Source organism: Strongylocentrotus purpuratus, unplaced genomic scaffold (assembly GCF_000002235.5).
Source record: "Strongylocentrotus purpuratus isolate Spur 01 unplaced genomic scaffold, Spur_5.0 spur5_scaffold_7, whole genome shotgun sequence".
NCBI lineage: Eukaryota > Metazoa > Echinodermata > Echinoidea > Camarodonta > Strongylocentrotidae > Strongylocentrotus > Strongylocentrotus purpuratus.
Genome location: NW_022145613.1, coordinates 32,491,576 through 32,563,664, shown reverse-complemented (window position 1 = coordinate 32,563,664; position 72,089 = coordinate 32,491,576). Strand labels below are relative to the sequence as shown.

At 37.4% G+C, this 72,089-nt stretch overlaps 1 long non-coding RNA gene across 1 annotated transcript; it reads left to right on the top strand.

Moving 5' to 3' along the window:
• Window positions 1–32,634: 32,634 nt before the first annotated feature.
• LOC115920006 lies at window positions 32,635–46,366 on the top strand. The gene is made up of 2 exons (XR_004062116.1): window positions 32,635–33,389; window positions 45,744–46,366. It is a non-coding gene; the product is annotated as an uncharacterized LOC115920006 (long non-coding RNA).
• Window positions 46,367–72,089: the final 25,723 nt, after the last annotated feature.

The window sequence follows — 72,089 nt, the reverse complement described above, 5'->3', positions numbered from 1 at the left end:
TGATGTTTGCGGTGGTGGTGATGGGGAGAAGCATATGGACATAGGGCTTATGGAGATGTGTTGCTGTTGTAGACTTAGTGATGAATATGCTAGTAGGGTTAACATGATGAAAGTGACTATGAAGAAGGAGGAGAAGAATAAGGAGGAAGAGGAGGGGAAAGAGGAGAAGAATGAGGTGGGAAAGGAAGGGAGAAAGGATGGATGGAGAGAGAAGAAGAAGGAGGTGGGAAAGGAAGGAAGAACGGATCGATGGAGAGAGAAGAAGAATAAGGATAAGGTGGGAAAGGAAGGGAGAAAGGATGGATGGAGAGAGAAGAAGAAGGAGGTGGGAAAGAAAGGAAGAAAGGATGAATGGAGAGAGAAGAAGAAGTGGAAGTTGAGAAAGGAAGGCAGGAAGGAAGAAAGGATGGATGGAGAGAGAAGAAGAAGAAGAAGAAAGAGGAGGTGGGAAAGGAAGGAAGATAGGATTGATGACAAGACAAAAAAGTATAGTAGGACATTTTTAGCATTATTTAAACATGGAATGCATTGCAGTGATAAAGATAACTAATGAGAATGTTAAAGATCAAAAAAAAAAAAAAGAAAAGAAGATAAATTTTGCTCGTGAAATATGATTTAAGCTTGTAGGAGGTGGATTTTGTTTTTTGGTCTACATTCATATCTAGGGAAGATAACTTCTGAATATTTTTCACCCCAACCATTTTAAAACCAAGTTTATCTTTGATGGAAGAGAATGTTATATCTTCACCACAACCTACCTCGAAATGTACCACTTTCAGCCAATTTCTTTATTTGAGCATGGACATGTCAGCTATATCGACGATTGTTGGCATATGAATGGTCTACTCTTGGAAATGTGGAGCTCAATTAGTTTGCAAGTGAAAGATACACAGCGCCATCTTGTGTTGTAGTAGAGCCAGTATTTGCCTCGTCTAGTTATGATATAAAGAATAGCTCCTCAGCTCCAAAATTAAAATTTCTTTTTTGTGAAAATCAATGCTATTATGCTAGAATCATTCAACCTGTAGTTACAGAAAATGATTTTTAGTGATAATGTTCTTGCCTGATTACAAATAATTGCTTGGTTTCTTCTATCCCTGAAGATAATCTCATTATGCTCCACAAAAAAATAAAAGGATTGAATGTATTTTCCAACTACTAGGGTTTAACTCTGCCTGTATGAGGAGTATCAAGGACTACATGTTGTACATTTTGTTCTAAGATTTTATTTTGTATATCAGGCCATTGATTATCAAAATACTGACAGAATTATGTAAATGAAATATATTTCACATTTAAAAAAATTATTAACAATTTTCTTTCTTTCTTTCTTTCCCATGTGCTTCATCTGGTTTCTGTTGCTGATTTCTATAACAGGTAAGTCAATGGACAACAGTTTTCATTTGTTTTTGTACATATATAATATAATTCACCTTTTGTGCATAGAGTGAATTTGTCCAAATATTTGCTCACTATTAGCCATTCCTATTTCAAGTAGTGATGATGTGGAGAAATATTTTAAACTTTTGTTGTCTGTATTGACATCAATTATTATTATCGATTGCAGCACTTCTTTTCACTTCACATGAGAGTTACTATTGAAAGGCAATTTTGTTTTAAAATGTATTCTTGTTATCATTACTACTACTACTTCTTCCTTTTATCTTTTTCTTCCTTTGTTCTTCTCCTTCTTCCTTTGTTCTTCTCCTTCCTTTGTTCTTCTCCTTCTTCTTCATCTTCTTCTTCTTCTTCTTCTTCTTCTTCTTCTTCTTCTTATTCTGATGAGAAAATGGAAGAGGGAGGGGTGAAAAGAACAAAATAACAGAAAGAACAATTATGAGGAGGAACCAACAAAAATATACAACTATCTCCACAAATGATACATATTTATACCAGGACTATGAATCTGCATAGAGTTGGACATTGGTGAGAAATAGAGTTAGGTAAACCAGAATAAAGTATAGAGAATGAAGTCAAGTGAACAAGGACAATTGTTGCACAAATAGACCATGATATCAAACTTAAAATGGAGTTGATTAAACAAGAGGAGTTAAAATTCATTTTCCTAATTACTCCAAATCAAACATTAACCTAGATATATGGCTTTCAATACAATGGGAATTAAATCCTGCTAAGCTAAATGAGGTAGGTAGATGAAGAACAAATACATTAGGGTTATTGGAGCATTCATAACTGAACATTGCAAAGCATTCATTCTCAATCTCATTCTCTACAGTGCATCCCAGAAAAAATGAAACCGAGAATTATTGATGTTTTATCATAACTTAATCACAATTATAATTGATAAATGACACATTTCTGTAAAGCTTAGATCCTCCTCTTTCATTTGATGCAACTCGTATGATGCATATTTCACGCATGAGTGATTAAAATGAATTTGAAGAGAAGAAACCAAAAAGTCATTAGGAGGACGGTATCTGAATTTTAAAGAGAAAAGACGAAAGACTTCATGCATGGCTGATTGTCCACAAAACAGAGTTAAGTCTTTTGTCAATTCTGCTTGTTGCTATGGCAGGGAGCCAGTCTAAACAAATTTGTTTGATAAAATTATGGATATGCAAGCACTACTTTAAACAAACAGAACTTTGTCATTCCTTGCTCAATTTATTTATGATGCGACAAATTTATTGAAATGCTGTTTTCTTGTCACTCAATGGCAGTTATTGACATCAAGGAGTGAAATTGTTATTCAAAACATATGGCAGATTTTTTAGTTTTGCATTTTAAACATATTTTGCAAGGGTTATGAAATGCAGTGTACACTACACAGATGGTACATAAAGAATACATTTAAATGTTGAAATACGAGACCTGTATGAAACTATGTTATCAGTATTATGAATTAATGGTCAAAGAAAGTAAGGCACTGTCACAAGTTTTTCTTTGAAATATACTAGTAATCAATTTGATCTCTGTACTACTATATTCTCAAAGACGAATATGTATTACAAATTTGTGAGACAAGGTTTCATGTAATGTGTTTTCTTTCATCATTATTCATTTTGATACAAACATCCCCATGATTGTTGACATTTTGTTTAAGAAACAATATTAAGATTTTGAGCTGAGTTTTGTTCAATAAATCGTTTTACATTGTTGAGAGCGGTGTAACTAAATATCAACATATTTGTAACACATTAACTTCCTGGTTTATTGTGCCCATACTTAAAGTTAAATGAATGATGAAACCTAAATGTATCTTAACTAGAGATACATAATGAACGGCAAGGAAAGATAAATACACCAAGACCGTAATTTTGTATATTTCCTGAGGTTTTCATTCATTTGAAAGTCTCCCGAACCATTGTTCTAGTTGGCTGTTGGTTCTATGTGTTTCCAGTCTTGTACAGCTTTTGAAACTTTCTATCTTTCTAAGTTTCTACACGTGTTTCTTTGTTATTTTTTGGTCTCATAGACCTTTTAAAAATCTCAGATCTTATGGACTGTCAGTCTACTGGTATATCTCTCCTTTTTATAGTTAAAGTTGAATTCTGCATGGTCAGGTGATTGCATTGTGAAAGAAACTGCCTGGAAGCAATTAGGTAATTTCATTATGTAGTACTCCAGAAGTGATACTGTGAGGTGTTGGAATGGGCAAAATGAAAAGAAATTGACCCAGTTTTGCTGAAAATCACCTGCACTTCACACAGAAATAGGTTACCATTTCTGTAAATATGAGACTAAACAATGTGGCATGAAAGTTAGGTCGAAATTTTTCCTCCACTCCTATCATATGAAAGCATTGGAAGAGCAATATTCTTGAGGAGCAGCGCTCAAAATACACGGGGGCGGTGGGCGATTCGCCCCCGTTAGCTACATAATCGCCCCCGTCAGGTTGCTCACGGGGGCGATTGCAAAATTAAAAATCGCCCCGGTGGAATTATAAAATAAAGATTATCTTTTCTGTTATAACTTTAACACAATATTGAGTTTCAATTTTCAAACCTTAAACCAATGAAATGGAACTAAGATTAGCGTGCAAGATTTCTCGTTTTATAGGCCTATTATTACCGATTCAGCTCGCAGTGCAGTGCCGCCGTCAGCAGTGGTTATAGGCCTACTGCGCCGTTAGTAGCCGTACGTGTGCACGCTGCCGCGCCATGTCTGCTGGAGCTGGAGGCGATCGCGCAAGGGCAGAAACATGGTCAGTTTTTCGTTGTCAGCAAATAATGAACCTCGACCAGTAAATCAATATTAGGGACTCTTAGATTTGCACGTTGAGAACGTGGACTGCAACGTGTGACCTCCTTTTGAGGTACTGCCAGTGCCTTAAAAGGAAGTAACACGTCCACGCAAATCTAAAAGTCCCTATTGAGAAGAAGAGGGAGATGAAGAGAACAAGATGTCGTGGAAGGATATGGTAACATGGGCAGATCTATGGGGGGGGGGGGGTTAGGGGGTTTAACACCCTCCTCCCACCCCCACCCCCCTCCCCCCGGCCCCCTTGGGCTGCCAAGTGAAAATGTGATATTAAAGCGGGGGGAGGGGGATTCTGGAGAGGAGGACTACTAATCTATTTTATTTTTTTCAGGGGGCGGGGGGAAGTGAAGCGCCATTTTAGCATGACTTTCTTTTTAACTCTTACTTTCACCTATCTCAGATAATCCTAAGTTTTTGGTTGCTGCTTTATATGTAGTTGATAATGCATGATTAAAATAAAGAGAGAGAGAGAGAGAGAGAGAACCACCATAATTTTGCAATGGGTCAGGGTTGTGTAATGTACATTTGAAACCATTTCTTATCGTCTCAACCCTAAAAAAATAGCAAAACTATTTTTGAGGAAAAGCATTATACTGAATTAAATAAAGAATAATAGCTTTATATTGGATCATACTAATACTGATACGGGCTAAAGACAATGTGGTATTTGTATAGAGGTATTCCAAAATGACATTCTGATAATCAACATTTGTTCTGGTATCATATACGCATAATACAACTGATCTTTATGATTTCTTAACGTGACATAGCTTCTTCTCCCTCTGCAAACAAAACAGAAAACAAGGTTATTTAATAAAAAGGACCATGCGACAAATAATCATTGTGATTCAAATTGATGCAAGGATTTTTTTGAATAAGCAATGCTTTTCACCAGAATCTTCTTTGTAAAAACGACTTTTACAAATCTCAGCCATGCAATTCTGCCACTGTGCTGTAAGATCACTTTGAGATTAGGAGAAGTGTATTATGTAATGGGTATTTTAAATTGACTGGAACGTCTCAACACAGTAAGCATGGCTGAGATTTGTAAAAGTTGTTTTTACAAAGAAGATTCGGGTGAATAGCAGTGCTTATTCAAACAAATATTCACATCAATTTGAATCACAATCATTATTTGTCGCTTAATCCCTTTTAATGACCATGTTTTCTTTTTCATTTGCAAGGGGAGAAGAACATATGTCATGTTAAAGACATCATAAAGATCAGTGTTGTATGCGTATATATTATATACACAGGCCAGTAACAGCTATGTAGCTTGTAAATTTGTAAGAGGGAAAATGCTGATTGAAATGATGATGATGAAATAGCAAATAATTGAGGAGTTTCATAGGTACCAATTCAATGGATATTTGTATAAAAAGAGCCCCCGTCAGTACTAAAAGAGCCCTTGTGAGAAGGCTCGCGAGGGCTCTTTTTGGGGGGAAGAGCCCCCGTGGACAAAAAATTAATTTGAGCCCTGGCTAGCTCACAAGTTAGTTTTCATCTTTTTACCGAGACTCACATACTCTTTAATCACTGGCAGTTTCAGTTCACGGCCAGTCAAGTTGAGGTATGCTGAACGCAAAAGTACAATCCGATAAACTTATCGTTATAGGGTCTTGTAGTGACGAATATCTATCTTCTGGACTTATCTATGTTTGTACGTTCTAGACGATAGGTGCGGGAGGTCTTTAGGCATTTTCATACCATCGTAACATTTTTGAGATCCATCACATGCCTGGCTGGAAAATGAAATCGCTCACCGAAATGAAATGGAATATAAAGATGCGACTCGAGCGCGAAGGGCATTAATGTTGGTGATGTTAGTGCATTCAAAAGTGCTATTTGCTTGTCTAATTACGTTAATAAAGATATGCGCTCATCCTAGATCATAATATTATGACTCTGCCGCTAGTAATAAAATCTTGATTTTCAACAATTTGTGTGCCTCCACGTTTTGCTAGAAGATTTCCAGAACTTTCTTTGCCGCTTTACCAGTGTGCCTCAGTATACCATGCTCGTGTTTTGGATGTGCATTTGTTAAGACATTTGAGAAATCTGAACATTTTGGATTCATGTTGATCTCGTACAATCTATATGCTCCTGGATGGAGAGAGTCACATCCATTAATCTGCCATCACGATTCAAACAATTCAAACTTTACAATGAATAGGTCGCACTTTGTATATGGCTTAAATTCTATCATATTAGGCTTCTGTAATAAAAAATAATAATAACAAAAATGGTGCATATAAAGCGCTTACCACTGAAGTGTTTTTCGACCTTGTGGGTTTTTCTAATGCGAAGTGTGTGCATTGTACCATAAACTTTGATTGGGGCAATCAACAACGTTACACCACATAATATGAACTGAATTCTAATATGTTTGTATTTCGTTGTTGATGGATGATTCTGTATAGATCATAAATTTGGCAGTCGAGTTTCCGAGATCATATGCTCGCTTTGAAAGCAATCAGAATGGTAGCCAGTAAGAATGTTTATCTAGAAATCAGGTAATGTGATTTGGTAGGCGTGAAGATAAGTCATACTCGTTATTGCCAAAATCGATTTGGACACTTCTTCAATAAATAAGAGATTCCTGATTCGGTGAACCGTTCAGGAACCCTTAATCTATTATCCTATTAGCTCCTGCATATAGGTATGAGCGTACTGGAAAATCGATCCCTGAATACTTGTGGAACTTATAAGCTTGTTGAGGCATTTGGATATTTTTCTGCAAACTTCATCAGGACTGATCTTCAACTGCAGAATTGATTGAGTGGGCCATGAAAAATTGAATTAAACACTCAGGGTTTCTACTGATGTGCAGTGACCTCTTGAAATATCTGGGAAATGGACATGTTTCTGAGGATGGATGTTGAATGCAAGAAGAGTCCACTCATCTGTTCTTTGAGGTGCTTATATACTGGACAGGGATTCTATACTGATGTTGATATTCTTGACTTGGTCATAATTTGGCAAAAGTGTCATAGCCTTCTTTGCTTCAAGCTTTACTCGATAGAGTGTGGTAGACATGGGTGTCGATCCTTACGTGATACCTATTCATCAGGGGGGATGAATGAATAGATCATCCCCCCCCCGATGAATAGGTATCAGTTACAGATCGACACTAATGGTGGTAGATTTGTACACTGAGTAAAGTTTTTGTGCTAGCAGTCCCATTTCTGGATTTATTGGAATCATTTTTTGAAGTCCACAGATGATTGAGGAATAGCGTTTCTCGGTGTTTAGCATTGCTGTAATAAGCAAGTTCACGGTTGCAGTCTGAGCATGAGCAGATAAAGGTCATTGCAGAACAGATTTTGAAATACACGGAGACGAAATACTGGATATGTGCTCATGAAAGTTATGTAACATTATTCATTCATGCACATTCAGTGCACTCCATTGTACACAGGTGGAAGTATTCTTTGAAAAGGGGGAACAAAGGCTATTTATAAAGCACCTCCATCGCTGTAGGAGTGATTATTTCAAAATGTACAAAGTGGGACCTCTTCATCTGTTGAAGATCTGTGAATATTCGGGGTCATTGCAGTAAGGTGCTAACCGTGAACTGGTCTATTTACACCTTGGGATTTAGGCCATTGAACAACTCTGGAGGAACCAAGCCATAGTGGCCTTTGAAGCGATTCTTACCTTTGGAAACTATCAGTAGAATACAAGGAGGTGCCAGTCATGGGGCTTTCATCTGTGTTGAGTGCCACTACATCGGCAGCTCATGAGTCGATGTCATTGCCCAGGGGTGCACGGGGCCTTGATCTGAAACGGCTTCAGGCTGAAGGGATCCCTCGGAACATGAAGGAAGAGATCCTCCTGGTAAGTCAAAAATCCAATTGTTTGGAGCCAGAAGGATGTTAGCTCAATGGAATATGATTTATTGTCCTTCTGGCTCTAGACAGATGAAGTACAAGCTTGTTTGGAAAGTCGGATGTGTCCTTTTGTCAAAACTAACAAAATAAAACATACAAACTAACAAATAAACAAATGAAAAAAAAATCGGTATTAAGGAGAAACTGAATATCATTACAGAGAACTTTTTTTCAATGAAGGAATGAAATAAAAAATAATTGATGGGGAGAGATGCTAGACAGGGTCACGACCGTGATCATGTCTCTAAACTCTGTTAAATATTAATATTAATAATAATAATATTCCGCTTTTATATACATCGCTTGATATATCTATGATGTCTCTAAAGCGCTTTACAGATATACTATTACCCCAGTCATTGGATTCAATACTTGCCCGCAAACACTGTATTCCACCCTTGTGTCGTGTCTCTGAAGAAGAAAAAAAAATCGACAAATTGAAAAGAGGTGACCCCTACCCCCGCTGTGCCCCCTGAAAATATCCTGGCTATGCCCTATACCAAGCCGGCACAACTTAACACTACCATGTGTGGATGGTATTAAGATCAGATGGGAGGAGACACACTGGGGCAGGGTCACGCCACTGATCATGTCCATTCTCACCGGTCAATTTTCCACCCTTGTATCGCAAATCTGACAAATTTGACAGCCGTGTCGAAGCTTGTCGTCATCCCCTAAATGCTTTCCAAGGCCCCGCGACATCTCCACAAAGTGGGCTCTGTGATTTGTGAGGCTCTAGGTATGTCTTCATCAGCTCGAGATTGCCAAATAGCCGGCTATTTCTGATTTGGGAAATAATCCTGAAGTTACAAATTGGGTCTTCATCAGCTCGAGACTAGATCTCAAAACCCAAAACTTGAGCTCAAGAAATTATCTCCAGATATTTTGCTCAGCGTTCGCTCATAGGGCGAGTCTTTGGGCTGGTGATGACACATCCGACAAAAAGCGGGGTATTTTGCGAACTAGCCCAAGCTATCTTGGGATGATTATCTCAACCAAATATCCCGCTAATTGCAACTGCGGGCTGATTGAGACGCAAATTAGCTGGATAATTTGAGATCGGGATAGTCATAATAGCATGCTATTTTGGCAATCTCAAGCTGATGAGGACAGGCCTTCTCTGAGTTGAACTAGAAAAACTGGGATTATATGCAGTTGATGTTGCATTACAGTTATATATTGATTTGTAACTTTTTTAATTATATAAAGCATGCAAAATAATTACATTCAAAATATTCATGATAATAATAGTTATAATAATAATTGATAATAATTTCAACTATTTTCTCTCAACAAAAATCCTGAATCTTGAATTGAAGCAACATTATAAATTTCCTATTGGAAGTGGAACTAAATTGACTTTATTAAATTACACTGAATAGTTCAAAGTAAAATGAAGACAATTCTCAGCAATACATTTCCGAAGAAAAGAACCTTTGTATATTTATGCTGGATCTTCTCTGTATATTTTCTAAGTCATCTCGGAGGCTTAGGAAAATGGTCGGCAAATCCATCTGTATATATTGTATGTTGAGAGCCGGGAGGGCGTGTCAACACCTTGTTATCAAAGTCTCCTCCTGGCGTTCAGAAGATATGATAGTTATATACTTTAGACTTTTTCAATTTTGTTTTTCTAACATTTACTAAGAGATTTATATAGAATTTAACAATTTAACACAAGAATGTTTTCAAACACATCAAATGGTACTCATCCCAACATTTGTAAAAAAAAAAATTAAAAAAAAAGAAGAGAAGAGAAGAGAGGTTTGCACATTGGCTCTATGTTTATTAAATGCAAGGGCGCCATGTGGTGTCATCGAACTGGTTTGTATCGTATTGAAGCACCAAATCAACCATTTATCGATATGCCAGATGCAGGGATGGAGATGGGATGGTAATGATTATTGCATTAACGGTCTTGTTGGAATGTGTTTTCAACTTTCTATTTCAAGTACATCATGTTGGGCTGATTTCATGGTGGATACCAGGTTGATTGATTTACATATGCTCAGGCTAAATTGAGAGGAGATTGATACATACTATAGCTTGAATCTGGTCTACTGGGGTGCAGCAGATATATTTTTGTTTTAATGACAGGAGTATATTTATGGCATTGTGATAGTTGGATGACAGAAAAAAGGGAAAGTAATCAGATGATTCAGAAGGAAGGAATTAAGTTGAATATCAGTTTAAGTGAAAAGAATGGAAGAAGAAGTATAATATGTGTGTGTGTGTTTGCTTGCGGGTTTGTGTGTGTAAAAGAGAGAGAGAGAGAGGGGGAGAGAGAGAGAGAGGGAGGGGGGGGGGTGGTAAGAACAGGCAATTTAGAAGGAAATACAGAAGAAGAAAAGAAGAAAGCAAATATAGGAGAAAAATTGTTGAAAGAGGGAAATAGGATCGAGATGAGAGAGAGAGAGAGAGAGAGAGAGAGAGAGGTGGGTGGGGGAGTGAGGAAGAGGAATACAGAGAACTACAGGGGCAGAGAGACATGATTATGGGAAGGCAGGGAGAGGGGGATGAGGGTGGGGTGGGAGAGGTGGAGAGGGGCTGAAGAAAGGAAAATTATGCTCATACGTACCATTATCTCCCTGCTCCTGTATGTCACCATGTATGCCTTTATAACCATGAAGCCTTTCGGGGGACAAATATAGCTACTCAACATTAATATCATAAGGTCAATATTGATGAGCAATATTCCTCCTTGCCTCCCTTATTACCCAACCATCGTGACCTGCCCTCGTCGAAATGTTATGACGGTCTCTTCTCTCCCTCCATACCCCCATATGATCCAATTAATGAGAAGTAATATGAAGAGCAGACATTGATAAGCTAATGTATATCTCATTACCTCATCAGTTTTTTTCCTGACCCAGATTTGGGTACCATTTCTATCTGTACACGGATAGCATAGGCTTGAGGGAGACAGCTAGGTTCAAGCTCTCTTGCGCACCTGCAACGTTATCAGTGCACTAAAACATGGCATTTTATTTGCATTTGCCTCTCTCTACTCGGGTATAGTTTTGAATGCTTAACATACTTACCATGCATAGGTCCTAGGCCCCAGTGGGCCAGGCTGTTCTTTTAAGGGCTTTGTAGCAAATGCACAAATGTTATCTACGTGTATAAAATGAAAAGCATTTCATTTGCATTTGCCTCTCTCTACTTAGGTGCAGTCTTGAATGCTAAACATACTAACCAAGCATAGGTCCTAGGCTACTTGGGTCAGGTTGTGCCTTCAAGGGCTTTGTTGTAAACGCACAGTGTTAATATCTATGTGTATAAAATGAAAGGCATTTCATTTGCATTTGCCTCTCTCTACTCAGGTTTAGTTTTGAATGCTTAACATGCTTACAATACGATACACAGGTCCTAGGCTACTGGGTTAGGTTGGGCCTTCAAAGGCTTTGTAGCAAACACACAATGTTATCAACGTGTATAAAATGAAAGGCATTTCATTTGCATTTGCCTCTCTCTACTTAGGTGCAGTCTTGAATGCTAAACATACTAACCAAGCATAGGTCCTAGGCTACTTGGGTCAGGTTGTGCCTTCAAGGGCTTTGTTGTTAACACACAATGTTATCCATGTGTATAAACAAAAGGCATTTTCACTTACATTTGCCTCTCTCAAGCCAGGTGTGGTGATTTGGTTGTTTTGTATGCCAAACAAGAGTACGCTACATTATGAACATAAAGCGTGCAATTTGAAATGTTTATGTATTAGTCTCTATGTAATTAGATTTCTAGCTCCAATTATATTTGAGGTATTGAGCAACTGCTGATGTTAAGCCATAGGTGAAGAAAACTTGATGTAGTTGAATATGGCTGTAACTTGGTGAAAATAATGCTCTCGAGTGGGCCATCATGCATTTGTAGCAAGGAACTTTTGTTACTTTAGTATCGAGGAGAGATAACAAAAAAAGAAAGAGAACTAAAGAGTTAGAGATACTCAAAGAGGAAGGGATAGAGAGTAGAGGGGATGGGGAGTCAGAAAGACAGATTGATGAAATGGCACACACAGAGCAAGAGAGAAAGAGAGAGGGAGAGAGAGAGAGAGAGGGGGGGGGGGAAGAGACACAGAGAGAGGGGGAGAGGATGAGAGAGAGAGAGAGAGAGAGAGAAACGTGCAAGAGTGAGAGAGAGAGAAAAAAACGTTCAAGAATGAGAGAGAGAGTGAGTTAGAGGTAGAGATAGAGAGGGAGAGAGAGAAACGTGGAAGAGTGAGAGAGAGAGAGAAACGTTCAAGAGTGAGAGAGAGAGTGAGTTAGAGGTAGAGATAGAGAGAGTTTGAATTCCGATATCCGCTCATAATTATTTTCCACTTCACTTGAAAACCTAATTAAGGGTCCAGGAATACGAGGAAAATGACAAATTAACATATTCAATAAAAAGAACCGAAAGTAGGACATGCCATTCCATACTGCTAATAAAAAGACATTTCAAATCGATTGGATTCTTTGAGCAATGAGAATGAGAGAAGGGAAACGTGTGGGGCGATCGATGTAATGATGTCACAATGGCGAGAAGGGTGTGGTAATTAATTATGGTGTGACATTGAAAGCTGTGAGGATAATCCCTCAAAATCGGGTTTCTAATGAGGGCTCTCCTTCCTTGCATTTCTGCATCCATTATCAAGGAGAAGGAATGCATATTTTGTCTTTCGTGTGAAATGTTACTCCCTTTCCAGTTTAATGTTACAGTTGAATTGCTTCACTCATACTAGCAAAGCAATATCATCTCTGTATTTTCTTCCATTTTACTTTCTCATTCTTGTGATTTTTCTTTTAATTGTTAGGCATTAAATGTCTTTCGTCCTTTTGTAAGCTTTTCTCTCAAATCTATCTGTCAATTTATCTCTCTTATCCCTCCCTCCCCTCCCCCTCTTCCCCTCTCTCCCTATCTCTCTCTCTCTCTCCCCTCTCTCTCTCTCTCTCTCCCTCTCTCTCTCCCCCTCCCTCTCTCTCTCCCCTCTTTCTATCCCCCTCTTCCCCTCTCTCTCTCCCTCTCATCTCTCTCTCCCCTCTCTCCTCTCTCTCCCCCTCTCTCCTCTCTCTCCCACTCTCTCCTCTCTCTCCCCCTCTCCTCTCTCTCCTCTCTCACCCCCTCTCTCTCTCTCCCCCTTCTCTCTCCCCCTTCTCTCTCCCCCTTCTCTCTCTCAACACACACTCACATACACACAATGTCACCTTCTATCTCTGTCCCTTTCTTCCTTTATTATTGATCTCTCTGCTATTTGTCTCTTTCTTCTCATACATCCTCCTTTTATCTCTCTCTGTATCTCATTTCTTATTCCCTATTCTCTTTCTTTTTCTTCTTTCCAGACTCTTCTCCCGCCTCTATACGTTCTCTTGATCAATCTCTCTTCTTCTCTATCTCTCTTTCTCCTTCCTCTGAGATGACCAGCCTTTCCCTGTCTCAAACCTCGACCTGCTAATCAGCTTTGTTGCATACCAGTCATTTAGGACCCATTAATTTGTAACCTTTCGCAATCCTAGGGTACAGAGGCCTGCACATGCACTTACACCAGCCCCCCTTACCCCACCCCATCCCGTACCCCTGTCTCCAGTGCATCAACCCCAAGTGATGAGATTAGACCGGTAGCAGAGGGGTTAAAGAGCCCCTGCCTAATGTTAATCATTCAACGCTTTCCCACATCAGTCATTGTCAAGGCGGTCCACTGCAGCCATGTTTAACCCTCTCTATCCTGTCTCACCTACTCAAATCCATAAGTGCCTCAGGCGACATATGTCGACCAAGGTTTTAAAGCTGGTTTTATGCTAGTTTGAAACGCGAATGAAACCATTTGAGAGTTCACTACTATGTGATGGCTGCTCTAAATGTATTATTGTGAGAAAAGAAAATGTATTTTCATATTTAATTTGTAATGAAAATGTAAATTAACAATTACAAAAGTTCCTTTAGAACGTATATTTCTATTATATATTAAGTGAAAAAGAAACAAATAAGCATTAATTGAGTGATAAAGTTATTAGAAAGATATCTTTTCAACCCACATGTAATGCTTTCATCCGTATAAATAGTTTCAATAAAATTACGAAATGTACAAATGAAAATGTTATGTTGAAAGAAACATCCTTATAATAAAAGTCTTCATCTTTATATGGCTGATTAGAGTAAATATATATATATATATATATGTAATCAATTTGTTGTTTAAATGTTACTGATTTATATCATTTTATAGAAAAAAAAATCTGTTATCCAATTGGTTTTGAACGTTTTGAACAACAGTACTGTAGATTCATCGAATTGAAGAATATGCAGAAATCGCTTTCTTCATGCTTTTTGTTCCAAATTATTCAAAAAATTACATTAAAAGGACCAAAATTGTATTTTTTATACCATTTTGAAAAATATGCAAATGGTAAACTGTTTTTGCCAGAAAAAAAAAACTGAAAGGAATTTTTCAATTTATTCATCATTAATCAGTCCGAGATTGTTTAAAAAAATGAACCCTTCTTCATTAAGGACACAAAATGTGAAAATGTTAAGCCTTTGAAGCAAACATTATCACTACTGTGATGTTAGCAGATTCATGGCAACTATATGCTAGACGGACAATGATACGAGTGACCTTGGCATGAGGATTCCCGTCATGTGTGTTTGTATACCAGTAGATTAAACACCCGTCCCATTACAAATCACCCTTTTCATCCGATCATCCCTCTATACGAGGTGGACACATGTTTAGCTCTACTCCCATCCAGGCCAGTCCCACATGTGTCTTTCGGCGTTGCCGGGAGTTCAAGGGCTTAACAGGGGTGGTATACATGGCAACATGCACTCATAGGATTTATGTGTGACAGGTGTAACCAGTGAGCGCACGTGGACCTGAATAGCATCCCTTGATTACCATTGCATATGTGTTATTTTGATCCGCTGTCGTCCCAAAGCAAGGCTGATCGAGCGTGTGATAGTGTGAGGAGCCCATAGCATCCGTCAAACACCCAACTAGATTTCCCCCACCTTTGACGCTTACCCCCCACCTTTGACGCTTACCCCCATCTTTGACGCTTACCATGATGTTTACCCTGGATAGAGGAGTCTTGTTTACAAGGGGTCGACACTGAATTGGAATGTGGATATTTAGATGGATCAGTGGTAATATCAAAATGGAACAGTCGTTGGATTCTCTAATTAAATCACGGAAGTCCTGGATTCATATTTTCTTTGATCAATACATTGGATTATACCACTTCACTTTTTCTGATTTACCTATTTTTGTTTTACCTTGGGGACACACAAATCAGTGATGTTTGTGTGGTAGTGGAATCAATTCAATTGAATGGGTGATTGGATAATTAGAAAAAGATTGCGGTTCATGCGTGGATATATCGGCGTCGCTGGAGAGATTCCCTTGGTGATTTGTCTATTAAATTATTTCTCTTCTGATGATAATTGCTACTCACAATACATGCATTTGTAAATGGGATGGGAGATCCCTTGCTTTTGGATGACTGCAACATCAAACAGATATTACTAGCTGTAGTAGCAGCCGTGTTTCCTGTCCATTTCAATAGTGTTGAGTAGGATTAAAGGTTGTGCTTTTGAAGTGTGATTTAAAGGAGCAATTGGAGCTGTTCAAGATTTTCCATTTTGAGCCACATTGATTTTCCACCTTGGATGCAATCATCTTTCATTTTGTGATGCAATCATCCTGATTGCCTTAAAATGTGATCATTAATGATTTGGAGATGCATTTGATCTTGATTTGGAGATTTGAAATATTGTGCTCAACAGCATCAAACCCACACTATCGACAAAGCATCAACATTTTTGAGCTCAGCTCTTAGATATCCATTTTGAATGCATGCATCATTAAATCTGTGATACAATCATTCTGAATGCATTTAGATGTGATCTTTATCAATTTGGAGATGCAAGTATTCTTGATATTGAGAACTTAATCATTTGTGCTCAACAACATCGAATTTACACTGGTGGCATTTGCTGACAATTTGATATGTTTTACTTGAGTTATACAAATATTTCTGTACAGAGCAACTCTGATTGTTTCTTTTGAATGCAATCATCCTTCATTCTGTGATGCAATCATCCTTCATTCTGTGATGCAATCATTCTGAGTGTATTTTGGTCAATATTGATTGGAAGATGCATTTATTTTTGGTTTTGAGGTATGTTGATCTGTGCTCAACAACATCAAATTCACACTTGACACTAACATAGTATTTGGTGAGCATTCATGAAGGTTGTTAGTTATACTGTCATAATTGTTCTAGGGTCGACAATAACAACAGGCCATCTTTGGGGGTAATATAGCCAAATTAAATGCATAGGTGTTTGTGAGGTGCCTTAATACAAATGATTTCATTCACCTGTTTAAAATAATTGTATTTCAGAATTCAGAATACAAACTGCATATATTATAAGTCATTAGGGCAAGCCACAATGTTTTTCTTACCTAGCAACACGTAGTGTATGCAATTCTATTCTGAACATTAGGATACATTTATATGTAACACATGGATGAAATAATCTGTATCACAAAGATGTACATGAATTAAATTTGGTAGCCTATTCATCAAGCTAGCATTCTCTCTTTGGCTCCAATATACAATCTGTGCACCTCCATGACCTGATGCAGTTGATTAATGCATTCGGACAGATTTTTATCTTGTATCAGGATTTTTTTTCTTCCTCCCAGGTCAATATGCGTAAATTTTACCAAGCTGCTGTGGTTTGGATATAAAGTGACCTCAAATTTAACGAGGAAATCTAGTGGTTTTGTGAAATCAGTTAGTGGTGGAATATCATTGTCAAGCTTATCGCTTTATTCTCATTGCACAATTAGGACACCTGGAAAGTGTCGTGGATACTGTGGTGGAATTGCAGTGCCATACTTTTCATTTAATCCTGTATTCATTGTTAGCTGACTGTTAATAAATGTTGCTCAGTTCTTGTGTTCTATTAACGCCGCCTCTTTCACTATTCTGTGTTGGAAGAGTGCATTATGAATAGGATGTGTAGGGTGTAAGCTTTCCGGGGGATCAACGTGATGTGTGAAACAGATGCACAAGGTGTCTCGTATTGATGAAGGGGGTGATTTGGAATGGAAGAATCCCTGAATTCCAACCCGACGCGGAGAAGTGGAGCTCTACTGGATGATTGTTCTTTCTGCATTAATTAAAAAACAGGGGCTTTCCGTTTTAGTTTTAGATATATGCAACATACTCTCATTGGCATTAAGTTATGTTTCTGTCTTAAATTTTCACTGAGAGGATGTAAAACAATATCTTTAACAATACATTTCAGTTTTTATTTCACATGACTCGCTTATAAAAAGTAGCTAATTCAGTTTTCAAATTTTCTAGGTTTTTGATGTTGAAATAGTTAAGGTGGTATCGCTAAGTAGATTGTTTGTATTTTACAAATACAATATGTGAGTCAGAGGTTAAATCAGTTTTCTGGTGTCCTGGCTAAATAGATTCTTAAGTTGGCGTTAAGTTGGCTGTTATTGTATCACATTTCTTACTCGAGTATGTGAGAGTGTTATACGAATACTCACAAGGTCTCAGCAGTATTATCAGTTTGGTGGTAGGGGAGAGTCATTGTATCAGGCTTGCCTCGAGTATTAATGAGTTGGGACTACAATGGAAAGAGTTTCCTCTAGTGTTTCATCTAGTGTTTCCTTAAGATTTGATGGAGTATTAATGGGTTAGAGGTTAAATCAGATTCCCGGTTTGCTGGTTTAATTAATAGATTCTCATGTTGGCTGTTATAGTATCACATTTCTTACTCGAGTATGTGAGAGTGTGATATGAGTTCTCACGAGGTCTCAACTGTGCTATCCATAGGTGGTAGGGGAGAGTCATTGTATCAGGCTTTATTTGAGTATTAATGAGTTGGGACTACGATGGAAAGAGTTTCCTCTAGTGTTTCTTCTAGTGTTTCCTCTAGTGTTTCCTTAAGATTTGATGGTGAACTCGCTAGAGTAGGGAGGTATATCCTCATGCCATGAAAGGAAGCCACATCAGTCTTCAGTAGTTTATATATTATTCATAGTTAAATGGCAATTATGCATAAGTCTACTCCAGCGGGATACGTATTTAATTATTGTAGTGATCCTTCTCTCGCTCTCTCTTTGTATTTTTCTGAGTCCACACCTCTATTTTTTCTCACATTGCCTCATTCACTTGCCTCATTCCCTGACACATATCTTAGCTTCTCCCCCTTTTCTCTCTCTCTCTCTTTCTGTCCCCCTCTCTCTCTCTCTCTCTCTTTCTATATCTCGCTCTTTCTCTCTATCTCTCTCTCTCTCTCTTTGTCTCCCTATCCCCCTCTCTCTCTTTTCCAACTTCTTCTGTACCTTTATCTTTTCTTCTCTTCTTTCTACTGCTCCCGTCATTTGAATAGGAACATATGTTTAATGTAGCTTCCCTGTGAGCTGTTTAACAGCTCCTCATGTTTATTCTCCGCATTTATAATCTACCCCAGATATGAAACTACTACATCATCTGTACAGAGCCAGAAGGGCGTTTAACTCTGTGTTAAAGGATATATGGGTTAACGCCCTTCTGGCTCCAAACAGACTATATATATAAATCTAACCTACACACAATGCTTATCAGTCCCTGCACAATAACAAGATATTTATACAGATGGCTGAACGACTATTTGGCCGTGAAGGTCATTCTGTTTGGACGAGCAAGCAGACAAGATTCCGGTGTTTTCTGGCGGCATATCATTAGATTACTAACCCATTAAAAATGTTATTGGACGGTAATCGCCGTATAAGCCCTCCACTTTTGTGGTGCCGGTCATTAGCAGTCAATGGAATAACATGCTTTTAACACTCATGCGATGCTTACATGTACATTACAATGTTAACGTTGAGTTCATCGCCCTAAGACATATATTTCGCCTGATATTTCACATTTTGAAGATATGAAAATCAAAGAGAATTGATGTATTAGGGAACTTTTGAAACAGTACATTCTCTATAGGAAGATTTTAATTTTGTAAATCATTTAATTATTTTTGATTGAGTTATTAGAGTCTTTTTGGTTACCGTGAATGACCTATTCAGAACCCTTTTTACAGGAATCGATGGTGCAATGAGCTTTCATGATTTTTCACTAATTTGATATTGCTTATTTTAATATACACTACCCTTGTTGGCAGCTTGTGTAGGCCATCAATTGGCAGAGTATCCACTTTTAGAGAAAATCTGCCTTACACTTGGAATTGTTCTTGGAGCAAACTTGCACCATGTTATGAAAACAAAGACCATTTAGCATAATTTTCCCAAATCCAACAGAGATAATTCCTAATTATAGGTGGAGGGGGGGGGGGGGGAGGGGGGGGGGGGGCTTGTTGAAATCATTTCATGATTCTTGATTTTGATAGAAACATTATGAATAACCACCTTGAAAAGAAGCAAATTGTGTGTGCAATATATATCACATCATGGGCTTTTAATAATTATTAGTAAATATCATTATGAAGGATCACTTTTTTAAATATTATCGTTGACAGTCTTGGATTACCAAGACCAAGGTCAATCAAGTATATTGCTACTCAAGAATGAACATTAGAAAGTGTATTTGGCTTAATGTACTCCTGGGCCCCATTTCATAAAACTTGTCATCAGTGACAAATGACAGATTTTGTTATAAGCTACTGAAATCCTTGCTTCTGATTGGTTATCAGCAGATTTGTCCCTGATTGTTGTCATTAGTCGTTGAAAAATGGCCTTGTCAAATGGGTCCCTGATCTAAGGAATAGTACAGTGCTCATGTTTAATGCCACTATGAAAACCATAGCTTCTAAGTGTCAATCCTATGGGCCCCTCTCATTATAGGACCAATTACCTCAAATTATACCTCTCTCAAATTGCCAAATCAATTTGCCATCACCAGCCTATTTAGTGCCTTGATCATTTAATCCTGTACAAGCTCATCATTGCTTTGATTGCAGATTGACAAAAGGTGTTAGATCATCATCACGTTTAAATGCAATACCATCTGCGTGAATCTCCTATTGTTCCTAAGCTCCCCTACGATAGGGCAATTGACCTTAGAGTTTTCTCCTAGAGTGCAGACTTGTAAACAGGGTGCTGGCATATTTTTCAGTATTTTCTACCAGCAAGCCTGTATCAAATGATAGTATAATAGATAGAATTACTGGTATTAATATTTTTGCTCCCCCCCCAAAAAAAAGCTGGCATATCTCTTGAAATTGATAGAGTGCAAGCGTGTATCCTATGTTGAAAGTAAATTGTAAATGTAAAAATATTCTACATTTTGAAATGTCATAGAGTGTAGCTAGTGTAGCTAGTATTGATTGTAACGCTTGAAAGACCGATTCTAGGTTTTAATTATTTGCTTTCATTGTCTAAATCAATTTTAAACATCTTGTATAGGAACACGCTTAGCTGTTATTGTACCTTTTCATGTTTGATGACAAACAGTGATATTCCCCCCCCCCCAAAGCTCTTTATTTTTCAATACACAGTTGTATGCATGTATGTACACAACAGTTACAAAGTAAACATTTTATAGTTTATTTCTTGAGAGAACTATACATTATCGATTGGCAACATAAATCTTTAAAAAGCCAGTAATGATTGATTTGAGATAATTTAAATGCAATTTTTATGGCATATCCAGTATCCTTTTGATGTTTACTCTATGAAAAATAGTTAACACTGGTTTCCCGCCAGGGGGCTGTATCGGAAGTCATTTAGGATAGTTTGGGTCATCGATAAAAGATGCAAATGACCCTGTTAGCGGTCCCAAGGGAAGAGATTCAGTGATTACTCATCGTGATTCACAATGCATTCTGGGTGTACATGAACGCTATACAGCGTCTACATATCTCCTGAAGATCTCTTATCATCTATCGTGCATTTCTAATGTTTTTACGGAACACAGATATGCATTAGGTTAAAGCATAGTACGGCCATAACCTGGTAAACCACCATCCAAAAACAAGTTGTTGGAATGGTCGTACAAAACATGCTATGGTGACAATTGCTACACAGTCAATTCCCTACACTTGATGGACCAAACTTCAAAACTTAAGTTATACTTCATGCTAAGTTAGATTAGATATCATATCCAAAACACTGTTTCATAACAGCTTACTCTTCCAAAAGCCTACAATAGATTTTATGTTGACAAGAAGGTTTCATTTTTCAGTACCAGCAATAAAATTGGCATTATAATGATTATTGACCTCATCAAACATCGATGTGGCCATGGTTGTGGTCTCTGTATTTGAGCCTATGGGAGTTAATATGAAATTATGTATTACTACCAGCAAAATTAAGTTGCCATCTCCATATTATATGGTGGTACTGTATGTATGTGGTTTAGTCAGCCCTGAAAAGCTACTGCTGCTTCACCGATTACAGATAGTCTAAAGTATTTGGTCATTACCGTAGGTTTCCTGTATGTTACCAAAAATAATGACAAGTAAACAAAAAATGCCATTGCATATGTCATTTTTCTGGTCTGATTGAAGCTCAAGGAAAGGCTGTCTACTAAGAGTTATTGCATATAGTGTTTTTTTTCTTCAAAGATGAGAGTGTTGATAAAATATGAGACAAAATACTATAGTCTTGCTTATTGATAAACAGCCAAGTTGTGTAACTGGCTATTTTACAGGTCAGCATAGTATTATGCATTCTATGAAAAGAAGTTATGAAATAAAAGTGACAATTTTCTGAGAATGATATTGATTTTGCCGCCTCACTTTGTAGAATCAGCTGCTAAATCCTATTATGAGAAGACTTAGTTCACATCAGGTTCAGATAACCTGGATTTAATTTTTTGATGAAAAAGAGCAAAATAAATCACACTATACGCAATGAATTGTTAGTCATAGAGCTGAGAATTAAAAAAAAAATTACTTAAAATTTAATCACACTATACATGTAGGTGTCTGCCATGAAAGGGTAATGTCTTATTTGGGTTCCTTCCTCATTTTTCTTTTTTTTTAATTTTTATTTTATTTGAGGTGGGGTGGGGGGGGGGGGGAATAAACTATTTTTTTCTATCCTTTTTTGTATGACTTTTTGTTTCATTCCTATCTCAAGGATGTATGAACTTGAATATCTTATGCTGTGTAAACTGCATCATGAAGGAATTAACCCTTCTACTCTGCTAACCACATTTCTAAAATCTTGTCAAAGAAGACCTCAGCTCTGCAAGTAAAATGTAATTATTAAACTAGGATGAGTCCACCCATTGCATTAGTTGTCCTGATTTGGGAAAGCAGTCATGCTATATTGGGGGGGGGGTGGATTTAAAAATTGACATGGGGCAGCTGAACCTGTCTCGCATCATGTGTATGACATAGTGAAACCTGTCTATAAAGACCAACCAAGGGAGACAAGGGGTCTTAATAGGCAAGTGGTCTTTATGTTCAGGTTCCTTTATTACAAGTACATGTTTCAATCAGAAACCAATTTTCAAGGGAAACAGAAAATGTGATTTTTGTAGACAGGTGGTCTTTCTATACAGGAGGTCATTAAATCAGGTTTGACTATATACCAATCTGCAAGTGACATGCCAAATTCGAGCCATTGTCCAATTTGTACTTCTGATTGGTAAAGTAGTACGCTGTCACTGTTATTTGAATATTTCTTCCTCGTATGTCAACAATTTTGACTTGTAAATTGCCTCCATATATTCAAAGAATGGTGAAAACTTTGTTATGTGTTTTATATCAGTTTTCCCCTTTCCATCTGCCCAATCCTGATGGGCACACAACGATGAATACATCGTTTGGTGAATTCAGGAGGTTGTTAACCCATTGTGTACTGGGACCGGATGATTCTGTAATAATCCTATAGGCAATATGAGAACTCGGTAGTCAAAGGATTAACTTGTATCATTTTACACCTTTTAATGCCCTTCTGGCACCAAACAGAGTGGCCCGAATTCACAAAGGAGGTTTGTCGACAAACCTTGGTTTTCGTACGTCACATGACGCGTTTTACGCGTTTTTTACAAACCTGGTTTGTAAAGAACAAAAGGAGGTTTGGTGAAACAAAAGGAGGTTTGAGCTCAAACCTTGCTTTGTGAATTCGGGCCACAATGTTCACTTGTATGCATAATCTGAATCCAAGTGAATTTCGTTTGTAATTGGTCTTACTCTTTCACCGTCTCTGATGCTGTATCATCGGTAAGGTGATCTTGGACGGCTATGCGAGCCATTCGCAGGTGGATTAATGCAACGAAAGACGGGTGCTTCAATATCACGGGAGCGCAGTCACCTGGAAACAATTTGCATTGCATCGGATTAATGACAAGGATTTCATCGGAGTCTCGTTGAGATGTATCTTTGTCATTCTATCTTCCGGGGGGTGTTTCGCAAAGATCTTAAGTTGAACTTATCTCTAAGTTGGACTTACAAATTATGGAAAGCCGTTAGCATCATTGAAAATATTTTGTAAAAGTTATTTCAAAAGGCATAAAATGTTGATTCAAATGATTCATATTTTCTATTATCAGGGAGATTTCATGTTCTTGATGTGGAATTTATGAAAAGTCTAAAATACTTCAATTTTTGCTTTTGGAAATATTTTATTTTTAGGCTACAAATGGCTCTCCATAATTTTTAAGTCCAACTTAGAGTTAAGTTCGACTTAGGATCTTTGTGAAACACCCCCCAGATCTCCTTACTTATGATCTGTCTAGTATCTGTCTCTGCATTCATGCTGTCTTCTTGTTCCTTGTCTTCATTAGCTGCCTTTTATTTGTTCGTGTTGCACTGCAAAATTTCTGAGTTACCTTTCCTCTCCTCTCCCTTTCCCCGTCTCTGTCTCTGACCCTCTCTATCCATTAATCAATTAATCAACCGTTCAACCAACCAAACAATGAAACAATCCATCAATTAGTCAGTCAGTTAGTCAGTCTTTCTATCTACCTAGTATCTTTCTATTTACATGTATCCATCTATCCATCTATATATATTTATTTCAATATTTTCTCTCATTTTATCCTTTTTTTTCCTGCATGTTATTGTTTCTTACATTTCTGCACTCCATCCCCATTTCTTTTTTCTTTCATCTTTTTCTCTCTTTAGTCTGAATTTCATAATTTATTGGAATTGAATGAGGCCCATTTTTTTCTGAGTGCATTACCGAGTGTCACTGGCAATTTGCCCATATTTTGATATTGTATTCCATAATTTTACAACATAGATTAGCTTGATTTTCTTCATAAAATTGTAGAGTTTGATGTTGGGGAACTGTGATTAAAGTCTTATCTCACAGTATTCCATCAGTGAAATATGTTCTATTTTGAAAATTGGTGGTAATGTAAGGAACTATCCTCCTTTAATTTATGGCCCAGATTATTATCATCGGTTTCCTTTGGGTTCATTACCTTTCTAAGCTCCCTTCATCACTCGCATTGTGAGTTGGGAGGGCGAGACTGAGTCATCGTAAGGCCTAGGGAATACACCAACCCCCACCTCTCACTCTCTCAAGCAACGTATCAGCGTGACCGATTGCTAATTGAAAGACGAGGGTTTGTTGACAGTAAAGACCCCCATCATTACGGCCGCCCATCTAATCTCCACGGCATCAATATTCCAAACGCATGTCCAATCAGTTACTTCATTATCGCTACCGATCTTGTATTTCTCTGACCCGGATACCAGTGGCCCTTGCAAAACAGGATTACGGATGATGTTCATGTTTTTTGAAAATGGCGTTTCATATCCATTTTGTGCGGAGGAAATCAACGAACTATTCTGTTATTGTTTGTGATTGATTTATGATCATGTAGGAGGAAGGAACTAGGAGAATTGTTTGTTGCTCGCTGCATCCTCCCAAGTTTGCCACCCATAACCCGTGAGGCTCTTTGCTGTGTTCTTAATCGGGAGAGTGTATGATGGATACGGCACACTTGGAGAGTAATTAGTAATGGTTGCCATGGGGACAGCCAAAGTGGAAGATAACAAGATGTGAGAAGGAAATCTGGGAATTATCTTGAAAGAGGGCAACATTCTATTTGTCATCCGATGAGATGAAAACAAAACTTACATCTGCAGGAAGTGCTTTTAATTAATGTCATTATGGCTCTATAGAATGGTGGTGGTGGTTATTTTACCTGACTGCTAAGAAAGCATAAATGCATGTAAGTAAGCAACTAGCCGGCCGACGGCTTTAGGTCCCCTCTGAGGGACCTGGTAATGAGGATTAATGCCTTACCAAAGGGCACTAGCATCTCCTTGGTTTCGAACCCGGGTCACGGGATTACGAGACCACTGCTCTAGGGACTGAGCTATCGCGCCTCCTTGATCGATGATGTGCTTACTAAAAGAGAAAGCTACCTGGAGGAGAAAGATTATTGAACAGAAAAAAATATGAAACATATATTGCAAGTGATTGTGTATATCAAAGGCAAGAGCTGAAGGCTAGGAGACAAGGTGAATTTTAAAAAACCTCAATTATTAGCAATGCGAAAAAGAAGAGTTCACAGATGAGAAGAGATAGAAAGCATAGCATCAAAACAAACACAACTGTTCGTTGGTATATTAGTATATGGCAGAATTAATCACCTAGGGCAGTCTTGCATGATTCTCAAAGTTCACCAACATCATCCAAAACGGGGTTAGAAAAGTTAATAGGGGTTTCAATGGGATGTCTATGACCTTTGTTAATGACAATTTTGTGAGGCGCTGCACTGTTCCCTTTTCTCTGTTATCATTGCAATGGCAAGGAATGATGATGCCAATTTAGCTTTGGACAAATTTAAATGCTCTAAGAGTTACGATTAGGAGAATTTAAACGCAAGTCATGTTTGCACCATGATTGCTTTATAGAAATTATAGTTCCATCTTTTATGAAGGAAAACTTTTTTCCAACTCACTTTAGAAGATAACTTGGTAAATTAAATATATCTGGAGAGTATGTAAATTGCCAGAATTTTTTAAATAATTTTAAGTATTGGTAAAAAAAAGAAGTTGTGGTAAATGAAGTTTAGCTGTAAGATGTAAAGTGAAGTGTTTGAAATGACCCTGGTCAAAAAATTATGTGAAAGAACTCTTAATCTCATTACAAAAAGTGATTGCTTAAAAGATTTTATATTTAATGGATGTCATATTTAATGGATAACTTTATTGCTGTTCCAGAAAGTGAATTTCTCAGGAGTATTTGGGTTAAGCACAAAACGTGAAGTAGGTGTGGCAAATAAAAGAGCATCGTTGTCATGCCGAGCACATCTTCGTAGAATGGAAATACGATTGTTGAGGGGGGATTGTGCATTGAAACTCGTTTAATATTGATGCCTCCACGAGGGAATTACTGGAATGGCGAATGATGATGAGTTCTTTCACCTTCTTTAATCAAATAGATACACAGAGTTCCACTTTCATTTCTTACCGCTCGCCCATGTCGCTTTGGTTGAATTCGGGAAGGCACTTTGTATGCTCGATGCTCGATGAAAATCAAATGGACGTTCTTTGCAAAAATAGATCATTCGTCTTGGGGGTAAACACTATAATGTAATCATTCTAGTGCGATCAACCTGAACATTCAATAATGTAACCCATTTTAATTCCCTTTTTTACATGATGTCTTGAAGACTTCAAGCAGAACGGAGAAGATCTAGTGCTAATTTCGTTGATGAATTTTTTAATTTGAAAGTAGAATAAAGCAATCAAAAAGTCCATAGTCATTTATTTTAGGAAAATGAAATCAACAAGGGATATTTTTAATGTTGAGTTTATTTATTCCTTTATGCTCTAAATTTATTATTCTCTAAGAAGCTGCGTCGTTGATGATTTCTCTTATTTTTTGATCCAGCCACTTTTTCCTCTTATCTATATTTATCTCTATCCGTCAACATCTTCATATTAATTCATCTATAAATCATTCATCCATCATATTTTACATATTTCGTTCATGTAAAATATTGAATCTATCAGTTATATCCAGTGCTCATCCTATCGATACACAATTGATTTATTTAGTTTTTTAGTTTTTCAAAGAAGATCACTTCAATATGGCAGTATCACTTGCTTTACTCCGACACACAACTCCTTTCTTCTAAAACTATCAAATAGCATAAAGGCTGGTTTCAAATTTCCTCATTTTCTTTTCAAGGTCCTCATCAAAGTCGGCTGCATATTTATTTCACTAGGGGATATTACAGCTAGCTTTTAGTTTCATGAAATGGAGTTGAATTTCATATTGGAAGAATAAGAAAATATGAAAAATTACCCGCTTGTTTTATCTTTCAATCGTGGAAGTAAAAATAGGTGGGAGGAAAGAGGGGAAAACTTGAAGAGAACTTTGTGAGGAAATTCTTGACTGCGGCGGTCGACGCCCATCCATCATTGTCAAGGAGGGAAAGATCCACATCGTTAGTTCTGACCGTGATCTCGTTAAAATCTTGACCATGCCCAATTGTCCAGGGAGAGGGGGCCCTATCATCTTTCAATTTGTGGATCTTGTTTTTCACGGAGACACGCCACTCTTCATGATTGCGCCGAATTCAGAGTTTTCCTCTTGCCGTGGCTCTTTTCATGGTTGCTAAGAAGACAGTTTAAAGGCAACCATGTGCTCTACATGTACCTCAGATGTGTCTTGTCTTTGTCCGCGTGAAGACCTTTTCGAGTGTCAAGCAAGGAATTTTTTAAGGAAACGCTAAGAGTGATGGAATCGACGATTTCATCACTGTTTGCAGCATTGGATTCAAACATGAGAAAGAAATTCATCTTTATTGGAGATTTTCAGGATATAGAATCCAGTTTATATGTCAGATACATGTGACCAAGTGACTCCAGAACTTCTTTATTCTTTTAATGATGCATACATTCTCATATTCTTAGGAATTCTATTTGGAAATGTATATGGATTGTACAACATTTGGAAAGTACTTTGGGATGAAAAGCACTACAGATAATATTTTCCAATGTATTGTCTATGCTTGGAAATTGAATTTTGGATGAGGAAATATCGTTTGATCTTGAAGCTCGTTTGCAGAAGACTGAGGATGTTTATGTAGACCACTGCATGAACTTCATGAAGTAATTACATCATGTGCAATCATTTTTTGTAATTATTCTAGTTGGCTCAAGTACATCTGTGATTGGATTTTGGTAATAACATTTGTTTCACGCTTCATATGGTTTGTCATGGTCATTCTGGTGACGTAATTCCCTCCACATTTGATGCCATTCTGTTTTGACTGCCTCATTATGCAACGCACCATCTCCAGAGGCACATCTTTGTTAAGCCTGAATTATCAAAATGACTTGATTCAGGGAACTGAGCTCGATCATGTCACAGCTAACTCCAGCTGATTGCAGTGAAGATGCAAAGAGTGGATTATTTCACCATTCCACCATTTTATAGCAAGCTATTATCCCATGCAAACTAGGGTTTGTCCATGAAATAGCCCACTTTTAGACAAAATAGCGTGCTACTTAATTCACAAGGTGCACTTGGTCAGTGCTTTGTTCTATATTTATCCAGCTAATTACTTGAGGGAGTTGACAGTGCTCAACTTTGGATACTGTATAAGCAGGGAAATCCAAACTTGGAAGCCGTTTCCTCAAGAAGCACTGATTGGTGCAATGTTTCTACCTCCAGATTGCTGTGCTGGGGTTAACAGAGGACGACCTCTAGAGACTTTCTGCAGAGAGAGGCAAAGGAACAAATTAAAGCCCTACTGCACTTCTTATAGCTACTGGCGCCCTCTATATAGCAAACAATGCCTAATCGGTGACCACTGGTCCCCCATGATTCGCCTTTTCTGATGTTAATTGAGAGCTGATTTGATGAGATAACCACTTGTCAGTGACCTTGCAGGGAGGTCTTATCCCTCCTGTAAACTAGTACAGATGGGCTTTAATATTTATAGCCGCTGTACAAAACTGAAGAACCACCGTTGAGTAGGAACCATTACTTCTCTTACCCCAAGTGATCCTACCTTAAAGCATCTAGCTTTAATCTAGCCCTTGTCTCTCTAGACGAATATCATATCTTTACAACCCTGTGCTAAAAAGTAAGAATCACAGTGCTGTAGGAACTATTATATTCTCTAGCCCCAAGTGTTCCAAACCCAAAGGACCAACCTCTTGTCTTTACTTGAATATTGAATCTAAACCCATGTGCTGAAAATTGAAGAAAAACAACATGTCATTGCCTAGAAACCGTTACGTGTACTTCTCTAATTCCCCAAGGATCAAGGTCTTAACCATGCTCTTGTCTTTAGTCGATTATTGAATCTACATAACCTCTGCGCTAAAAACGGAGAACCACCATTGCGTAGGAACCATTACTTCTCTTTCTTTCCCGTTGTGTTCCAATCCCCAAGGATCGAGCTCTTAATAAAGCCCTTGTCTCTCTGGTGGAATATTGACCAGCTAAAAAGCCAGATGTTCTGTGTATGAAATATATCTCCTCCAAGATTTGTTCGTGTAGCTGGCATCCGAGAGTGCATTCCATCTCGATGCACTCTGGGGTTCAAATTTTGGTTACCTCATTGTCAGAGTTCAGAAAGATAAAGCAGAGAGAGAATAAGTGGAAGAAGGAAGTTTGTAGCTGTTTAGGCATAGGGGGAATTTGTAGAAGAAAAAAAATTACTTGTGATTTTGGGCATAGAGAGAATTGGTGGATGGTGGGATTGGTTGCTGTTTTGGGATTTTAAATCAAAGAAGGAAGCTTGTTGTTGTTTGGGCATATATAGAGAGATTTGATGGAAGAAAGGACTTTATTGATTGCTTTTGGGACATACAGACAATTAGTGGAAGAAGGGACATTAATGCCTTTTGGACATCGAGGGATTTAGTAGAAGAAGGGAGTTAATTTCAGTTTTGGCATTTAGATATTTAGTAGAAGAAGGGAGTTAATTTCAGTTTTGGCATTTAGAGATTTAGTAGAAGAAGAGAGTTAATTTCAGTTTTGGCATTTAGAGATTTAGTAGAAGAAGGGAGTTAATTTCAGTTTTGGCATTTAGAGAATTAGTAAAAGAAGGGAGTTTGTTGCTGTTTGGACTACTTGAATATTTGTTTTCCTTAACTGATCGACACTAATGAATAGACCCATTAGTTTTTATTTTCAAGGAAAACGATTAGAAAATCACTTTTGTATAGGATTTCCAAACAATTGTAGACTTGTCTTCCGTCACGTTTCAGATTGATTTTTTTTTCAATTGCATTTTATAAAATTAGATGGTACCTTTAAACCATGATTAGCTAGGGCAAAATTTGGCTCCTCTTCTGGCTATTAGGTTCCTCGAGGGCACCGGTGAAAAGTATCCATTAACGCCACGTTCAAAATCCATCACAACGTCTTCAGTTTTGCCGGAATATCGCCCTAAAAGAAGCTGTACATTGTGTAAGGTTTATTAAAATAATCGTGGGTATGTGAATTATTTAGCTAGGCTATCACTTATCATGGGCAGATATCAGAGTCAAATACATCTTTGCCGGTCAGGGTTTGTGGTAAGAAAACTTGTTAAAGAAAGCAAGTAGCGGACTTCAAATGCCCACATCATGATGCAAATGGAAACACGAGCCCGCGCTGTGAGCCTCGAAGCGTGAATAGTGTGATAACCCAAGGGAGGTGTCACAAATGGAAAAACTTCCGAAGACTTTGTGCGGTCTCCAAGCTTTGATTCACCACAGTATAACCTGCTTTCCTCAAGGAATTACAAGTACATCAAGATTTTATACAGTGGCGTAGCTACCAGGGGCATAGATGTGCCCTTTCTCCTTGAATGTTAAAAAAAGGGGGGGGGGTGGTAATAGAGAGAGAGAGAACTATAAGGAAGAGGGAAGTGTAATGCAAAGGAAATGATATGACCCTCCCTTTACTATCCCTTTACCCTTGTTCCATTGAATGACCATATTCTTTTGTATTTCATTCATCTGAATATTTTTATATCCTCCTTAGTGATACTTGTGACCCCTAAATGGCTAGAACCATACACAGCTGATAACAAAGTCCTATCTTTACATTTTTCCATCTGTTATGATGCAAAACCTTGTATTACCTTTAAGGGAACTTTGAGTATCTTTCATTTAAAGCCCATCTGTACTAGTTTACCAGAGGGATTAGACCACCGTGCAAGGTCCCTGACAGGTGGTTATCTCATAAAATCAGCTCTCACTTAACATCAGAAAAAGAGGATCATGGGGGACCAATGGTCACCAATTAGGCATTGTTTGCTATATACAGGGTGCAAGTAGCTATAAGTAGGCAGTGGGGCTTTAAGACCATTTGGGTTCAAGCTTTTGTGCTCAAGTCAAGTCAGTTTCTTCTTTGAAGATTTTCAGTGATTCATTTACTTTGTAACAAAGGGGAGAGGGGGCAATTACTCTCTTTGTTTGGTCTATTTCCCTAGCGTTACAGCTTTTAAGCACCTGCTGTCTTGTGCAGTATTTACCTATCAGCTCAAAAGAGTTAAAAACAAACACTTTCCATGTCTGCAGTGGTGTGCATCAAGTCATTCATTTTGGAGTCTCCATGGAAGATATTAACCTCTCCTGGGAAATTTCTTTTTACATTTGTTCCCTGCAACATGTGGCCATTTTCTGCCCCGTTATAGGCTTTATTGTGAAAATGGCAACCTGCATAATCATGGCATGTAGAGAGTGTAGGTACTTTCTTTAACAATTGCAGGTATTTCTTGGGCAGAACCTTGAGGCCCACATGAGGGTTCCTCTGTCTGTGTGTGTGTCCACTGTGGAGTTTGCTTACATCATGAGACACTCATAATATAAAACGGATGGAAATACTGGACTATATAACCGCTTTCAAGACTTGCAAGTGCGGATTTCGTTTTCAAGTTGAATTTGGAAAGCCTTTATGAACTTTGTTTATCTGTGATTGGTACTGCTACTTGGTTATAAGAATCTTATAAATTGCTGATTTTGTTTCAACTTTAATTTGGAAAACCATTAGAATATATTTATATGTGGTTGTTGCTGTTACTCCAATATAAATATCAGTCTCACTGCCACATTGACTCAAAACCAACAGATTTCTATCCTATTCAGGGTAATGTATTGTTAAGTTCTAGAATAATGTATTGTTATTCATTGTTCGTTGGAGCACTAAGAGCATGACGGACATGAGCGCTCTTTAAACAATCACCATCATCATTCTTAAATTCTTAAGTGTGGTCTGGTGTCAGTCCTATTGTTGTGACAATAGGGTATTCACGGTGTACAATCTTGACAGGACAGAGTTTGTGTTATTCTTGCAATAATAAAGACTGTCCTTTTTGTAAGTTTTGAGCTATTTGTCTGGCAAAAATGTTGATTTACTCTTGATCTTGGTCTGAAATAACCTAGATCTTTTTTCTTTTTGTTTTTCTTCTTGTTTTTGTTGTGTTTTCTCCTCTATTAACTGGACAGTTTTCCTTTAATCCTGGAGTAGACCCCTTCCATGTTAAACCTTGGATAGTCGCATGACCTCCTGAAATTGGAAAGAAAGTTTCCTGTAATTTGGACTGCATTCAAGAACCAAATTTACTAGTAAGCAGTCCTAGTATAACCCCCCCCCCCCCCCCCCCCCCCCCCCCCCCCCGTTTAATGGGCGTATTCATGCTCGGGTATCACATTTTAGGTCAAAGTTTAGCTCCTCAGACCTTTAATTTCACCTTTCAGTCTGGTGTGAGATTCAAGAGTTTTCTTGCAAAGTTCTATCTACGATCAACAGACTGGTAGTTCTACAGAGGTAATAAACCGTACTTCATTTAATAGTCTTCAAAAGGACAAGTAGGGTATTTTCTGTAAGTGCAGTAGCCGTGCAGTCAAATGCATTGTACCAGTAAGATTTGGGCTTTTACAGGAAAGAATGCATTGTGCCGTTTGTTTTTTTATCAAGAAACTCTTTTCTTCTTTTGGTTGAGTATATCAGACTAGGATAATCATCTTACGTTTGATGTTCTTAATCTGCAAGCAGTGAAACCATATAATATAATATTCTTTGTATGTGGACTTTAAATGCAAAGTTGTAGCCAGTGATTGCATATATAACCTCTTATAGATTACAACAATGGACTTATCAAAGACGTATGCTGAAGCAAGAAGCCACAGGAGCTAGGCAATGGAATATTTTGTATTAATTTGGAACTGGACTTGTTCATCACGCTGACTATATCAGTTTAAATATCGAGGTTGAAAGAAACTGAGACATCTTTATGGATAGTTTGATTGTGAGTTTTGCTGATCCTGACGAACCTATAGACTTATATTGACAAAATGGGAGCAGCATACAGTGTGAGAAAGGAGAGCTTTGACGACGGGCACATGACCCGTATGGAAGCGGTAAGTTGAAGCATTAGGAGAAGATTAATTAAAAGGGAAGATAAAGGAATGGATGGTAAATAATGTGTGCAGGCTTGATTTGGATGCACTTATGGTTCCATCTGATGTTGGGTTAAGAGCTTAAAATTCACTGTATAACAACTAGTGGTAGTGGTAGGGGTAAGAGTAGTGGTCGTAGTAGTAGTAGAAGTAGTAGTAGTAGTACAGTAGTAGTAAATATTAGCGGTAGTGGAAGTGGAAATAGTAGTACCGGTAGTAGTAGTAGTTGGAGTAGTAGTGGTAGTAGTGGTAGTAGTGGTAGTAGTGATGGTAATGGTAGTGGTAGTGGTGGTGGGAGTATTATAGTACTAGTAGTAGTAATTACTGTAGTAGTAGTAACAGTAAGAATAATGATGGTAATAGTGATGATGATGATGATGGTAATTGTGATGATGATGATGATAGTGGTGATGATGATGATGGTGGTGGTGGTGGTAGTGGTGCTAATGCTAATGCTGATGATGATGGTGATGATGACGCTGATGATGGTGATGATGATGGTGATAATGATAATCGTCATATCATTTACAGAATATTATTACTGCAGAATACAAAATTTAAAGAGAGGGTTTAAACTATTAAAGGTATTACAAAGTTTTGGTATGGGGTCATGAATTTAGTTCAAACTAACGTATTGGAAGCATATGCGATTTTACAATATTCTATGATCGTTGTCGCGGTTGAAATCGAGTCTAAAGTGATGAAATTGTGAATAATAAACTCTTTATGTTGTATAGCGCCCTCTGATATTACTTTAGCTCTAAAACAACGTTTTTAGACTACGATCGACCAATTTGCTATTCCCGTTTGGAAATTATACATAAAAACTGCATATTCTGAGATTTTCACTGTCGCAGCTACCAAAGAATGGCCTTAGGTGCTATTTGAATATGTTTGAAATTTACCGGGAGCACCAGTAAATGTTTGATTATTCAATTTCTTGAAAGCAGAAGTGTTTTAGAGGCAAATTTTTGTAGTGCTTATAATACATCCACAGAGGCATCCAAATATATCAAAATTTTAAAGAATAACTAAAATCTGATTTTCCAAATTTCCCAAAACTTCGCATTACCTTTAAGCAAAGATACGCATCTCAAGAATTTTGTAATTCACTTTTTGGAATTTGCTGACTTGATCAAAGAAATGATATCATTCCATTATCTTGATGCAGTTACAGTGAATGTGCCATCAACGGCTAACGAAGGTACTAGCTTGGTCGGCTACAGTCAAACTTCTCCAAGTAACTGATACGGCCGGGTTTGTAACCGTATACTAATGCCGTCCAATAATTCTAATGGCCGTATACTTCGCATACCTGCCGGTCCATGACACTCGGGTGGAATCGTATGCAACTGCAATATCAATTTCATATTAATGAGAATTAATGAGACGTTCATTCACATGGCTCTGCTACTAGCTCCACACGTAGGTTCATAGAGAACCATATTTATTTGATTACCGGTAACCTTGTTACTCCCGATCTGTGATGGTATGCTACTATGAGCTTGCTTTTGTTTCTCTTAAAGAGAAGCTTTAGTTTTGTTTGCTTTTCTTTGTATTTTTAATATTAGTGTGGAAACATACCTCAGATAGAATGTCCTGTGCTGTCATATTAAATAATGCAACAGTGAATGGCTAATATTTTATGACCAAACTTTCATGCACGTTCGCGTAGTACCATATATTTATGTGTGCAGTGCACGTGCCTTCTAGCAAGACTGGGTCCATTTCTCAGATTGATGATTCCATCACGTCACAGTATACACATATTCTTATGTGCTATATACAATCAACTTTTTTTTCTTCCAATTAAATTGCTTCCGGACAGTCTCATTTTCATTGCAATTGCCTGAACAAAACTTAACTAGATCTGTCTGTCTAGTAGTAGCAATCAGGAAAGCTTTATTATATGGTGTAAGGTATTGAAATGATTAAATTGAAAGCCATGCATAATAGCCCGTTCAGACTACAGAAAATTCATACAAAACTCATATAAAGAAATGTTGTATAGAGAATCATTGTATAGCAAAATAGCTATACAAGTAATTCTGTAAGTCTGAAAGTGGGGATAATGTACTAGTAATCTAAGTACAAATCTATTGGGGTGTCGTTTCTTCTGTACTTAATCAGACATCTTGGAATAGGTGTTGGTTGGCTATATAAACTTCTGTTCATCCTGCATCCCTCAGTGGAAAGTTGTGTCAGTATTATTAAGTTTGATAAATGATGAGACAAAGATCTTTTAGACACAGACTCAAAACGCCTTCAGGTCGCTCATCTGCATCGATCAATAACAAATTACATCTCTATGTAATGTACAAATGCAATATAAAAACGTAATATACATATGTAATTCTCAATTGTGTTGTGCAATTGTAATTACTTGTGGTTAACCTAGACAAAACGTTATTGCAGCTAGCAGAATACCTGGTAAGGGATCATTCTTTCTAGTTGCGACTATAGCAGGATATAAATGCAGCTTCTAGCTAGCAGCAATATTATTGTGTAGTTTATGACTTTGTGATGGAGGACCTTGCAGTTTTTATCAAGCAGAAGAATAAATCAAAGGTATGTGTGATCGAAAGAAATGTCTAATCCAGGGCCTCTAAAGTATATTCTGTTCAATTTAAATTTAAACATATCGTTCCTATTTTCACGAAGTGACGGTAGTGAGGAAAATCGGCACGCAAGTTGTATGCGATTTTCATTCACTACCATCACTTTGTGAAAATAGGGACGAAATGTTAAAAGCATACAGGTAAGCAGATATCAAACATTATTAATTGAATGAAAGGTTTATACTGACAAAAAAGATTCATATGTTACGTTTTGCACCAAAGTGCCTGGATAACCATGCAATTTTAAAACTATATCTCATGGCTTGTCAATAAGTATCCGGATGGCCATGCAGTATTTCTCCATATCTAACGGTTTGAGGTGAGCAAATGCGTAAAGCAGTGAATAGGCAATTAAAAACAATGGATGCGTGTCTGCAGCCCTTGAAAAAGGCTTATTTGTAGACAAACACGTTTTCCTCCCTGTTTTCAGTGTTGAAGTTAATTAAAAAAGAGAGGACTTTTTGAGGAAAATAGATGTAGTGGATACCATATAATTGATAATAATATTGAATGGATTTTCTTTCGTGTGATACAAGGGTATATCGCACTTGCTTTGGAGATATTTCGTTGCCGACTGGTAAATTATGCTCATCAACTCATGGGCTATATCTGCTGTTTCCAACTCAAGGCCATTCAATATTATATACACACTGCATAATGTTGCAGGTAGGTCTGAAGCAATGTATGAACAAATATTTTCCGACAAGCAGGAGGTTCGTGTACAGGATAATGTTAGAAATTACACGATTATGCCAACAGCGACACAAGTGATTGACTTGCATGTACCCCGTTTCACAAAACTTGTCATTAGTGACAAATGACAATTTTTGTTACAAGCAAGTGAAATCCTTGCTTCTGATTGGTTATCAGCAGATTTGTCACTGACTTTTGTCATCTTTCATTGAAAAAGGGCTTTGTGAAACAGGTTCCTGGAATATGTACCAAAAGCATGTCAAAAGATCAATATTTGTAGGATAATAAAATTGGTATCAATAAAGTGAAATGACACGTTCAATAACAATTCATGTTCACAACTCCACAATTCTATGTAATGTATAGGACACCAATTGACCAAATATCTTGGACTTTCCCTATTATTCATAGTGGGGCACTTTATGAATATCATACAAATGTACATTTCTATGGAAATTAAGATTAAAAAAAGGTGGAGCAAAAATACAAAGACGAAATCAATAAATGATTTGATACAAAAGTTCAATTGATTTATTTATTCATTCTTGGAAAGTCGAGTAAGAACACACAAAACATGTATTACTGAGATCATTCAAAGATTTATGTAAAAAGTTTATAAGCATTTACATTTATGAAATACATTTAAAGTTCTTGTATACATTTAAAGTTCAAATGGCCATTAAACATGGACCATGGACATACTGATTTGTGTTCTATTGAAAGCAGCTGTTTTTTTTTGTTTTTTTTTGGGGGGGGGGATGATTTAATCCATTATTCATGAATCAAACTTTAAAAACAGTTGCTCAGTTTTTTCACAAAAGTTATATACAGATTTAATCTTACAATTCATTATTACGGCTAAAATAATCAAAGCACTTTGCACAGAGGCCTACTTCATCATTCTTAAGGCACTTCAAAACAAAAATCACTGCTGATCCTGATGCCTTAGAACTATTTAAAATTTATTAAGGACAAATTATTATGCATGAAAAATGCTTCACTGATAATAATTATTTGAATGGGTTGTAAATCCTCTGAATAATGACTTGAGGGATGTATATTTACAAAATATATATAAAGTCGACGATAGACTTTGAAAAAAAATTTCATTCATATTGTAAAGTGATTCAATCTTTTCCAATTATCACTTGCATATATGTTTCGACTCAGAGAAAAAGAATGAAACCTATAGCCTGTGAAATTGAATCAATACAGAGAGTGTAGGAAGGTTCAATAAATCATAAAGGGAAGCTTCTTTTTTTTAAATACAGAATATACCAGTAGTGACTTTTACAAATTAAATTTCACATCGTGAAGTGATTTTAATAATCTTTCCTAATTGTGGTATATGCACGAGTCAGAGAAAAGAAAGGGTGCAGGCTCATAGCTTGTTAAATTTTATTTTACTGTAGAGAATACAGGAAGTTTTACACATCAAGGAAGCTTTTTTAAATATAAAAAATGGCAAATACATGTATTTGACTTTTACAAATTAATTTTCACATAATAAAGTGATTTTGATAATCTTTCCTAATTGTGGTAATTGATAAGTCAGAGAAAAAAAGAGAGATGAGGGCCTATAGCCTGTGAAATTGAATTCAAGCGGCCAAGCAACCATCGTCCTAGCTGTCACGCTTCACTGATCATACGTCAGATTGCATTCTCCACTCCTCCAGCCAGTAAACAGCTGTCGTTTGCTGGCAAGGTCATGTGACTTGATGTTGAACCACCATCACAAACAAGTCTGCTGCCAGCACAAGATCTATATGCATTGTTGTGTTGTCCTCATTGAAATGCTGTGACAAGTATGGACAACAGAGGGAGGTGTTGTACTTCACTGAAGGGTCTCCATTGAGGCTGTGCTAGCATAACCAGTTTACATCTTCAGTAGATTTCATTTTCCATTGGTTGTTAGATTAAAATTAGAAAAAAATTAGACACTGTTGTATTATAGAAGAGTTTGATGAAAGGAATTATATGAACCAGTATTGGCCTATTGCACAGTTTAACCTTTTCAGTGCTTTGGTTGATTCAACGGCTCATGTTTATTTTAAATCTAGTATTTTTTTAACTAGAAAACAGTCATGTTTTGTGCTTTTTGATGTCAAGGAATCATATTTTATCAAGGTGAACACAGATTTAAAACTTATCATGTACAAGTATATAATTATAAACTTGTAGGCACTCTAAAGTGTTAACTAAGGTAGATTATGTATCTTTATTAATGTCTACATAGAAACAGTTGGTACACCCCCCCCCCCACCCATCTAATAGTTTTGTATGTTGTGAAGAATGTGATTTTAAATGGCATTTTCCCTTTCTTCAGAACTATTTGTTGCTTTAATTACTTAATTGTATAATACATAGCTATGTTTGTATTGCTTTTTTTAATTGTTTTGAGCCTGGCTGACAAATTTGAAAGTTAAAGAATGTAAAATCATGGAATTAAATGATGCATTATAAATGAAAATAAAGATAATTTTAAGATTTAAGAAGTGTATTTTTATCTTTAGTATGAAGTTGTGGAACAGATTATTACTGCAGAAAAGGCACTGTATAAAACACTTATTGAATTAAATTGGATTGGATGGGACTGGATTAGTTTAGCAGCAGCACTGCCGATTCTTACTCTCTGAAACTGTGCTGTATATTGTCAACAGAGGGCAGCACCACTCTTTCAGGCTCATTCCGGTGAGATGGAATTAGCCATGGGGAGTTGAATAGCTATCGATCCGTGCCGAGTTTTTGAGGCCAACATTGTGCCTTGGGTTCACAGGTTCACTGCCAGCTTAATAATACGACTGGATAAGGATCGTGGGTAGGCCATTAGCGAGATGAGGGAACGAAAGAGGGGAAAAATTCTAAGCCTGGGAAATGATGTCTGATTATAAAGGGGTTCAACTTAAGGATAGTCAGTATAGCAACATACATGGGCAGTATTGGTTGAACATGAAATTACTGGGAGGAGGGATGTATCTAGCAATTTGTTATAAAGACACAAACTCAAGAGTGTTGTTGGAAGTTCTATACTGTTTAGTTTTACGTGCTCAAGTAATGATATCATGCTGGAAGCCAGAAGGGCGTTAGCTTATACTTTATTTGTAATCTGGCTTTAAACAGCCAATGTATAAAGATGCCCCTTTTACACATACCTTTTTTTCTTTTCTTTTTTTCTTTTTCCAGAGGTAAAAAAAAAGAACTTTTATTAGTTTCATATCAATTTGCACTGTTAATACATCAGTTGTACACAGACAAAATATTAAAGTTATACAACATATAAAGAAGCACAGGTGAAGCCTATTGCATAAAATAATCCAAATACAATCCCCATTTTTTAATCAAATTCATCACTCTGACAGGTTTTTATAAAGATGAACCTCTCTTGATCAAATTTAATTTCTCATTTTCATATCTACAAAATGAATAATAAACATCAAAGTTTTGATCTTCTCAAAGGAGAGGTTAAGAGGTATTTTGATCAAGAGAGGTTTTACACATACCTATTAAAGTTACGACTCTACATTTTTTCTAAGATTTATGAATATGTAACACTTGAGTAACTCTGTTAAATAATTATCCAGAGCCACCCTCTGACCTTCCAGCCAAGTGCGATATAGTGTGTGGAGATATTCCAGCACCACAAAATCAAATTTAGTCAGACGGGTAAACTAGATTCCCCTCTCCCTCGCATCTTGTGCCGACAAATCGATAACCAGACACAAAGACAAACGTTGCCCGTGTTTATCCACTACCATTGGGCAGGCCTACGACCCACCAGTAAATTGGAAAAGCCGGTCGAAAGGGCAGGTTTTTCAATTCAGGTGATCTTTGTTGATGTTTCTTGAAAGAATGGACGATGTAATGCAATAACTTGAGGCTCTTCTCATTTTCTTAGAGTAGATCAAATTTGATTAATCCTCTTTGGAGTAAGATCGCAAGCAATTCATAGAGATATAAATATATATGTATATAGCATCATAAAGGCAACGCATATTCATAGGATATCCATAGTAGCTTTTGAAATATCACTTTTTTTGCCCCCTTGAAATATACTGCCTCGAAATTGGCCCAAATTTATCTTGCTAGCACTCTCAAGGGCATTTTTATTACAAACACTTGCATCATTCATTAGACTCCCTTCTAATATCTAATTGTAAGGTCTCATTTTGTCTTCTCCATTCTTTCTTTTTATCTTCCTACCAGGGCTCAAATTAATTTTTTGTCCACGGGGGCTCTTCCCCCCCAAAAAGAGCCCCCGTGAGCCTTCTCACGGGGGCTCTTTTAGTACTGACGGGGGCTCTTTTTTATACAAATATCCATTGAATTGGTACCTATGATACTCCTCAATTATTTGCTATTTCATCATTATCATTTCAATCAGCATTTTCCCTCTTACAAATTTACTAGCTACATAGCTGTTACTGGCCTGTGTATATAATATATACGCATACAACACTGATCTTTATGATGTCTTTAACGTAACATATCTTCTTCTCCCCTTTCAAACAAGAAAGAAAACAAGGTCATTAAAAGGGATTAAGTGACAAATAATGATTGTGATTCAAATTGATGCGAATATTTGTTTGAATAAGCACTGCTATTCACCCAAATCTTCTTTGTAAAAACAACTTTTACAAATCTCAGCCATGCTTACTGAGTTGAGACGTTCCATTCAATGTAAAATACTCATTAAAGAATACACTTCTCCTAATCTGAAAGTGATCTTACAACACAGTGGCAGATTTGCATGGCTGAGATTTGTAAAGTCGTTTTTACAAAGAAGATTCTGGTGAAAAGTATTGCTTATTCAAAAAAATCCTTGCTTCAATTTGAATCACAATGATTATTTGTCGCATGATCCTTTTATTAAATAACCTTGTTTTCTTTTTTGTTTGCAGGGGGAGAAGAAGCTATGTCACGTTAAGAAATCATAAAGATCAGTTGTATTATGCGTATATGATACCAGAACAAATGTTGATTATCAGAATGTCATTTTGGAATACCTCTATACAAATACCACATTGTCTTTAACCCGTATCAGTATTAGTATGATCCAATATAAAGCTATTATTCTTTATTTAATTCAGTATAATGCTTTTCCTCAAAAATAGTTTTGCTATTTTTTTAGGGTTGAGATGCTAAGAAATGGTTTCAAATGTACATTACACGAACCCTGAACCATTGCAAAATGATGGTGGTTCTCTCTCTCTCTCTCTCTCTCTCTTTATTTTAATCATGCATTATCAACTACATATAAAGCAGCAACCAAAAACTTTATCTGAGATATCTGAGGTTATCTGAGATAGGTGAAAGTAAGAGTTAAAAAGAAAGTCATGCTAAAACGGCGCTTCACTTCCCCCCCCTGAAAAAAATAAAATAGATTAGTAGTCCTCCTCTCCAGCATCCCCCCGCTTTAATATCACATTTTCAATTGGCAGCCCAAGGGGGCTGGGGGGGGGGGGGTGGGAGGAGGGGGTTAAACCCCTTAACCCCCCCCCCCCCCCCCCGTAGATCTGCCCATGTTATTCCACGACATCTTGGTCCTCCTCTTCTTCTCAATAGGGACTTTTAGATTTGCGTGGACGTGGACGTGTTACGTCCTTTTAAGGCACTGGCAGTCACATGTGACGTCCTTTTAAGCACTGAAACTGCCTTAAAAGGAGGTCACACGTTGCAGTCCACGTTCTCATCGTGCAAATCTAAAAATCCCTAATATTGATATCCTGGTCGAGGTTCATTATTTGCTGGTCATTTGAAATCACCAGATTTCAGCGGGTTAACGCTTTCACAACGAAAAACTTCTCCATGACCATGTTTCTGTCCTTGCGCGATCGCCTCCAGCTCCAGCATTCATGGCGCGGCAGCGTGCATACGTACCGCTACTAACGGCGCAGTAGGCCTATAACCACTGCTGACGGCGGCACTGCAGTTGCAAGCTGAATCGGTAATAATAGGCCCACTCATAAAACGAGAAATCTTGCACGCTAATCTAAGTTCCATTTCATTGGTTTAAGGTTTGAAAATTGAAACTCAATATTGTGTTAAAGTTAGAACAGAAAAGATAATCTTTATTTTATAATTCCACGGGGGCGATTTTTAATTTTGCAATCGCCCCGTGAGCAACCTGACGGGGGCAATTATGTAGCTCACGGGGGCGAATCCCCCACCGCCCCCGTGTATTTTGAGCGCTGCTTCCTACATTTTTTCATCTTCTACTGCTTCCACTTTTTCTTTGAGTCCATCTTGTTCTATATATTTTTCCTCCTGCCCCTCCTGCTCCTCCTCCTCTTTCTCCTTCTCCTTCTCCTTCTCCTTCTCCTTCTCCTTCTCTTCCTCCTTCTCCTCATTCTCCTTTTCTTGTGCTTGTTCTTCTTTTTTCCCCCTTCTTCATCTCTTTCTCGCTATTCCTCTTCTCTTTTGCACCTTAGTCTTGTATTTCCCCACACATATGAAACAAGTCTTCACTTTCCTTTAAAATACATTTGTTACAATCTTTTTTTCATCTTGTTTCTCTACTCCATCTCCCCTCAAAGCTGTCTTTAAGTTCACCTATCTTTCAATGACCTATTGCCTCACTTCAACTTCATCCCGCCCTCATTCGTCATGCACAGCCACTACTCCTATATGCTTTTAACCTACATAAATCTCTAAGCATGCATACAACAATATGACAAACATATCAAATATAATTGAAGTGAATTTCCTTCACAACATGTGTATTTCTAGCAGCGTATTTGCTGCCAGAAATTGTATTTGCTGTTAAACATTAAGAGATATATTGAAAATAGGCAAACTGAAGGTATACATGTAAGTGTTATCCCATTTTGGTAAGGAAATATAAAGGCCTTTGTAGACATAAATGTCTTTTAAGAGCCAGAAGGGCGGTAACTCTTTCTAAAATGCTAGTAGTTGAAGTCCTTCTGGTATTCAACAGACGTAACAAACCCTCTCCCTCAAACTCTCCTTGTATTTACTTGCATCCATTTTCTGTTTCCATATCCTTGCTGAATTTAGGCACTCCTTTGCAATTAAATACTTGTTTCTGAATCATATTTCTTTGAGAGAATAGGCAGATGTGAGCATAGGGGAAACATCTGTTGTATACCATATAGAACAATAGGAACAATCCTCTATGTAAAGAGTGTGTCATGATCTCTGGTTTCCATCCCCGACACATCCCCTTTATCCTCATGCTAGAATTGATTTGTGATTGTATACAGTGTGTCAAAAAAAAGTTTACACCTAGAAAATTGCTAATTATTTTTAAAATCATCTATGATCAGTACATTATTATACATCTTATGAAAGAGTGTTTTATCCCAAATCATTTGGTACCATTTTTGTGGGGTATGTGTTCACGCTTGGATGAACAGGTGGCATTGTTTGGGACAGTGCAAAAATCGACTTGCGCCAAAGTGATGCCTACAGTATGTATTATGTTGGGATTAGCGGAGTGAGAGAATGGATTAAATGTATCAAATGAAATGCATTGCATATGTTTTTTTTCCAAAGGGCAAAGTCACACACACCCACACACACGCGCACAAATGTTTGTTGATATTTGATATTCAATATTTGATATGTGTGGCATGATTAATTTTGTTAGGGATGTTATTTGGATCTGCAAAGATTGAATTAATACCCAAATCCCGATTGTTTTATTAAAACATCACATAGGCAACTTTGGCGCAAGTGGATTTTGCACTCTCGCAAACAATGTCTCCTGTTCATTCAAGCGTGAACACATACCGCATGAAAATGATCCAAATGATTTGGGATAAAACACTCTTTCATAAGACATATAAAAATTTAATGTTCATCAATGATTTTCTAATCAAATAGCAATTTTCTAGGTGTAAACTTTTTTTTGACTCACACTGTATATCATTTGAAAAATACTGGCATATATACAATGTATATACAATTGTTTTTTAATTAATGGTCCATGATAAGCTTCAATGAACAAATTATATGTGTAATAATTTGCAATTCACTTTACTTGGGCTTATGTTGATGGACTAATACCATAGTTATTTTCTTCCTCTAACATCCCCTCTCTCTTTCTGTTTCACTCTTTCTCTTTCACTCTCTCTCTTTCTCTCCCTCTCTCCCTCTTTCTCTCTCCCTCTTGCTCTCTATCTCTCTCTATCTCTCTCTTTCTCTTTCTTCCCCTCTTCTCTCTCTTTCCCACTCTCTCTCTCTCTCCCTCTTCTCTCTCTCTCTCTTTCTTCCCCTGCTGTCTCTTTCTCTCTGTATCCCCCTCTCCCTCTCTCGATCTCTCACTCTCACTCTTTCTCAGTCTCACTGTATATTTCTACCTCATTATCTCTACTCCTCTTCCCTCTATATCCCTCTTAATTAGCCCTATTACTGAGCCCTCTTTTTAGCCCTTTCCCCTCCTATTCCACATGTTTCTCAACTTTCACAACTTTCTTTCTTTTTCTTCCTTTTTGTTCAAATTTTTCATAAGTGAGACAACTTCAGCTAAGCTCTTTAAATATTTATGTTTTACAATGATGTTTCCTTGGAAACATCTTGTAACAAATGCTGTTACTTTAGCATCCTTTAAAAAATGGTTTACTAATCTTGCATTTTGATGGTTGTGCAGGTGTTTGTTGTTGGATTTAAATCAATTTCTTATCCTGATTATTGATTTTCATTGATTTGTTCTGCTGAAAAAGATGAAGATTTAGGCATAGTTGTGTGCTTAGTTCAAGGTAACATTGTCTTGTTGTTTAAGTTAAACTTAGGCCCATTCCCATAGTAATATAAAGCCACCACCAAGTATTAGATATGTGATGTACAGCCTCTTTTTCTGTATCACAATTCAAAATGACATTCTTGGCATCCCAAAATCAAATTAAATGAGTAAAGGTAATCTGTTTGTCATGCTATAGATAATGCTGAACTGTTGATAAATGAGAATACTAATATATTTTTGTTCTTTCTCTCTTTTTTCCTGCTTTTCTCTCATGCACATCTTCATTGCTGATGCATAAAACAGGTAAGTGAAATGCTATCAAGATATCAATGTGTTAATTTGTATGGTGGTCTTTGTAATATAACATTGTAACAGGATGAAAACTCATACATTTACAATCAATAACATTATTGCTTATATAGCAAACTGCAGAAATCAAACTGCTGAAAACTTAAGGTTAAAAAAAGAAAGAAAATGCAAAACAGAGAATATAAACAGGTGAAAGGATTTGTTATTTTATTTTAAGAAGTACAAATGCCCTTTGAGTAAAACCCCTTAATTATTTTCTGATATATTCAAAGAAATGAAATGGAAAGAAATACATAACAGGACAATTTATATGATTTAAAAACTAAAAACATACTGTTCAACTTTACCTTACACATGACATTTAATAAGATAGATGGAAAGCGAAATTCAATTTAAAGAAATTCATGGCATTTCTAAAAGCTATTTGCGGAATTTGAGACATGACTGATGTTTTCACTTCCCCATCAATAGTCACAAGCTATCTGCTTGGATACATTTGCAGATATAAAATGACAGGTGTTATTATGAAGCTCTCAAATCATTTCATGAAATCCTTTGTAACCTCTTGTCTGATTTTTAGGATGTACATTTACAAATTTTTAAAAGCAAATACGACCTTTAGAGAGAAAAAAACCAAGCAATTTTGATTTATGTATTCCTATTAAACCCGGTTTGTATTCTGTTACTAATACTTGTCTGTGTATTGTGACTGTTATTTGTCTGTATATTCTATATGTTGTTAATTACGTGCATGCACTATCATGAGTAGAATTAGGTTGCACATGATTTGTTGTATTGATTGCACACATTCTTTTAAAGTAAAGAATGAACTGCAATATATGATATCTATTTAAAAAAAAAATTGTTTTGAGTTCCAGACTATGTTGTGTGTGGGAGGGAGAGAGGCAGATGAGAGAAGATGAGAAAGATTGAATGCATTATTTATAATTGCCATTAAATTCCAAAACTACTGTCTGGGGAAAGTTAGTGAGAGAGAGAGAGAGGGGGCGGGGGCGGGGGAGGGGAGAGGCGGGAAGGGGTGAAAGACAGAGACAGAGAGATGAAAAGAGAGAGAGAGAGAGAAAGTTCGAGAGAGACAGAGAGAAAGAGACAGATCGAGAGACAGAGAGAGGGAAAGAGACAGAAAGAGAAACACACACACACACATACACAGACACACAGAGAGACAGAGAGACAGAGACTGAGAAAGATGGAGAGACAAATAGAGAGAAAGAAAAAGAGAGAGAGAGAGAAAGCAAGTGATGGGGGGGGGGGGGAGGGGGTGGTAGGGGGAGAAAGTTATTAACATACATCATTTCTAATTTCATGTTCATGTACCTCCTAGGGGTACAGACATACCATCTAGAGTTCACCTCTCCCTTCACATTATGTCACAGAGCTAATCTAATGAAATATTCCCTACCAGCCAATCAGATTGCACCCAGTATACCGAGCGCAGTGTAGCCAATTTGATGCAGCGTAATTAGCATAGTCAATTTGATGAAGGTAATATTTCAAATGAGCACCGGGATTCCAATTTAATATTTTTCTTCTTTACCCATGTATCAGTTTGTCTGCGTTTTTTTCTTCATGATGCTGTTTACTGATTGCACAAAAGAGCTTTGTGCTGTAAAGACCAATAAAAAAACCCATCAATTCATTGCCACACGGAGTCTAACACACATTGGGATCAAGGAGATTGCCTTGAAAACTAATGCGCAGTTGTGTCGATGAGGCAGCAGAATGAAGGATGAAAGCCTTATCAAAGTGATGATCATATTACATTTTTATGAATCTTCATTAAGGATGGAATAACATTTGCAAACATGTGATATATCCGCCACAAAATTGTCCAATCATTAATTTTGGTAAAAAAGGCTGAAATTATCACAAAATGGGGTAAAAATGTTGATATTTGAAGAGATATGACAGGTGTTGGCTGACTATGATTTTATCTTTGATTTCCGAAAACATGTATTCATTTGACAAACTGATTTATATTTATATTCCACAAATAAAGGACACATTTATTGTGTGTGGAAGAGCAGGAGGAGGGGGGGGGGGGTACTAGATATTCCTTGTCCATGCCAACTGTTGCATTTCTTCTTGGCTGGTTCATGGATATTGATCGTGTTGGTGATAAACCTTGTGTGGATCACAGACATATTACATCACAAGCATTCTAAATGCCAGTCCTTTATATATTAGGTTTTGAAACGGTATGTAAAATTGGAAAGGGCAGTATGCATATTTCATCTTTGTCCCCTCCCCCCCCCCCCCTAAAAAAAAGGGGGGAGAGATAGTCTACAGCAAATTTGGAACGAGCCATCTGTTGATAAAAGGTGCTAACAGGTGATGTATTTCTGCTTCATTTAGAGAATCTATTTTGACTGTCTAGTTGTCTGTAAAAAATGTTGTAAACTGCAATTTTGTCTCAAAATAGTCTAAATATACCAATATAAGGTTGTATTACCTCATACTGCGCCTCTGACCTTTTACTGCAATTGGCATTTTAGAGACTGGTTACATTATTTTTCACAGATATTTATAGATTGATGTTAGACTATATTTTCAGGGTGGAAAATAGTAAATATTTAAACATAAAGATACACATCTGTTGACTCCCACTGCATAACTCCTCGTGTCGAGGGAAGATGCTGCCATATATAGGAATTATGCATTGTTTATTTCAGAAACCGACATCATTACTCATTTAACTTGTTTTGTCTGGTTATTGGGGATTACACAGGGTTTGAACTCGAGACTAAATTAGGGTTATGAAGAGCGAGGAATTTAGGCGGGATGAATTTTAGGTATAGGGAATTGTAACAAAGTGATATAGGCAGGCTAAAAGCCCTGTGGCATATTACATAAATCAACCTGTGATTGATATTAGAGGTTCTCAACTGTCTGGTCCGTATAGTTGAGGGACAAATTCTTCAATTTAAACTTATCATTATTGGCATGTTGTTGTGTGTGTATACTCCTCTCTTTTTTTTGGCGTGGGTGGGGTCATTTTCCTTTACCTTTCACTGTCCTCTCTTTGTTTGTTATATTTATATTTTAGAACTTTACAATATTATTGTTCTTTTTTTTAATACTTATTTATGTTTTTTCATTGATGTACAATTTCACATTATAGCTAGTGTTTTTGATCCTTGATGACTAATGATGCCTGTATTGATTTTTAATGTACCTTTCTTCAACTATACCCCCCCCCCCCCCCCCGCCTGCCCTGGCCACGGCAAAGCGATCTCCCTTTGTATTTTCTCCCATTTATAGATGTAATTGAGTGTTCATAACTGCATGATTGCCGTCGTCTATAAATAACGGCAAATCTAGATTGATCTCGCAATCTCTGTATGTGTTTGATCAATGTAATTAGATTTCTGTCTGCCATTGCACCTATTCATCACCATTCAGACAAATTTGCTCTGTAGGAGTTGAAGATGGTGCCCGTCTCGCGAGCCTCTAATGAGATACGACGACAACCCAGAACGCTCGCTGGTAGGATTAGAGAACCCGGGGTCGATGGAAGACAGTGCCATTGGCGGAGGGATGTTGAATTATTGAGCAGCTCCTTAGATTGTTGTTGCTCCATCATCTGTCCGCTCGAGAAGAGTGTCGGGAGCAAAATTGCTGTCACTCTTGAAGAAATTAACCCCTTCGGTACCGGCCGTTTCTAGGGATTTTCGAAAGATTCAATGCGTACCATTTAAATGAATATTTCTCTAGGTATACCAATGGTGGAAATAAATGCTATGGTATTGGGTTTATTATTCATAGATGTGAAAACAAATTAATGAGTACCCTTTTTAGATGATGTGTTCCTCACAAACTACAAGTGAAAGCTAGATAGTTGTAGGTTGATGGACATGACTTGACCCAGGAAAAAGTGACATAGTAGGTATAGCATGAATTATGAGAAAAGGGGTTGGATAACTTTATCGGGTAGAACAAGGATTCATGAACAGTAAGCTATAGTATAGAAGCCTGGTCCTAATCGTAATGTTATTTTAGTCGATGTTTAAATTTGAAACTACTGATGCAGCAATAGAAAGTTAATTTAACTAGTTTACCAGCCCTTAAGACTTGGAAGCTGATGTGTTTGACCTTTTAATTAATCTTAGTGCTATGCTCCTGGTAAGAAAGGTCAATTGTATGACCTTACCACCAGAATGTATGACCTGTGTGATCAATCTCACTTAGATATGAAGCTACTGATGGCAAAGGGCTGTCCGATGACCTTGACTAACACCACATTTGATCTAAATATCTTCTACTATAGATGACAGATTCGTGGTGAAAAAAGACATTTTTTAATTTAATGACCTTGAGTTCCATTGTGTACTATTTGGAATCTTGTCTACTGTAGATGACCTCTTGATGACAATAGGTCAATTTTGTTATCCTAAAGATGATTTAATTTTTTTTTTGACCCTGTCTACTTTAGATATTAACCTCTTGATCAGACAGATCCTAGGACCTGTTTCACAAAGCCTTTTTTCAATGACAAATTACAAAAAATAAGCGAAAAATCTGCTGATAACCAATCAGAAGCAAGGATTTCACTAGCTTATAACAACAACAGTCATTTGTTACCGATGACAAGTTTTGTGAAATGATCCCCAGGTCTTGGCTGTTGGAGACTGTTTTTTTTTCTTCTCCATTTTCAACATGTTCCTACATTTTACCCTAGCTGTGTAATCTTTCTTTTTGGTCTTCAAATAGGTATATCGGGCATGATTTTGGCAACCTTATTTAGTAGTTGCTTCATATCCAGGTAGTTGACATTATTCATCGTGCTTATGCAAGCTCCTCCTTTGACGTCATACAACCAGCGGAGATGAAATCTTAGTTTACACTTTCTGAGCTTGTTGCATTAGCAAGGTAACTCTTTGATGCATCTGATTTGAATCTTGTATTAGTTACGAGCACGTCTTCTCTCTACTCTAAGACAAAAGAGTTTCAAAGAGCCAACATTTTTTTCTCTCTCCCTTAAGACGTCACTAATTGCCTTCATCGTGTAATTAGATCACATTACTTCAAGTGACGTAAAAAAAAGTCAACAATTAGAGCTCATGATCTACTTGTTACTCTGACCGCTTCAGTGAATTGATGGCTAATTTTGTTTTAGAGCACTCGCGGATGAAAGAAAATGTAAAAGGAGCGAAGATATTATAAGCCCTCGTCTAAGTATGGCTCCCTGGACGGAAAACATTCGGCAAGAGCTGCAGGCAGAGATGAAGTTTGTTATGCATGGATCTTAAGAGTAGCTACGTTGGGGATTAAAATGGCTATGAACAACTGAATAAGATACATCACTTTGCTCGTAGATTTATTCATCAAAAACAGCTTGGAGCCCCATCCGACCTTGTTTGGATATTTTCTTAAAATGTCAAAATTTGCATTAAGCTACTATTCAGCTTTTAAAAAGAGGTAACTTGGTTTATTAGTCTGTTTGTTGTAGCATGTCATGAATATTTCAAATTTCAACTATGAGGTGTTTGTATTTGACATGCAATTTCATTTTTTAATGGATGAATAGGCAAACATTGTGCTTGAGGGCAAATAAAAATGATATTTGCATGATCTCAATTTACCTCATCCCTTTTCCAGTAAATTAGGGATCATATGAATTTCATAAGCCAGATCTGTGATAGCATGACAGCAAAAAGTTATTTTTAGGAGAAGTAGCAATATAATACATGGATGTTTAAGAAAATCATTGTTTCTTTATTTACTCAAAATGCTCCACTCTCTTTCTCTCCCCCCCTCTCTCCCCCTCTCTTTCTCCTTTTCTGTTAATCCATCTACTTCTATTTGGGTTTTCTTTTCTTTTGCTTTTTTTCTTCTTCTCAAAGTGCCGTTTTCATTTTTTGCTTCATCTTTTTATTCCCTCTCCTCCTTTGCTGTCTCTCCTGCTCTTGCCCTCCCCCCTCTCTCTCTCTCTCTCTCTCTCTCTCTCTCTCTCTCTCTCTGTCCCACGGTCCATCCCTGTTTAAATTTCCCCATGAGGACGAACTGCTTTTAGTTGAACCTGTTGAGTACCACACTAGATATGGTCGACTAAATTCAGAGCAATTTTCGTGAAAGGAATTTCAACTTCCTCGCCTTTGAGTAGGATATTGAGTTTAATATCACATCCTATATCTTATTGTTTATGCATTTCTATTAGAGACAAGGGAAACATTGAGTACTGAGGATGAGAAATAGAGAGAGAGAGAGAGAGAGAGAGAGAGAGAGAGAGAGAGAAATGGATAGAAACAGAGGGAAAGAGAGATGAAGATAAATATGGAGAGAGAGAGAGAGAGAGAGAAATGGATAGAAACAGAGGGAAAGAGAGATGAAGATAAAGATGGAGAGAGAGAGAGAGAGAGAGAAAGATGGAGAGAGATAGAACAAGAGAGAAAGAGATGGATAGAGAGAGAGAGAGAGACAGATCGAGAAAGAGAGGTGGATAGAGAGAGAGAGAGATGGAGAGAGAGAGAGATAGAGAAAGAGAAAGAGATGGATAGAGTGAGAGATGGAGTGAGATGAAGTGAGAACCACCACAATTATGTTTCTGTGCTTTATTAGGACTTGTGGCGATATAATTAAGTCTGTGTGTGTGTGTGTGTATGTGTTTGTGTGTGATAGCACTAGCATGGTAGCTCTTTCAAGTCTATATGTAATATCATTTGCCTGATAATACTCTTTACTGGTAGTTTTAAGAGGGAAAGCGATAGAGAGCGAGAGAGAGAGATGGGGAGATGGGGAGAAGGAAAGGAGGATTCGGATAGCAACCACACTGCTAAGTGCAATCAAATAGCAATATGCTAATGTCAACAAATGATTGCCTACGCATTATTATCTCCTCCCCTCTCAGATACTCATCTTCACAGGCCACTGAAAAATAAAAACAAAACAAAACGAAAAAAGCCTAGACCGAGGTGAAACTTGGCCGAGTAGAACTCCTCGCCACCTCAATGAAGTGGAGGCACACATTATCTCACGTCTATGCCCATGCCACTAAATTAACTCAATTATCGATAATATATGGCTGGGGCGATACGTAAGGTGGCCAAGGTGGGTTGTAGCTTGGGGATCTGGTCTTTCTTTTTTCTGGAACTCCATCTCTCTCTCTCTCTCTCTCTCCTGAGATGCTGTGAGGAGGGTGGATGTTGTTGATGAGGTTGAGGTGTTCGTTCGTTGTACTCTGCTCGACTGCGACCTGTAGGCTGGCTTTTCTTGATTCAATTTATCCGCTATGCTTGCCTGCCATTTGGAACACGTTTGCACACCGCAGGCGACGACCATCCTGCAACCCTCCGACCCCCCTCCCCCCCCCCCCCTACCAACCAACATCTCTTTTTTTAGATCCGGAATGTAAGAGGGACCGGTGAAGGGGTAGGAGAGAGCTGTAGGGAACACACTCTTGTATACCCATGAGCAGCCATTAGCGGAGTTTGTCACGCCTGCTGATCCCATCTCTTTTTCTTCCAACGCTCATCTGACTAATTCACCATCCTAGTTATCCTCATCTACCCGTGGCATATATATACTTCATCTTTCCCTCCCTCCAGGTGAATTTACATTCACCAACCTTTCCGTCGTCTCTGCAATTGGTGAGCAATTTTCTGCTAGCCTGATTTCGGGGATGAATTTTTATCCAACGTTATTATTCACCCCAAAAGCCCCGGAGTCTGCGCTCGTGGCTGCTGTGGAGGGGATATTAAGCCGCGGACGTAAAGAGGGAGAAAAAAACAACAACTCGTAATCCCATTTTGTGGAGGATGGCACTATGTATTATTGGTAACTGGAGGAGAATGAGATGAGGAGAGAGAAAAACATGTGTGCTTGACATTTACATGGTGAATGTAGAGGAAATACTATTTTGGATGCGTACTGGTAATCTCCCCCCTCTTCAGACGGAGAAGGAAAGGTGTATTATCTATGCTTGGACAATCCGACTAATCTCATCTGGGTGCTCAGCGAGGCTGGGACGGGGGTGAACTAAAAGACTCCATCCTCATTGATTTGTTCTTTTTTCAATCGCAGTCTGGAATTAATGAGCCTCATGTTTTGTTCGCGAAGCAGATTTCCTGTGGCAACTAATACCCCATGTTGCATTCTGTCTGAGATTAGGATACAGTAGATGTATTATCTACAGACTACTGCAATATGTCATCATGTGTCTGCATCGTTGCTATGGAGGAGCGGTTGTTTTTGCAGCACACTCATCGCTACCTTCCATCTGCTTAGAGTGACATTAACTAAGATGAATAACTCTTCTTCCAACCAGTATAGGATATACGTTTATCATATATTATGCAGTGTGATTATTGTAGCTGCCTCATGATGAGCATATTGAGATGCAGGGCTAGCTGTTAATCTTGGATGAATATATGAAGCGATCACTGTGAGTTGGATAACAAAACAGCGAGGTGTTCCTATGGCGCTGTGAAGATGACATCTTAAAGACTGGTCCCTCAAAGTATCCTCGCTTTACAATTTTGACATGTTTTAATTGCCAAACTATGAGGCTGCGCCCCCCATCAATGCTGTCACACTTGCCTGTCCGCACAATCGGTCAAGCCGAACTCCCGGCACATGCCCCCCGGGGAGCAATCTCGTACCAATACAAAGGAGACAGCAAAGGGCGAAACTGAGAAGGCGTAACTTTCTCCTTTGGATTATTAGCAATCTAGTAAACCACCTGTGAACGGAAGGGCTCCGGCGCGAGAAGATGTACAAGGGTGATATCCGATAGTGGCTTGTATGTGAGCTGCAGTTAGCGAGAATTAGTGCCAATTATTCATAGGTGACAGGAAGGCGGTAAATTGTCTGCAACCAGAGATGGCATAATTCAATGTTTCTTCTTTCATCACTGATGCACTTATTTGGATATCTTTATTTAGACACGGGCCTATTTTTGAGCACCACGATCAACGTATCAAGTATCGTAGGACTGTGAGAACAATGAGGTCGTTGCATGAGAGGATGAGGTAAACGTTCATAGTGCTATGCGTGACATGTCTGTCAGTGAGACACGGATATAGAAAGATCCAAACAGAAAAGTGGAGCATTGATTGTCTTTCCGCAATAATTCATTCTCAATCTCTCTGTCAGTCTCTCTATCGCTTTCCTTTTATTCTTGGTCTCTCTTTCTCTCCCCATGGAGATAGATGATAGCAACAATTTGCAATGCAGAGTTTCCCGTCTTGCCCGAGGAGAATGTCATCAAAGCTGTCGGACTGAGCCATGCTCTCTTTATTTCCTCCAGAAGTCGTGAAAACATTCCCGCCGACTACCTCGTCACGCTCCCCGGCGCTGTTTGGGACGACTACAAATTCAATTTGGCCATTGGCATGAATACAAGTTCTCGCGTGCACCTGTGATATATTGTTTTAATTCCTCTGAGATTTTATCAAAACACCATCGGTCTTTTTTAGACTGATTACAGCGAGAGCGCGGTCCATGTTGTGTTTTTAGCGCAAACGGCTATCCATCATGTGGGATTTAAGGGGACACCGGATTTAGCTTGGAGGAAGAGTTGTATATCGTAATCTCTTATGCTATCCCCTACCCCTAGTGACTATTCTGCCACAAATGACATGAATGCAATTATCTGACAAAGATTCTGATCTATAGCCACTCAATCATCTTTTTTTTTTGCAAAAAAAAAAAAGGCATGGAATGACTGCAAGCAGACTGACCAGATTAAGAATCGTTATTCTATCCTTATTGCTGTAGAGGGAGACATTCGCCGAGAGTCATTGTACGTTTGGGAACAGCGTATTTCTCTTCAAGCAAATTGTTGCGGAAATAGAAGAATGATCCTTTAATTTGCATGAATACATAAGACCAAGATGTCAGGGAGGTAGAGGCCGCCAAACCCCTTTGATTTATCTAACCAAATCACGTGGGTGTATCTTTATTCTGAAAACATTGCCATAAAGCAGTCTCATGCGACCCAGATAGCAAGCCTCGCGTTAGAGAGACGCCTCGTTGCCGTGGGGGCAACAAGCCCAGGTGGATTCGCATCCCCACCCCGCCCAGGCCGAACCCTCGGCAACCGACAATTTAATTGTCAAAACATTATTTTTTTTCTTGTTCTCACGCGAACGATAAAAAGACTTTCCCGATGGCGTCCTTCATGCCAAACGCCCAGTCCTCCAATCCGGAAAACATCTTCCGTCTTTACTTCATCCCGCCCTCCCAAAAGCGCAGACGGTACAGATCGTTCTCCTTTCGCCATAAGATGCGTCTCCTGACAACAGCAGCAGCCGCCAACAACACATCTGATGATGCGGGAGAGAAAGAAGTAGGTAGTCAAAGTTATCCAAACATTTTAATCACACTTTCTCATTTCTTTAAAATGCTGTTATGCATTTGTATGTTCGTTTTGTTTGAATATTTGTGCTGCTAATATCATAATGACATCCTGTTTTCTTCATTGTGATGTTTGCAATGTTTCTTTGATATATTTCATTTCATAGAGTAGATCCTTCCTTCCCAAACTTTATCTTGTTTTTAAGATTATTACTTTAATTGTGTAAGTGTTCTTGATTAAGTTCCTGATGATGATTGTTGTGTGTTATCGCATTTACATGTGTTTTATCTGAATATCATAGAATCGTATCTCTGAAAGTTGTTTGATAGTCATCTTAACAGTGCTCAAACTGATCAAGTACTTAGTGTTACCTACACTTGGTAACTGCATACAGTTGACAACTAGATGATCCATGAACATTTGATGATTGTTCTTATAACTCAAGAATGATGGATGAACTGGTTGAATCAAGGCCTTTTTTGAATACTTCCAGATGGAAGCTTTATTATGTCACATTCTCAAAAAAAAACATAAATTGGGATAAATCAATTTTTCAAATACTTGAAAAATTACAAAATTTGGTAAGGGTATGAATAATTTAGTTGTTAATTATATGTAATGATTTAATTTGGAAGTTTGAACCTAGAACCTTCTGGTTCATATACACATGGTAATTTCATGTTGATGTGTTGTATACTATTCATCATTTTGATGGAATGCTTGATATTCATTACTTATAGCTTCGGTCAGCCATGACATTAGTAAACCTCCTTTGAAAATGCATTACCATGGCAATATATAATGACATACAGTTGACATCACTATGAATATGGCAGACAAACAAAGCGGACAAAATATACAGTTCATCAGGTAGACAAAGGAACAACCCTTCGCTGCTATTATGTACAAATGTGTAGAACAGGTGTCACATGCATATTCACCTGTTCTACACATTTTTACATAATAGCAGTGAAGGGATGTTCCTTTGTCTACCTGAGGAACTGTATATTTTGTCCGCTTTCTTTGTCTGTCATGTTCATAGTGCATGTCTCACATGTCTCTTTCTTATGGTGTACAGATGAGCAATTATACCAAGTCTTTCCTTGTTGCTCTGCTGTAACTTTTTCACCTCCATCTGAAATTCATTTACATGGGAAATGTTTGATTTTGCCACAATTTGGTAAGTTTTGTTAGGTGGTTAACTGTTTTAACGTGGACTGGGTTTATTTATGTAAAGTGATGGAATGAATTTTTTTCACTCACTCTTGTGCAACTGTATCATACTCTTTGCAATTAAATGCTTCTTTCAGTTAATTAAAACCAAGGCTAAGATGCTGTGGATACTGTTGCCATCATTCTCCAATAAGCAAAAAGAAGACCCCCTAAATTTCAAAAGTAGCCAATGGAGGTTCAGAAAACGAGGTTGTTTGTAATTTGATAAGCCTTGAACAAAATTAATTCGCTACTAACAACCTATAGGACTTTAGGTAATCCTTTCATATTTTAATTTGTCAACAAGACAAGGATTTTTTTTAAATAGGGGATATTACACTCCACCTGTACACCTTCTCCCATCCTGTCCCCTTCCCATCCTGTCCCCTTCCCAACCTCTGTCTGTATACCCTTTTATGATAATAATAATAACAATAATAGTCAGTTCTTGTATAGCGCATAATACTTAGTCTCTATGCGCTTCCAATGAGCTTTGGAAATTATTACCCTACCTTTAGCTCCAGCTACCGATATCGGCGCACAGTGCATTTCAAGGAATAATCCTACCAGGCACCCATTTACCTCACCTGGGTTGAGTGTGGTAAATGTAGATCAATGTCTTGCCAAAAGACATATATTAGTGCCGCGGCGGGCCTTGAACCGCAGACCTTGTGATTCACAGTCTGGTGACATATCCACTCGACCACAACACCTCTTTTGCTAACCCTCTTCACTACCCTGGTACACCCCCTCCCATTCTATCCTCTGCCCAATCCCCTCCTCCCCTCCAAAAGTCGGATCCATCCTCTAACCATGCCTGAGGACTACCCATCTCCTGCCTACCCCAAGATCAAGTTTCATCTTCAAGTTTCAAGTATGGTTCAAGTTAAATTTCAAGTTCAAATTCATTTCCACTCAAAAAAAGATCAAAGCGTACACAAATATATCGTCCTTGTTTTCACGAAGTGACGGTAGTGAGGAAAATCGTAACGCAAAGTGAATGCAATTTGTTTTCACTACCGTCACTTCGTGAAAACAGCGACGATATGTTAATAATAGATACACATAAATCCATTTGTAGAGGTGTCGTGGTCTAGTGGATACGTCACCAGACAGTGGATCACATGGTTCGTGGTTCAAGTCTCGCCGCTGCACCAATGTCCTCTTACAAGACATTAATCTGTATTTGCCACACTCGACCCGGGTGATGTATATGGCTACCTGGCATGAATTAATTCCTTGAAATGCTAGAGAGCCATAATTGCAGCCATGCTAAAGCCTGGGTAATGATTATGTAGCGTCAGGAGTGTCAAGTCTGACAGATATGAGTGCTATACAAGAACCCACTATTATTATTGTTATTATTATACTTACACATGAATATAAGTGAGGAAAAAGGGGACAATTTATTAGATTTAGAGCGGAGGAGCCAGCAGAGGGCAGAGACCTGCTGAAGGCTAGCTCCTTGATTAAGTAATTATAATCTAATGTTAAATGACTAGAAGGGGAAAATTAAGAAAGCAAAGAGAAAACAGGTTATTATGAATATAAGACAGATACTTTATACTACAAATATTCTTTTCTGTCATTTCTTGTTTTTGGAATCTTGAAGTAGCATGTAAAGATGCACCAAGAAAACAAAAGACAAAGTTATTAGTGATATAATTGAAAGCATATTTTATTTGTACAAATGACAGTTTTATTGACATTGAGGTGGTACAGGAATTCGGTGTACCTTTATGGAATAGTATTGTGATTAAAATAACATAGGAATACCATTCAAGATGCTTATTTTGCTAAACTACCTTCTCACTTTAAAAAACCTAAATAATTGTCCTGTTCAATATTGTTATTGTTTGTTCCCCCCCCCCATTACCTTGTTCAAACATGTATATTAAAGGTTTAAATTAATAAGCAGCTTTAGGCCATCAAATAGCAAAGCAACTTAATTCCATCATGATTTCCTAACAGTTTGTAGCCATACTCTATTTACCATCAGTACTGCTATCACTACCATCTCTCCATTAACCCTACAAGGACCCCCTATTTCATCCACTGTATCTCTCCCCATTTCATTTTTCTCCCCCTAATCCGTATCTCGCCCCCTTCTCCCTATCCAAATCCTAATGCACCTCCTCTAATGTACATCCGGCCTTTTAATGTTACTAATAGATTTAAATTATGGCATTAACCAGCTTATAAACCAGCCCCCAATTTCATTCTCTAATTTCATCTTCTCCACGCACTCCAGTTTTATTTCTTCTTGTCTTTTGAGAAAGCAGCCATATGCTGGGGCCTTGCTTCACCCTTCACGGGCGACACGGCTTATACTACATGTGCCTGGTGGCACGAGACAGCAGAACTCCACCGTTTCTATCTTTGACCTTTTAAAAGACGAAAGAGTAATCAGCATTATGTTCGTGTTCTTTCCTCAAATGGGTCCGTTCACATAAGGTAAACTGTCAGGTCCAAAGCTCTGCATCTTACTTCAACAGCAGAACGATTTGAAATGGGAGGCCTTACATCTTAACTCTAATATCTATTTGTGTTAAATGGTAGAATGCAAAAGTAAATTATGACTGTCTGGTTGTTTTGCCCCATCCATGAGTTTTATTTTAACGGAAAATGGAGACGAAATGAGGATGATTGAGTTTGGAATTTGATAGGACAGCAAATGAGAAATAGCTACAAATTGTGCCTGACCCATCATTAGATTTGCTGCACATGTTAAAGCACTTAAGCTAATAAGACTCCATGCCAGAATTATGGCTGACTGACTCGCTCAATCCCAATAGTATTGGTCAAGCGTACAGAGCGATAGAGAAAGATAGAGAAAGGAAGAGAAAGTTAAAAACGAGAGCAAGATATATATCTAATTCAGAGAGATGTTTTAGCAAGTTCAAAAAGACATGGAGGAGATAGGAGGTAGCAAGAATGAATGAGATAGAGAGAGAGAGAGAGAGAGAGAGAAGAAGGTGGAGGGATAGGGAATAAGAAAGATAAAGATGGAGACAGAAAAAGTTGGGTGAGAGAAGGCAAGAATGAATTAGGTTTAGAGAAGAAAATGGAGGAGAGAGATTAAAAAAAAGAGAGGGGAGAGAGAAAGACAGAGATGGAGAGAGAACAAGAGAGAAAGAAAGAGAGAAAAAGAGAGGGAGAAGGAGAAGAGAGAGAGAGAGGTATATATATAGAAAGAGGGGGGATTTGGAGGAGAAAAGAAAATTCAGAAAATAAAAAAATGAAATCTTCCTGTCTATATGCAGAACCAACCCATGCATTTCGTTACATTCTCAAAAACCTAAAGTGTCTCCCTGTCTTTGGCCTTTGGGACCTACGAGTATGTATATCTGGCGTCCGATCCTTGTGAGAATCCAATCATGCGTTATGAAGGCCTACAAGTGCATAGTAAAGACATTTAAGGGGCCTTTAGAAAGACATTAATGGTAGACTCCCTCTCTGTCTATTATTTGCGCTTAGCTCTTACAGCAAGTGCTTTAAAAAAAAAAAAAAGGGGGGGGGGGGGGACAGATCTTGAACAATTCTGACCAAGACGAAAGATTCTCATTTTTTTTAGCTGCCTTTTGAAGCTGACATTTGAAAAGGGTGCACAAGATTAAAAAATAGGGGCACCTTTTGTTTGTGTACGGGGAAGCATTGGGTTATAAAAAGAAAAGACATGAGCTAGTTGCACCCCCTACATTTTCCATTGCTTTTGCTGTCATCAAGCATGTATCCATTTCATCTATCCTTATCGTAAAAGAATCTGCAATCTGGCCGTGAACGATTTCTTATCAATATACCGTTTTAAATGAAACAAATAGTTTTGAAAATGTTTTAGAAATATATAATGAATATTAAGAAATTAGTGTCCAATCAGAGTTCCTATTGTTTTGTTGTTGTTACTGCTCTTGGTAAAATACTAGCCTAGATGGTACCTAACTCTGCAATCATGTACCTATTTCAAGAATAAACATCAGATTTGTTTTCTTTTCTGGTGGATAGCATTTCCAAATTTACACAGTTCAAACCACTATTGGTCATTGAGAGCATTGAACTCGGTCTTAATGTTAAATTTTAGAAAGCAAAATCTAATCATTGTTGGCTTGTTATACCTTACTGAGGTGGTGCTTAAAACTAGTGTCATATTCAGGTTGTATTTTGTAGAGTATGGGCCACTGTATCTACTATCAAAGAAAAGGCTGTAAAACTGTTGATGCAAAAGAAGAAGAAGAACAAAATTTATCATACAGGCCACTGCAAGATTATTGCTGGCATTTACCAACTTTTGCTGAAGAAGCCAAGTCTTTTCATCCTATAATGCATCTCAACATAGAGGGCGTAGTTCAAATATCAAAATGATGCTCAACTAGAATATATCCTTGCTGTCAAATACTGTGAATTTATTTTGCATTTTCATTCCAACTAACGGCTGAATATATTAGGGAAATCCATGTAATGATAGCAATATCAACATTTAGAGAGTTTGTAAAATATCTTCTTTTTGCCTTTTTTGTCATTATATTGTATGAACATTAAAACTTCCAATAGATTGAAGGACATGATTAGGAAAAATACTAGATTAGAATGATTTCATTACAAGTGCCATGTCCTTTTACCATTGATGGTGTCAGGTATACATTGATTTGGGGATTTAGAAATACACATCATCTTTCCAGTCTATTTTGATTCCTATTAATGTTGCCAAAAACCATTCTTATAATTTGTTGTGCGATGAGTTATGTCTCATAAAGAATGAAATTTCTGTGCAGACCAAATTATATGGGGAAAGGGAATTTCAAAAGATAGCCCCAGAACTTTGGAATTATTAACTCCCATAAAATTTCAGGAATATCACTCAGCTGGAGCCTGAGCTGAAAACACAATTGTTCACAATGTGTATTGTAAGTTTTTGTGATATTAATATAGTGATGTTTTGATATGCATAGAGACCATGTTGGTATTGATTGATTGATTGAAACGCTTTATCAAATAAACTTTGCAATACTTTAAAATTGGTAAGATAAAATACAGTAACATACAAAGTAGGAATAACATTACACACAAAAAATCACCAAGGAAATGAAAAATGACGGAAATGAAAAGTACAAACAAGATAAAGCTTGAAATAGAAGAAGAGGGAGAAATTTGGGTGAAGTAATCAAAATACTTGAACACAGATAAATCAAAATACAGATTCATTGGCAGTAAATTCACATTTATAAGATGTGGAGATATGTTTGGACAGACATTGAAATTTAGAATAGCAACACAATTTCAACCAGTAATGAGAGATATTAATTTATTAAAGATGAAGTTGAGTTCTGGTCATGCGATTGCATTGTGAAAGAAACGGTGTGGAACCGACCAGAAAAGGTTGATCATCTAGCATATAAAAATTTGTGTGTATTGCAAGGTTCTGGGATCATCAAAATGATAAGAAATTTGGCCAAGTCTTGGTAAAGTTACAAACACTTGCACAGAAAGATGTATATGGGACTACACGAACACGTGGCGTAAAAAGCCGGCCCCCGATTTTTACGATGCTACATGCATATTTAGAATATGAAGGCATTTGAAGAGCCACGCTTTTCAGGGAACATGTCTTAACTGATGTTCTTCCACACTTGCATAATAATAATGAGTAATGCTCACAAATTATTTTTTACCTCTTCCCAGAACTCAACCTTCTCTTTAAGTTTTATGCATTTACTAAGCAATGAACTATTATTATATTTATTATCATAAATGATGTAAGATATAAAAATAGCTTGACTATAAATAATGTTGTCCTATCATTTCTTGATAGTGCAATAAATCAAATTTAAAAGTAAAATGACTTTCTTATCATTTTAATATGGGTCCAGATAAATTTCAATAAATTGGATTCAGTTCTCTAGATCTCTCAGACGTGAACAAACATGCATTTGGATTTTATATTCCCATTATTTGAAAAAGAAATTACTGTTTGTTTATATAAAGAGATTATAAAATGTAGAATTTGCTCTTTGATCAGACCAGAAGGAAAATCGATCTGACATCAGAACATTTCATGAACTACATGTACCTACACCTTGGTAATTAATGGCTAATTGAGTCTTTTTTTATTCATTCATTTATTTTTATTTAAAAAGGGTTAAGATCAAGGATTAAGTATCATTGCCTGTGACTGACTCATTCAAAAAATACATAATGGAGATATGGTTTATTTGATTGGGTGTAATGTTTGTTTGACATTTGTTAATTAGGATGTTTGTCTATGATTTAATAGATATAAATCTATTAAAAGTCAAATAAACATCTGTTTTTAATTTGGGTATTCGTATTTAATGTATTAGATAAATCTGACCCTGAAAAAATGAACTCAGATATAGAAATATCGGATAAAACTTTGCAAAGTCTATATTTGAATGTTAAAGATAGTACAAAAATGTAAAGTTTCAGTTATATTTTTTGTGGAATTTATGTACTTTCTGTCATTTAATATTTCTTATTTTAATGATCATCTCAGTTCCATGATATCCTAGTAAGAGAGCCACCTCAAACAAAACAAAATAACAGGATACAAAATAATACAAAACAAAGTGAAAACAATACATAATGACAATTAACCTAATAGAATATAACTTTCTTCTTCATCATGTGAAGAAAGAAGCTATCAAATTTGTATTATTTTATTTGTTGATGTTACCAGTGGTGTTTTTATATATAAGCATGTAAAGCATATTTTTTAGAAATGATAGAAATGTGATATTACTCACTTTGGAAAGCCCCTTTTAATGTCACATAAATATATATACAAATGTTCTAAGAGTTTGTAAGATTGTTTGATGATAGACTACAAGACAAATAAAAACACAAATAATAAATAGTTTTTGAGAAAAAGATAAAGATAGTATTCTGATATGAGAAAAGCGAAAATTGGAAATAAAACTTTGTATTCCTTTTATATGTTTTCCATTAGTATCCATCTCTTCAAAGTTGGAGTATATTTCATTAAGATTAGAACAGCTACTTGGATGAAAATTTGAAATTAAATCAAATCATCTTTTATTTTTGATAAATATTTGTAGAAAATATTTTGCTTCCCTGAACACAAAGTGGTGTACTGCAAACAATACAAAACAGTGCAATCACTTTCTCGCAGAGTTTTTGTTAGCCTACCGGTACTCTCTGGTATATATGGCCATTGCAAACAGCTTTGGAATGGTGACCTGAAAAGTGAAAGTATCTCTCAACCATTGAGTCTATTTAGTCAGTGTATCAGTACCTGGTTCTGTTAATAAAGCAAGCACTAGAGCGAGGCTTGGAATTGCTTCCAGTGGGAATCAAACAAGCGGAACTTTCCCGTTATTATTATTTTTTTTAGATGAGAGTAGATCCGAGTGTCATCTTTGGCTGGTTAGGCATGCATGGCAGATAAAGCCAGGAATAGCTGGTTCGGGCTTATTGCAAATGGAGAGTGGGGGGGGGGGGAGATAGAGAGAGAGAAGAGAGAGAGTGGAAGAGGGAGAAGGAGAGATGGAGAGAGGGGGAATGTGATCAAAGAGAGAAAAAGAGAAAAGAAAGAGGGGTGGGAGGAAAGAAGGGAAATGAGAAAGAGAGAAGAAAAGAAGTAGAAGGTCAGTGGAAAGAAAGAGAAGAGAAGAAAGATAGGGAGAAAGAGAGAGAAAGAGAGAGAGAGAGAGAGAGAGGGGGGGGGGATTTGGAAGAGGGTATTTAAAAAGATGCAATTTAAAAGGGAAAGTTAATTTCCCCAAGATGTGATGAGAGATAAAGTAAAGAAAGAAGGGGATGGAATTCGAAAGAGATAGGGGAAGGAAATAATTGTCTGAAGTTACAAGAAAAGGGACACACATTTCTGGTATTCATGTTGCTGTAATATAACCTTTGGAAGGGCAGTTTCACATAGTACCAAGCGCATGAGCTTGGAGAAATGCAAAGGTTGAGGAATGCAATGGTACGAAGGAGGTGATGATGATGAGTAGCGGAAGTTAAGGGAAAGGGGATGAGGCAAGACGACATTGTAAATACACATGGTGAAGACTAAGGACAAGGTGAAGAGCAAGACGGTGATAGATAGAGAGAGAGAGAGAGAGAGAGAGAGAGGGGCGATGAAAGAGGGAGAAGAGAGGGAGAAGTGGCAGTCTATGATTTCTCTGCCAGCTGTCGGTAGGTTGCTCTGACCTTGCTTCACACGACGTGATATTGGGAACGCACGCCAGTTATGCCAAACATAGCTCGGTGTGGGATTATAGCGCTAGCTAGCTAGCTCTTGGTAGGAGGAAAGATCCACCGTACTGCAAAGTCGGTCGTGCTCGAGTCTACCCAGCCTAGCGTGCTTCCAACCAAACAAGACATCCGTCGTCGTGCTGGTGTTGGTTTTGATGGTGGTGGTGAGAGGGAGAGAGTCAGGAAGCACCTACAGCATACATACATGTGGTATTTCCGTCCGGTCCTAGCTGAACTACCACATGTCAGAAAGTGGATACTCGCTAGCAAGTCACCGCATTTCAAACGATATCTCTGGACTATGCATAGTACAGTTCCTATTTTTTAATGAAAATGGATCATTGCCCATAGTTAGTCGGACATCGGCAGGTATGGTTTTAAACATACGATCTATCAAATTTAGCATGTCAAACATCAATTTCACTTGGATTGAGAACGTCTTCTATGGGTACATGCCATGAACTTCCAAGGCAAACACTGAAAGAACCAAGGAAAAGACACATTTTCTGGATCCAAACGAAGTGACTGGTAGCTGCATTTTCTACTCAAACAAAACTTTTTGGATGTAAACATCAATATTTTTCTTTCTAATTGTTTGGAAAAGTTTGGAGTATTCTCTTATCCAGGGAATCATGATCACCTTACACTAAGTATCAATCGAGAAAACAAGCATATAAAAGACTGGATTTGACATATCTGCAAGGAGATACAACTCATTTATGTGCTGGCGGTTATGCAATGCAACAAAGAATTTGAGAACTTTCTCACTGTACGTACATGTAGTGCAACACAGTGTTGAGAACTTACTGTCTGCAGCCATTTAAAAAAAAAAGTGGTCTCAGACAGGAGAAAAAGTGAGTTATTTTTAGAAGGAGACATTCCCTAAACAGTATCTCTTCCATTTCATGAGTTTCTTCGTCTTCCAAGACACGCGGAAGTCAACATTGAGGAACCGTCTTTAGATACTGTCTAGAATTTTCTTCAACAAGACAGTCTTGAATGAGCTAAGACTTTTATTTTATAGATGAACAATTACTTGCCTGTTTAGCAAGTATTTGAGTTGACTGGCATTATAAAGCAACAGAGACATACCAATAAGCAGACGTTATATATAAATAGTATTGAATCACCTGCCAATGAACATTACTTAGCTGCATATACATTTGGCTTCCATTCACATGAGAGAATACAGGTGTATTTCTAGTCCCCCAGGGTTAAACTTGTATTATTTGGGAGCAATGAACTATTGCAGCCTTTTATTCGTCTGGGGCCCCTTCAGACTGGAATCATCTGTTCTATTCAAACTTTTGTTGTTCTGAGGTACTTTCATACAAAAGTAATCACAGCCTCTAGCCACCTTATACTGCACACAGTTCACCAACAGTGCTTGTGTTTACTGGACTTTATCAATGAGAGCACCCTTGAGCTTTAGTGATATGTTTATCAAAATGAATCACTTCTGTTGAGTTGTACTAGCTGTGCAATAGTGTTGAAGTGTGGTGGAATATTTGAACCATTGCTTCCGCCGGACTCCCGCGTTTGTTCACACAGTAAATCTCAACTTCACAATCCATGTTTGACCCGTCTTTTCAGAGAAGATGAACTGTGCAAGGATTATTGTGTCATTCTATCTCTGGCGATACATAAGCTACCAGTAGTTTTGTCTGTGTCACAAGCTACTTCTATATCTATAGCAGCCATTTGACATCAAGCTGGGACTAGTGAAAGGTCACTTTAACCTGAATTGGATTGTTTGGTACAAATGACAGCTAGGAAATCACAATAACTTGAGCAAGTCGTTTCTCTTTTGCTGTTCCACCGCGGGAGAACGTTAAATCGCCCGTATCATTTGAGAGGAACATTTCAATATAGATATCCGAAGTGCATGTGAACTTTATATGGAAATGGTGATGAAGGAGGAATAGTACTTTTCGAGGCTCCATGTCGCGCCAAATTGAGGCCATATTCTCTGCTCTGCTGCGTGTGTATCGGTTTTAAATTGATGACTTGACTTTTGAATGTACTTAAAGAGGCTCACCAATTTGTGAAAAGGTCTTAAAAAGCCTCAATCTATACCGTCTCAGACCATTTCATTTTTTTTGTAATAGATGTCTTCCAAAGGTTATATGCACAACTATCCAAATATTTGGAATGTACATTTAAACAGAAATGTTTTATGGAGCGTGTCATTTGTTTGTTTGATGTTCGACAGAATCATACGCAGTCTTCCTTTGAAAGGTGAGGGTGAAAGACAAGTTTTTTTCAGGAATGTGCTCGTGCGTTTGACCTTACTATACCTGTAAAAAAGAATTTGCACTTTCGACTACGACAAACGGGAGCTGATTTACAAAGCAATCGGCTTGACAGTGGACGTAATTGTCACTGTGGAGATAACTTTGGAACACCGAACCTGAAATAATTGAAGAGTTTCATGCCATTGGACAGGAGATGAGTTCATTTTGTTAATACATTCCTCTAGTGATCGAATACAGCTTATCTTCCTACCAGGGTATCTGAGAACAAACTGGCAATAATTACCATCAAGAAACCAATACTATTGTTATTCCAAACACCTTGTTAATTAAAGCAATACAGAACTGACTCTGCAACGTTGAATTAATACATTCCTTCTTTGCATTTGAAAAGTACATTTTTTGAGGTTGTTACGGCTGAATAAATCTGAGGTCTGATACCTCGAAACCAGACAGATATCGATTTGTAGACCTCAAACAACTGAAAGGATCTCTTTACAAGTCCTTGAGTGGTAGACACCGAGGTGAAGACACTGAGGTGAGTCGAGCCGGTGACCATTTCTCAACTAATTGACCCAGTGGAACCACTGCCTTCACAACCGCGATGGGGGATCAAAACCAGTATGACTCATATGGGTCTCTTCCAGATGAGTTCTCTTCGGATGAGGGAGGCGAGAAGGTAATCAAACTTGACAATTCTAATAATGACCCCCCTCTGATCTTTGACCTCTGACATCTAGATTGAACTTATTGTTGAGGGCGTGAACTCATATGCTCTAACACAGAGTTAAAAACCTTGTGGCTCTAAACAGACAATTATTTTGTCTGCTGAGCGCCAAAAGGGCATTAATGCAGTGTTCAGATGCATGGGTTGGCATCCTACTGGTTCTCAGTAGGCGATTAACAAATGCATCTCAAAGTCGGCTCATAAATTTTTATTTGGGGCAAATTTTATGCAGCTGCCATCTTAATTTCTTGTAATAATTACTTTTGAAATAAATGAATAAGACCCCCCCCCCCCCCCCTGGCTTTGTAACTGCAAGGAAAAGGCGCTATATCAAATATCTTTTGGATTGGATTGGATTGGTATGGAAGTTATGGGTTTGCATGTTATAACTGTGTTTTAATTTTGTGGACCATGCTTTATCAGAATTGGGGACTGAAAAATAATTCAGTTGCTGTTGATGAATATCTTAATAGACGTCTAAATAGAAAATTTTTGACAGTGCTTGTAATGAAATATTTACGTGCATGTTTTTTTAATTAGAAAGTAATTATTCATTTAGAAAAAAGAGGAAGTGAAAACTAAAAGAAAGAAAGAAGAAGAGAAAGAGAGAAATTAAGTAGACTATGTATGTCTCCGATGAAGCAATTGTTTCTTACACAGTGATATGAAATCACAAAATAAATCTTTAACTGGTATAAATTTTATGCCTGTGGTCCATAGTTCAAAATGTATTTGTATCACTGTAAACGAACAAACAGTAATTTTCAAGCATGAGCTAATAGGTTTATATTTTAGTGCCATGTTTACATACATGAACTCTCAAGAAGAGGGTGAATGATGGAGCAATAGATTCAGAGAGGGAGAGAGAGAGAGAGAGTGAGACATAGAGAGAGGGAGAGAGAGAGAGGGAGAGAGAGAGGGAGAGAGAGAGTGAGAGACATAGAGAAAGAGGGAGAGAGAGAGAGAGAGAGAGAGAGAGAGAGAGAGAGAGAGAGAGGGAGAGCGCTACAGGGAGAAACAGGGAAAGAGAGACAGACAGTGGGAGAGAGACAGAGAGAGAGAGAGAGAGAGACAAACAGATAGACAGGCAGACAGACAGAGAGAGAGAGAAAGAGAGCCCTACAGAGAGAAACAGAAACAGAGACAGACAGACAGACGAACAGACAGAGGGAGAGAGAGAGAGAGAGAGAGAGAGAGAGGAGGGTAAAGGAAACAATGTTTAAAAAAAGAAACAGACAGTTAAATGTGGGGAAGTAAAGAGAGAGAGAGAATGAGAGAGAGTGGGAGGGAGAGAGAGAGAGAGAGAGAGAGAACAAAAATATATTTTGTCTGTTTGGAGCCAGAAGGGCTTTAACTTATAGTGTTACACAGAGGTATATTATGCCCTTCTTGCTTTAAGCAGTTGATTTATAGAGTACTTTAGATGATGCAATGTACTTAGAGTATGTCAACCGTCTTCCTACCTAATTCCCTAAGAAGCATCATAAAACATGATTTACATGACAAGATTTCAAGTCAAATTTATATCATTGTTTATCTCGGCATACAAACCGTGTACTCAATCTTAATTGCGCCATTGACCTTAGTGCATTTCATGATTTAGGTCTTGTTCTCTGATAGTTCGAAACTTGATTGAAACTTTGGCAAAGAAAATTTGCCCCTATCGCATTTTAAGGGATGGTTATGTTGATCATGATTGAGAAAGACACTCAACTTCAAAGTTTGCAGCAAAAATATAAATGTGTATATCTTTTGGTTATAGTCTATCATTAAAAAAAAGATGAGTACATTTGTGTGATTGATGAAAGTGAATTAGATTATGAAATATCAGCAATTAAATAATTTATGTAAGTGATGTATCTGGGAACATGCTTTCAGAAATCTTAATACTTAGTGTGCGTCGTGTTTGGGTGGTAAGGATGCAATCCTTAAAAAAATGACTTGCAAAATAAGAATATTCATAATTAAACAAGATTTGAAATGAAAATATTGTCTTGTATTTCTGAATGGAGATAAGCATGTGCTCTTGTGTAAGCCTGAATGTACTAATGTTCAGTTTTATATGTTGGTGATTACATAAAAAATAACTCAGAAGCCTCTATAGTTTGCAAATGAAACCAGCTTTACCTTGATCAATGCCTTCAAGGAAAATAAAACAGTGGAAACAAGGAAGGAAGGAAAATCAGGGCAGGCTTCACGCTGTACTGGTATATAGAACTGGTACAATGAAAGTAAAAGAAGCCTCTTTAATGTCGTCCAGGGCAAGACCAAGTGATTAGTGAGCAATTTGAGCTGAATAGAGAGCAATTTATGGTCTGTTCAGACTATTTAGATAAAATTCGTATAAAGAGACATTTTTTAAAGAATTAATGTACAGGGAAACACTAAAAACAACTTTGTATTAAAAAAAATGTTGTAGAAAGAAAATAATTTTGATGAGGTCAGTTTATATTGCAGGTGGCCTATCATAAGTACCACTCATGATATGAAGCCCAGCTGGCTTTTAAGATTTTTGTTTTATATAACATTGAGGCTAGAGATGGACCTTGATTCTTTGTCAAAACAAAAAAACAAAAAACAAACTAAAAGTCATCTGAGACGATGCTTCAATAGGCATTTCACTATACAACGTTCAGTAATATGACGTTTCTTTATACAACATTTGGACTAGGACAAAGTTAATGACTTGTATAGATATGAAAGAATCGTAGAGCTCAATGATGAATGCTGGTAGTTTGAAAGTTGTAGTAGGTCCATGTTTGAACGCAGGGTTAATGTTTGCCGTACATGACCATACCTTGTGCGAACGCGATTGGGAGGAATGACGCACTCACATGGTCTATATGTAGAGAGGTATATTTGCTCTTCATGAGATATCTGAGTTTGGGCTTAAAGTTAAGGTTACGTACTAGTAAAGACTAAAGATAAAGAATGATTTGAAATTTTCTCATTGGTTTTATTCTTAAATGAAAGAATATCACTGTAGAAATGTCACATGTAAAGGATTTCACTTGAAATACCCTCATGTGGTATATATATATGACGAGAAATACTTTTAAACTCGGAACCAAATTGTGAATCAATATATGTGTTAGCCCCGTATACCATAATTTGTGTGCAGTGCGTTTGTTTGATTTTCAGCCAGCTTAAAATAAATCCAATTTTTGTTATCATTTTAATAATTCCCAACATCACTTTCTGTAATTATTCCTATGAAGTACATATAAACAACATTTAGAAATAACTTGTAGACACAATTTAGTTTCTTCACAAATTGTTTAACCAGAAATCAACTTTATCTTTAAAGGTATAAGACTCTGTCAATACTTATGCGAATAACATGAATAAGCCATTTTGTTTGTTTGGAGTCTGAGGGGTGTTAGCTCTTTGTTAAAATATGTTTTAATTTCCTTCCTGTTCCAGATAGATGATTTATCCTTGTCCTTTTATGTATAACACACATATATATACTTAACATAATCCTTTGTTCTTGTCTAGACTTGAAAACATGTATGGTAATTGTCTGTCCAATTTTGCACCATTATGTTTCAGCTTAATATAGAAGTCATCTTTATTTCATAAGAATGAAATTAAAGAGGTTACAT